Raw genomic sequence first — 66,203 nt, 5'->3', positions numbered from 1 at the left:
TGTTAAACCCAGAATGAAAGAGAACATTTTTCCTTCCCTTGCCGGGTCATCTGACAGTCCAATCTACCAGGCCTCCAGTAACATAATATCCCCTCTTCTGATATGGGTCTCTCCACCACTCGCTTTCACATCACTTGCTTTTCTCCCTGCCTCCTTTCTTCTCTTTTGGTCCATGTTGTTGTGGCAGGGATCTACAGAGAGTGCTGATGGTTGGCAGGGCAGGTGTCTGATTTTCATTAGAATTGCAAATAACAGTGAGTGGATGCCCGATCAGATAAGAAGGAGAGGTGAGAGGAGGAGAGGAAAGGAGAGCAGAGCAGAGGAGAGGAGAGTGTTTGAGCCTTGCTTTGCTTCCTTTTATTCCTGTGGGTACAGCCAAGGCTTATCTACCTCATCACCACACCCAGGGGATGGGACCCCCCCTTCACCTCCCTCGTCCTTCCTCTTTCAATCCCCTCTCCCCCAGCAGTCCCATTCTCACTATATGATGGGTAAGAATAGTTTAGAAAGGTCGAGCAGGGTTCAGTTTCATCATATAAATTAAATGTTCATAATTACATTTTTCATGTTATATTTTAAGTGGTTACCCAGAAGTGTTTAGTAATGGTCTTCTTTTTCTTCCTGTGGCTTCATAGCTCCATCTCACATATATTTAACACCTCATCATCAGTGCTCTTTCCTGTATTTCAGACGCCACGCACACACATTTGAAAACTTTTATGAGCAACTGGTCGAATAACACACGCGTGCTTATCATACGCACACATACACACAAACATCACACACGTTGCCTAACACTAACATATACCTAAACTCACCCCAACCTTAAAGCATTTATCACCTTAAAATGTAATGATTTGCCCCATGGAGACTTTCTTTTAGCACCCATAATGCCTATGTGTCAACACACACACACACACACACACACACACACACACACACACACACACACACACACACACACACACACACACACACACACACACAAACAGACTGAGACCAGCTGTGCCCAAAGCTGTCAAAGCCAACAGCTGGACTTTACAATTCTCCCCTCTCAGTGAAATATCACACCACATTTCTGGAACCAAAACCCAAATTAACAAAAGCATGTCTGAGCACCAAGTGGTGTGAAAATGTTCATCCAGTAAAAAAAAAATCTTCTATTTATTTATTTTTTAGATCTGATTTTTGTGCGTAATAGTCTTTGACATAGAAAACACCTTGCCATCCCCACACTGAGCAACCTACAAGCTCCCTGAGGTGAAGTGTTGAAAATCATCAATTCCACTGGGCCTGTTGCCGTGGTAAAGGCTTGCAGTGACAAGGCCGGCTGGCTGGCTGCTGCACTCCAAAACGTGCACCTGGGTGTGTTTGGGAAATGCAAAGGACAGGCCGGAACGAAGGAGCAGCTATGTCAATAGCGCCAAAATGGGAAAAACAAACACAAGTGTGTTTCAGTTATTTTTCCTGCTGAATAGTTTTCCCTCTGAATATACCCCCGCCCCCACCCCCATTTCAGGACACAGCCTGTGTATCCAGATAAAAATATTTTCCTGCAGGTATCATGTAAACTTTAAAAATGGGAAATTATGTAAATAGCTTTTTCTTACATTTTTTCAAATTTTTTTCAGCTGGGTTGCAGTGGCTGACAGCGGCTACGTAGGAGTTTAAAAGAAGATGGGTACCTCATGAGGCAGAGCACTGCAAGCCTGCGTGGGCGAGCTGCCCCTGTGTTAAACTCTGCTCTGTCCTGGATCAAGTTTACAGTTCTGCTTGGTTTAATAATGTGGATTCCCCCCACAGATAGACGTGAACGGCCCTGGGAGCACCTGGCCGCGCTCTTACTCCCAGCGGGCTCTGTGTTCTCACGATACAGTGCCGCTCCGCACCACCTGTTGGTCAGCCCTCAAGCAGCAGATGTTTCAGCTACATTCCATCCCCAAAAAGCATGACTATTGATTTGGAGGAAATCCCTGCCAGAATCCATCATGTGGTTCGCTTTGAGTTATGAAAGCACCCTGCTCCAATTTGTCCTGCTCTTAAATGGCGGGAAGCAGGCATATTCTTCGTGAAGCACTGGAAGCTGTTTCCTATTTGCTATAAGGCTTGAAGGAGACAGGCAGGTCAACACAGGCACCCCGATGGACGTGCATTTAAACGCACATGCTTTTTACCTTTTTCTTTTTTTGGCTTTGCTTCACAATCTTTTGCTGCCTCTTTCATATCAAGAAACCAATTTACTGCTTTCTGCTATCCGCGTAGGACATTAATCATATCCTTTTGTCTCTTACCATCAACATGCCACCACTCTGTGAAAAGGTTATGTTTTTCTTGCGACTGTGGTGATACTAAACAGGGTTCAGCATGACACTGCAGATATGGATTGTAGTGTTTACTTGTTGACAGACAGTGTCATATAGGAGCAAATCCGACAGCCTCAACAAGTGGAGCAAATTGGCACACAGTTATGTCTCACAAGAAGGGGCGGGATGTTGGCGGAGCAGGGGGACCAGGAAGAAGTTCAATGACAGAATGAGTGAAGAGAGCAAAGAGGGCATTTGGCAGAAATTGTGATGAAGTGAAGGACGAGTAGGGAAAGTGAGTGAGTGGCAGAAACAAGCCAAAGAAATGTGTGAGCAGTTAGAGAGATAAAGGAGAGAAAAGCTTGATACTTTTAAAAGACAAAAAAATAGTGAGACTCACACACACACATAACCAACCCACCCCCTGGTCTTAAACGCCCTCTTTTTGCCATTACTGGCAACGGCCTTAACAGGGCCCTCTCAGAGAAGAGCCCATGCAGCTGCAAGCTCTAACGTCCTAACACACAAGTACAGGCTTTGGTTGCCTTGGCAATATGCTGCTTTCTTCCAAGCCGTGCCACTCACCGCTGTAATGTTCAATAATGCGAACAAAACCAGAGAAAGGACAAAAACAATGGGCCTTAGGCCGTTGCCTTTCTTTGTCCTTCCTTTCCCCAAAAAATGACGCACTCCCCTCCCCACCACGATGACTTCAAACGTCCCGGTTACAAAAACACGGCTGAACGTTCTGTGCATTTGGGATCCACAGACTCAGGGGTACAGAGCGTCCTCGCAGAGGCCAAGGGCTAATCAGACTTTTTTCCTATTATTAGCGACACAGGAGAAAGACCTGGCATGGGCGTGTGACATGTCCCTTGGACCGGTGCACTCTGTGTGGATGTTTCTGGGTAAGCTTGTGTGCGTGTGTGTGTGTGTGTCCCCTGGATACAAACCCCATCTGTTTGGTAGCTGGACACAGTCTGGGAAAGTGTGTGCAGGCGAAGAATTCACACACAGCACAAAGGTCCAATTATAAGCCCCCACTCGGAGAAGCGAGTGGGGGACGAACGAGGGGATAATAGGGGCTTGTCCATCTCAGGAGGGGGTATGATGGTTTCCTTGCCTCTCACCTCGCAATTCCTCTCCACTCCTTGCTCCACCACAAACAAGTGTCAACAAAGAGTGTGGAGGAAATTCCTGTGGAGAAAAACAGGTCCACTATTTTAGCATTTTGTGCATTAGGTGCTATGAGGTGGCCCTGTGAGTTAAAAAAAAGTATGTAGCAGGTATTCAAAAAGATTAAATCAGAAATCCTATACACACAGCACATTATGCTACCACTTTCATGTTTCATGTTCATCTGCATAATGTGTCGCCTGTCTGACGTGGGTTTAATCTCTGGAGTGTTGGGCTTCTGGCGTCCGTACAGCTTCACCTCCAGTCTGTCTCTACTGTACTAACACTGATTAGATTAGCCTGTACTGGGAGAAAGTGATAGCTAACTACGCTACGATCACCTTTTAAGTCCCAACGATGGCTCGGCCGGTGCCAGAGCAACTTTGATTCCTTATCGTCAACTTAAGTAACACACATTTGACAAGCTTCTGTTTGATTTTTTTTTTTTTTGGATCAGAATGCAACCGTTTTATCTCAACAAAATGTCGGGCGACTCCCCGCTTTCCTGTGACAGCCACAGTACGGCGGGAGTCATGAGTCTAGACAGTCTTTGATCTTACATGTCTCGCTTGAAGTGGTGGTACGACGCGTAAAGTCCCTTAATGGGCTATCAGTGGAAAACTGTGAGCACGAGTGCAAATTACTGCACTTGTGGTTGGAACAGAGTAAACAGCCAGAGGAACACGACCAAGCTCAGGATTATGAAGGCCAAAATTGTGGATATGTCACAATATCTTAGTTAGAGTTAAAGAATACCTACCGTTTACAGAGAAGGAAGAAATCTTACATTGTTAACAGTTTGTGAAAAGGTATGAAAAAGCTTTTGTGGTGAGCAGGTGGCCTATACTGTCGAAACACCTAATGAACAAACAAAGGATCGGCTAGATCATTTTTAACTGAATAAAAATCCCTTTTAAAGCACTTGTGTGTGTGTTTTGTGTCTCGGGAGGAGCTACGTTTAACATTTCAGTACCGTGCGTGCTGCTCTTAGAAATATGCATTCATGCATCCTAAGTTATGTGGGGCATGGAGTAGCATATGTCAGTGCATGGTGCATGCACGCATATGTAAACGTGGAATTAGCAAATATACAGTACAGTGAATGTGTGCGTGCATGTGCGTGCATGTGCGTTTGTGTGCGTGACACTCAAGGATCAGCAGCTGGTAAACCGCTCTCACACACCAGGTGCAACCTGTAGCTCTAGGCAGTGTCAGCACATAGCGTGGCAATCTGACACTCAAAAGCACAAACACACATAGATACACAAACATTTTCCATGCATATAATATTGTAAGCACACACACACACACACACACACACACACACACACACACACACACACACACACACACACACACACACACACACACACACACATGCTAACATTCTGTTCACGGATGCATGAAAGCAGGTTTAACTATGAACTAAAAAATTCACTGCTTGTGTCACAGTGTTCATTTTGGTCTGATAGGCTGAGAGCACGGGGAGAAAGAGAGAGGGAGAGAGATTGTATATGAGTTTTGTGTCATGTCGTCCCTGCAGTGTTCATGACTAATGCGATCGGGACACACAAGTGGTAAAGGGAGGCAATAAAAGGCATTTGGTTGCCATCTGCCTATGTGGCCTCGGTGTCAAAGAGTTGGCTGTCAGGCTCATGCCATAGACACACAACCAGGATAACCATTAGTCCATAAACAGGCGCCCCTTCTATAGACAAATGGTTTGGGATTTCTATGGTCATGTCTCTGGCGGGATAATGGCTGTGAAGCTTTGACATGTGAAATGCAGGCTAAATTTAACCAGAAAAGAACGAAGATCTTTACAGAGAGGGGTTTGTTTATGTGTCGAGGAATAACTGGGCTACTTACAGAGGATCATGTGGGATAATGTGATGCGGTTTTTAGCATGACGACAAGTCATGTGGAGTCTTGTGTTTGAGGTATATTTTTCAGAGCTTTTTTTTTTTTTTACCAACTACTCAGTCGCTAATGCATGTATGAAGTATCCAGTTATTGGTTCAAAAATATTTTCTTTTAGATTAAGTCTCTCTTATCTCTCAGATCTTTTGCAATAGCTAGCTTAAACCATAAATTGCGCTGCTATCCCACGTGGGCCCCACAAGGCGCAGCTTGCAGCCATTCCAGTCATAACTGAAGTCAGCATTTGGATACATTTCACCTTTGATCTGATATTCATGCTGTTTGTTTTGGGAGCTGCGCGCTTTAAACCCTGTACTGTTTACAGGTTTTGGTATAGTGCACTTTTCAGATTTACCAGAAGTGTATTGTGTGTCCTTTACCTCTATTTGACCGTCTATTATTTGCTTCTGGACAAGGCATCGGCTTCTCTCAATTACTGGCTAACAGTAAGCACTTTATTGGAGCTTGATAATCTGCAAAATTAATCTTTTTCTTATGAGGAAAACAGAGTGGGCGATAGGAGAGGCACTGACAGACATGCTGAGGACACTGACACTGCCAGCTCCCACAACCAGCCTTCTCAAAGGCAGACTTCCCAATCGTCTCCGGCTTCACATAAGCCAGTCGTGGGGATTTAGAGGTTATTACTTTGTGTTCCCTTCTTTGTCTGAGGGGTCGTCTTTCCGAGTTGAGTTGAAATCAGGGCGGGAGCACAAGAGAAATGCATTGTAACTGTAATGCAGTGCTGATGCTAAACACACAATCCTGAATGCTCATCAGTGGCGATGGGTGTAATCTTTGATGACACATACGGGAGTGTTTGTGTGTGTGTTTGTGCAGGTTTGCCTCAGTATAAAAGGCGAAGGATGAGAGGGAGAATGGTGAAGGAGCTTATGGAGCACTCCCGGTTGTGAGGCCCATAGTGTCTGAGCACCGAAGGTCATGGGTGACACCTGTTTCCCGTCTCATCTCCCAACATCAAGTTGGGACTCTGGGAGTGATGGTGGGGAGTCTCAGCCTCCACCACAGCGAAGCACAAAACCTCCTGTGTTTCTTTCCTGTCTCGTGAAAGAAGAAGAAGTATATTTTAAAAAAGCTAAAGCAGACATTCAATGTGGGAATATTAAATCTGAGGTGAAAGTCAGATGTAAGAAACCAAAAGAAAAAAGGAATCAATCTGCTTTAAAGCCATGTTTGAATGTCAAGCTTTGAAAGCTGTGCACAAACTTGAACCTTTGAGCTAAAGAGTTACGATAAATGGACTGGTTCTGGTTCACTGCAGGTACTTTATACAGCATGTCTCTTTGATGCATTTACACACACGCAAGCACTTCTTTGTATGTTGAACCTAACAGAGTAATAATGAGAAGTCAGTTTTCTGTAACTTTGTGTTGAACCCCGAAGCAACTCGGGGTTCAGTGTGTTGCTCAAGGACACTTTGACACACGGACAGGAGCAGCCAGGGATCAAACCACCAATCTTCTGCTCAGTAGACCTGCTCTACCTCCTGAGCCATAGCCATCCCAGTTACTCCTAAATTATATCATACTTCTAAGACAAGTGTGTTGTACTGAGTAGTAAGCCTATTGTGTTCATGGTTCCACATGCAAATATTACAGAGAGAGTTTGCCCTCTTGTGGAGAAAGACAGCACTTCATTCTGCATCTGATAATATCTGATACCTAACAGAGTAATAATGAAAAGTCAGTTTTCTGTAACTTTATAGTTCACATACAGTGAACAGAGAACACAGTCAAAGAGTTCTATAGATTCATACAGTGCAGATCGAGCCAAAACCCTTTAAACAGGCCTGTGTATGGGAAGAACTTTCAAGTCTCTTCATTTGCCGTCTGTTTCCCAGTTGCAGCTGAAGCATGAAACCGCTCCATGTTTAGGCCCAGTCTGGTCTGAGCACTCAACTGTACAGCTGTATCCTGATCGAGAAGGTTCAAACGCAGCTGGTTCTCCTTCGCTCCACCTCCTCTTCCATCATTTCTCTCCTGTACCCCCGCCTCCCCGCATCCACATGATGCGGGGAGCACTTAGAACTCAGGCTTTCTTGCACTGGGCTGCCCAACTGTCAAACAATGGATTCTGCAGCCAGATGTATGCAGCGCTTGCTGAAAAGAATAGCTGAATTAACGCTTTCATGACTTACAAAACACTGCAGCTTTAAGTATGGTGTGGTGGTTAGCACTGTTGCCTCAAAGCAAGTAGGCCATGGGTTTGATTCCACTGGATGTCTTGGGCTTTTCATTGTGGAGTTGGCATGTTCCCACTGGTCACGCTGGCTTGCTCTTGCAGTCCAAAGACAGTAATGTTAGGTTTATTGCTGTTTCTCCGTTGGTTGATGTGTAAATGTCAGCTTGAATAGTTGTCTGTCTCTCGGTGCTAGCCCTGGGATAGGCTCCAGCCAACTGTGACCCTGAATTGGACATGTGGAAATACACTGGAAAAATATCTAATTCTTAGTCCCTGACTGATTGTTTATGGACAGGAAATACTGTTATGTATGGAACTACAATTTGACCTTCTGGTCATAACATCCAGCTTTCTAACAGACAGATGGCATCCATGTGCCAGCTCAGTGTGTTTTCATCTGCGCTCCGATCTGCCCAGGCTGCTCTTAAAAGGGCATTATAGGGACTGAATGTATATCTGATTGTGACCCTTGTCTGCCCTTTGTTTGTGGATGTCAGTAAAAAAGGAACATTTTGGAGGCGATGCTGCACTTTTAACTCATTCTGGGGGACTATATCCTGGAGCGTACTCAGCAAAAGCAAACACTGTTATAAAGATGATAAAATGGAATCACGCGCACACAGTTAATATTTTCAAACCTACAGCAATAATTTTTTTTCTAAACTTGAGGCGGTAATGACTGTAACGACAGTCTCTTCACTTCGCCACTTATTGCATCCAGGTGTTGTCGTGGGAGCACAGGGTAGATAAGAACTGACAGCTGTCTGGGTCTGGTGGAATTATTCAGCCAATCTGGCGACCCCGCCTCCTGGACAGATGGAGAGGTTGGCAAGGTAGTGATCACATTTAGCAACGTCACACATCACTCTGGATTTGTCATCAGCCAAACTAATCCTCATCATTTTATTTCCTCCGCCCGTGCAGGTGGATTGGCAGCATTTCTAGACAATAGGATCCAAGAGAAATGAAGACTTAGACACAGGATTCAACTGAAGGCCATCTGGTTAGTGTAAAGACCAGCAACTGATGCTTTGCACTGCAAAAAAAACTGCTCATAATATAACGTCTTAGGCATTAGAATTAGCTAGTGGTCCAAGTGAGTTTTCTCTCACTTTGATGATCCAAAAACACTGCACAGTAAGTTCTCTGGAAAAGCCTTACCCCGGACTGTTTGGAGGATTACTTCAAAGCAGAAGCGGCACTCACTAAATTTGGCTCATCAGAGGAACTTATCGATTTGGCCACCAAAGGCCTCATTTGTCTCCCACGTGGTGAAGTCTCAAATGACAGAGTGCTTGCATTTTACCCCTTGCGAGTGGCAGCCAACCTTAGACAGAGAGACAGAGGATTAATCAGGCCTTGCTCTCTCTGCCACCACCACTAGCTCGCCCTCGCCTCCCTGGACGCTCCAGCAGAATGGGCATCTGTTGCCAGCACTGGAAATGAGCCTTGAAAGTGTAATTAATGAGTGCAACAGTGAGATAATTATAGAGAACAAAATTATTGATCAGGCCAGCAAACTCCTGAGTCTTAAAAATGTCTGACCTGGAAAGTCTTACCTCATACTGGTGTCAGAAAATATGGTGACTGAGGTAATGTTATACAGTAGATTCTATCTGGTCTTTTTTTTATCCCCCCCTGTTGGATTATTAAAATGTACAAAAATATGTCATTTTGAGAAAATGTCTTGAACTCTGACTGATTTAAGTTCACTAGGGATGGACATCTATCCTAAGCACAATGATTGTTCTTTCATTAAAGGGGGAAGTACCCCTATCACATCAAGAAAAGAGGAAAACCGATGCTGAGCACAGAACAGAAAAAACAGACATGAAAACAGCACGAACAGGAGGAGCTAAATGGAAGGTGGGTTGCAAAGCAGCGTGCACAGGCAGCAGCAGCAATTTAAGCACAGTTTAAGTAGTGTGCCTTATATCAGATTGGACCAATATGTGCTGTTATTTTGGTCAGCTGTTATCAGCTCACATTATGGGCAGGTTTCATCAAAATGCAGTGATTATGGGATAGACAATGAAAAAGACGATGCACTGATCAGGGCTTGCGCCTAAACATAGATTCAACACAAGCAACATTAAACAAGTTACTGTATCATTTTTGAGCATCAGTCTAAGCTGATGTTAATGCTAATGTTAGTTCTTATGGTTCTTAATTTTGCTTTAATGGGGAAAAGCCATTAATCCACCAGGAATAATAATTTAAAGTTAATGAGAGATTATTAAATATTCAAAAAGTAGTATTTTTCTGTATTAACCTGTATTGCGTATGTGAATATTAGTTAGATAGACTTTAGGTAACATTTTCAAGATTTTCATACTTCTTCTATTCACATTGAACCACTGCGCTTATATTTAAGTGATATTTCTTTCTACGTTGTGTAATATAGACTTTCCTTCCTGCTTCATTTAGTGTATATTTCATATAGGTTATCTTTTTTTTATTGCTGCATCTGTTTATTTTGTTCCTTTTCATTTTTGCTGCTGTGATAATGTGAATTTTCCAACTGTGGGACTAATAAAAGCTATATCATCTTACACACTATGTCAGTGTATGTGACGACAAACAGAAAGTCTCCTTCTGTGGAAAAAAAATCCACGTTTAATTTCAGTCAAAGCCAAAATAAAACAGATTTTCTCAAGTCAAGCTTACATATTTAAAAGTAATATAAGCATATCCCTCTGTGTTTTTTTCTGGACAGCGCTTCATTGCAGATGTGCAGGGGTGGAGTAATATGAGGAAAAACCTGTAAGAGAGTAAATCAAACGCATTTTTCAGGATGTTCCCTTAAAAAGTCAAAGTTGATATGAGTAACTGTCATAAATTAACCAAACAAAACACTGTCTTCAGCGTATTATAAAAGTCTTTGGCATGCATCACGACTGCGCTTTAAAGTGAGAGCAAAAATGTAACTGAAATACCGGGTATTGATTACAGGACCGAGAGGAAAGATGATGATATTGCCTGAAATGAGATCAAATGATTGTCTGACATAGTGCAGCAGACCTGTTAAACAGCGTGTGCTGAACAAGGGATGAGGAATGTATGTCAACTTCTCTCTCCTTTCCTTTCCTTTCCTTTCCTTTCCTTTCCTTTCCTTTCCTCCTTCAACTGTGCTGTGCAGCTAATGAGGCTGCAAGCCGATGGCCAGATGAAAGATGGAAAGTGGGAGTGACACATTTATTTTTGGTCTTGTGGAATAACAGCGAGCATGAAAAATGACGTGCCAGCTTGAATAATTAAAGAGCTTCAGAGCTCCACTGATCAACCTGTCCACAGATCAATAGACAACATTCAGACGGAGCGTGCCATATGCTCTAAAGTAGCCCGCGCCACCACACACCTGAGAGAGCACGCCAGTGTTATTTCTGGCGAGGATCTGTGTAGTACGAAATGCTTTAAAGACACACAGGTTATTGCTTTCAACAAGGCGAGAGCGACTGACTTGCAGAGCATAATCTTGTTTGACCAGCTGAGGTTATGAATTTTTTTGATCTAAACACAACATCAAGTATAATAAGAACAATTCTATAATGCCCTGCCTATCCTGTTCACTCAGCGGCTGATACGAAATAACCTCTTAATGTCTTTGCTCTTTTCTCAGGGCTCAATTTTTCATTCTATTTCTGTGCATTGAACATCAAATGCTTTGCAGGGCCCTTGTGTGGGATTAGAGGGCTTGTTCCTTCCTAATAGGCCCTTGACCTTCGCGGCTCCCTGACAGGGCTCTGGCATTACCCCTTTTTGCGGTAACGTCCGCTGCCAGGGCTCCCATGATGCAAATTTTATGTCACAACATCAAACAGCACGCTGATCAAAGGTCAGCCCTCCTTTGTGTAGGTGTTTGATATCAAAATTTCTATTTCATCTCCAGCTGTCAGGGGCTGTTAGAGCTGAAGAGCAAAGGATGGAGGGAGGGGAAAGTAGACCAGAAGGTAGCCAAAGCTGAAAAAAAAGCTCCCCCAAAGAAAACCTGGCAAACTAAGCTTGAAAAATAGGCGACCGAGACCCGCTGGAACTTCTGATTGGTAGATGTGCATTTACAGACACGCACTTGAACTCCTGCATAGTTTTAACATTTTTTTTAACATTCTTCTCTGCAGATTTTTAAGCACAGGCGGGGTAATCAAATGCTACATCTGATAAAGTCGTATCCTTTTTTTCCCTGGGTAGTTCCACTGCTTTGATTGTGTTTCCATTTCTTCACGCGCTCCTCACAAGCCCTTTAAAATTGTCGAGGAAAGGGAAGAGGGAAGTTGGAATCGATGCATCATTCCGATTAATTAAGGGCACGATTTGCAGAGGCGTCTCAGAAATAAAGCGATCTGAATGTGGAATTAGGATTCACGGGAGAACAGTTGGGCCGCGCGGCATCCAGATCTGTGACATTATGCATGAAATTATGGTTAGGAAAGAAACTATCTCTGCCAGTGGTGACGACGGTGTCTTTGTACATGGATGTGCTTTATACATTTGCATGCTAATAAAAAGAAGGGGAAAAAAGTCGCACATCACGCAATGATGCCACCACTGCAAACACAGCACCAAATAAAAGCACTCTGGCCATCTTCATTTGTGGTCTCTCACACTGGCAGGCCACTAAATAACCCGAACCCTTCAGTGAATTAGTCGGGATAAATGAAATCACATCCACACAAGCCATTGGTGGGACTTTTAGGACAGGACCAATGTGCAGCATCACCTCATCCCATGAAAATAAAACACCTGGAAGTAAATGGAATGAATAAATCTCACACTGAACGTGGAGTATTCTCATCTGAGGCCACCGTAGCAGAACTGCACACAGAGGGATAGGAGTTTGGTGTAGATGAACCCCTTTGTTGTTGTTGTCTGTTCATTATTTTGGCTTATCTAGCTTCCTCGTGCTGTTGTAACAGTGATGTTTAAGGTTTTTGTGCTATAGAATACAGACAGGTAAGATAAAAACAGTGTCGTTTGTGCAGGAGAAATATTAAAAGGTTAGTTGGACGCTTTGAGGTTTTCATAGACATCAGAAAAAACCCAACTTTGAACAGCTTACATGCAACTCTTTTATTTCCTGTGTGTGCTGCATTACTGTTTCTCAGTGATAGATGGCAATGTTGCTCTTCCACAAAAAATAGGCAGCATTTGGACTTTGGATATTATCTTGGAAACGTGTGTACTCAGTAGCTGTTCAATTTAAACCTTCTAAAAAGCATTTTTAGGGGAACAATGTTATACAGACACACAAATTCAGGAGTCACTCGATGTTGTGAAGATAGGAATCGCGTGATAGGAGGGGAAAAAAAGAGACGCACCGACATAATAAATGTTTTAATTTTACACTTGAGCAGCGTGTGTGAAGCATTGCATTGTTGTTCACTTCTTTTTGTGCGGATTTACTTTTTTCTGTAAAATTTCAAAAGTTTTCCGACTTAAAAAAGTTTCACCCCTCATTTCTTCCCACGGCTGCTTTTATCTATAATCTGCTTCAATGTTAATTTGTGTTTTATGATTAATATTTATACCTTGTTGCATTAATGCATGAATCTCTGCGCATGGATTATTACCAAGTGGTTGATGTACGGTAAGGATTAAAGCCCGGGCTTCAGCTAAACTCTTAGAGCGGCTGAAATTCATGCTGGAAATCAAAGATTTTGCAATCAGTGATTTAAAAAAACTGAATAAAAAGTGACTTTTGGAAAAAAAAAAGATTAAATATGCGAGACCACCTCAAACAGATTGAGAAGATGCAGAAGATGAATCAGTAGCTGCAGAAATAGATTAGCTGCACGGGGGGTAATTACTCTAACCCTGATACAAATGAAGGAGTGTGTGTGTGTGTGTGTGTGTGTGTGTGTGTGTGTGTGTGTGTGGGGGGGGGGTTATCCTCCAATCCATGTAGCCATGTGCAGGTACATTAATTGCCTGACAAGTCTAACCCTCGCCTTGTTCGAGGAAAGGCACGAGGGGCATAAAAGAAGCATAGCCGCCTTTCTTTCATTTTTTCTTTCAGGTTTTTTTTCTTCCAAGCCTCCCCACCTGCAGAGAGACAAGGCGATAGAGAGAGAAGGAAGAGGGTGGAACAGAATTAAAATGAAACTGGAAAAGTTGGGAGATGATGGGCAGAGCAAATGGGAGAAATGGGCTGCCAGAAACATGGTTAGTTCCAAAATGAAACAAACAAAAACATAACACGAGAAAAAAGGGCAGGTGAACAATGGGATGAAGAAGTAAAAAAAAACAAACAACAACAACCAAAAAACCCAGACACGCTGCTTCCAGAGGCTGTTCAGGTGCTCCTTCTCTGCCAATCCACTAAGCAGAGCTTCATCTGGAGTCCAACACTAACTACAGCATGCCTTTCAGACATGTTTCCAACAGGGGAGAAAGAATGCAAAACATTTTCCCCGTCTGCACTGACTGTCGAGATTCCCCCCGTCATCATCCACCCTTAATCCATACAGCAGGATGAATAGGGAATGAGTGGAGTTCGCTATCAGCCACAACCTGTGGAGTGCAATCCACACCAGAGGTAATAAACTATGACATTTCCAGTCTTATTATGGCTGAGCTTCAGCTCCACCACTCCTTGCTCTGTGCTCTATCTCGGCACCTCAGGTCAGTAACTTTGACTCGCTAACCACTGTCATTAGTATTCTAGAAAGCTCCGTGGCAGACATCCAGTTTCTGTGCAGGGAAAACAAAGGCTGGCGGTGTAGTTGGACTACAGGATCCAGCTTCTTCCAAACTGCTGAAATATGACCATGGCAGGGCTGCATGGAGTTATTGGGATTTTTTTTAGCAAGACAGGAAGTAGTTTGTTGAACAGTACATTGATTATTTTTTTTATATAGTAGCTATATTAGCTCTAAGGTAATGTAAGGTAAAGTTAAGGTAGGTCTACAGTGCAGATGCTAATAAAATAACTTGTGGTATGCCACTAATCACATCTTGCAAGTTGTAATGTGAACATTTAAAATGCCACTTACAAACTGATGTACTGATGACATCAGTCTCGCTCTGTCCCTCCCTGCCCTGCACCCACCTCCTGTTTCTATGCAGTACCACAGTCCCTCTTCTGCCTTCTTATCATATCCTTTTTCTAGAAACATGAAGAAATAGTGAAGCTCTTTCTGACCTTCTCCATCAGCACAAAACAAGTGTGCTCTCTTTTTTTTGCATGATGCCTTAATAATGCTCACTCTTTTACCATATCTGCATGGTGTGGTTCCTCAACTGTTTCCTCTGTAGTTTCTACATGTGAGGAAATAACCCTTGTTATTGAAAGTTTCACTCTTCATCTATCTTTTGTCCATCACTGTTGTCAGCTTTAAGTAGTGCTCTCCACTTGTTAGCTCCTTTTAATCTCTATCCCTAACCTAAACTAACCTCTTTCTTTCTTCATATCCTGATTATTCCACCTCCTCCTTCAAATCAGGTGTCAAAAACACACTTCGAGCCAGCCAGGAGTCGAACCTAGAATCTTCTGATCCGTAGTCAGACGCGTTATCCATTGCGCCACTGGCCCTGTGAATAAACAGGTCATGCATTTAAATCAGAAACAACCTAGATTGAGACTGGTTAAAGCAAGAGTTTGTACAAGAGTTTGCTTTTAGCCTTTGACTGGCTTCTTTTCCTTCCTTAGATAGAGATTGAAATGTTACAGTATCCCTTGCAAAATGCTATCCTTTGACTAAACAACTTCTTTTTTGTATCTGAGGCCTTTATTTGTTTGTGCAAGCATCTTTTCTATGAAGTTAAGCAAAGAATAATCTTATTCTGTAAGTAAAAGGATCTGAATGTGTATTAAGCTCCTGATATGAACATAAAATCAAATTGGTTCAAATAAATTATGTGCGGAGGGAAAAGAAACACAAATGGGTTCGAACTTGGCCAGAGATTTGGAGTTGTTGTACGTTCTCCCATTTGAGTGCAGAACCCCTCTGGGAGCTCTGGTTCCTCCCACCATCAATAACACCGTAGGTTAATAATCCTGTTCCGATCAAGGCACTCACTTATATATAGATTTATATAAACTCACTCTATACATGGAGAGAGTTTCCTTAATGGATCAATAAAGCTTTCATTCTCTTCCTTATTATTTGTACATTTACAGACCCCCAAACATCATGTTCTTATATACAGACATAAGAGTGTGAAGTTTTTTTAATTATCTTTTTATAGCCCCAAATAAAAGAAACTCATCACTGCGAGTTCTATGAGATGACACGAGTTGGTCATTAAAATATTGCCATACGGTTGCTGGTGTTAGCAATAGTTTAATAAAAATAACCACGTGCTGGCAGATATGTGTATTCTTTGGTTTTATGTTGTAGATAAAACACAGAGGGGAAGGGAAATAAATGAGCGCACAGATGGTAAACAAACTGCTACAGGTAATATACAGTGCACGGGCATAATTGTGATTTATTCCAAAGCATAAAAACACGTGTTCTTTTTAAATACTGTACGTCCTAAAAAGAACACTAGCTAACGCCGCCAGACGTATTCATCAAAAAAGAGCTTTTGGAAATAGCTCCTAGTTAAACAACCTTGCCCCTGCAGTTTAAATGGCACTGTTATGCCTTGCCCACTAATTCAGTGACTTGGCCTGCAGTCATGGGATTAAAAGAGATAAGCACTGGTGTGAATATTCCATTGCTTAGAATGGAGGCCTCCCATTTATCACCCAGTGAGACCAGTGAATAATACATGGGCTTGTCCAGCCCGTGCACAGTAAAACAAGGGCACTTGTGGTAAAAAAGTATTGCCCTTGTCTAACCAGTTAGGCCTCCCCGAGGCTCATTCCGACAGGTCTATTTGGAACAGTCTTGTTTGACCTCTCCCTATGTCTTCCCTTGGAGCCATGCGTGTAGCCGATCAATCACTTGATAATACACACACTGCTCTGTTCATTTCTATACATGTACACACATACGCTTTTTTTCCCTTCTTGTCATTGGCCTTCCCAACCAGTGTGACCAGCACATTAAGGCAGTATCGGATCCACTTCCTATCAAATGTGATACGTGCAGCTCTGAAACACCAATGTCTGGTATGCATGCAAGGCAATATCAATAAAGCCCCACATCACTGCTTCAGCATGCATGGTCTTCCTCAGCGGTGTGGCATTGATCACACTAGAATGACTCTGATTGCAGTGCGCTCCTCAGTGAGGAGACGGGAGTCATGAATCCAAATGTTTCAGCAGGTGTCTGCATGTAACATTGGCGCCCAGCTGTGGTGTTTTTCCGCATGGTTTGGGCCAACATACGCATAGGTCTGAGTATTCACTGATCTTCAACTATGTGTGTGTGTGTGTGTGTGTGTAGGGGGGGGTGTCAATGGAGAAGCCCCTTAACCATTGGGGACTACGCAACAACACAGCCACCATTAACGATCTGCTTTCATATTGTGTGGAAAACCTTCTCATAGACTGGTGCACCAGGTACTGGTGAGATGATTAAGTGCTAAAGCTGCATTTTCTCCTCTGAGCAGGCAGCCTCGAGGCCAGAGAGGCTGCATGATTGCCTCTGTGTGCTACATTACATTGACATGATGGAGAATACTCTCCTGGGGCCTGAAATAATGTAAAAGGAAAGTGGGAGAGAGGGGGGGAAAAAGCCCATCCCAGCCTTTTCTGCCAGGACCTAAGAATTTTCTCCATGCAAGTCGGATTTGCTGATAGATCCACCCATGCCACTGCCTTACTGCTGATGACAGACAGAGTATTCACACATGGGCGCATGGCAGTACACACCAGGGAGCCCCGCCTAATCTGTTACCGCTCATAGACCCTCCTACAGGGTGACTAGAGCCTCCAGGACACTCAGGCTCTGCCTAATTCATAGACCGAGTGCAACCATGCTGTGGATGCACAGTCTGTGAAGATGATCACAGGAGGGCGATTTAGAAGGAGAAAAAAAAAGAGGCTAGTCAAATTGGACGAAATGTGTGGAGTGCGTGTTTTTTCCCTTAACTAATTAGCAGGAGGCTAAAAAAAGCCAAATTTTAAAAAACCAAATCCATCAGCCGGACAAGTGGAACAAATGAGTCGACCTCACAGCGGGAGGCAGCATAGCCTTATTTGTTTGCTTTTCCAACTTGAAGGGCAGACAATGCACGGTCACCCAGGAGCAGCCCATTGAAACTGTCCCCAAAGTTGGAGCAGCGCAAACCTCGGCTGCCTACTAGGCCCCGTGGCTTTTGGCAACTAGATCAGAATGCTTTTGATCCGGCGTTATTAGCTCCGTTACATTTCCGCCGCAGCAGCAACACACGCACACAAAAAAAGACCTATCCTTCTAGGGCTCGTCTCTGCTAAACTGAGGATTTTCTTTCCATCTTATAGCTATGAAAGATGAAAGCATGAATGGTTAATATCACCACAGGATAAGGCTGCCCACTGTGTTTGCAACAGACTGGATAATATTCAGGCAGCTTCCAAAAGACTTTGATATTTGTACAATCTGATCTCTCCTCAAATGAACTCAATTTTGAGGAATTCAGTGTCTATGTTGTTTTGAATTATATAAAATACTTCTCTTGGACCTTTAAACTCTGTGCTGCAAATAAAGTAGACCAAACAATCTTCAGCCAAACAAGAGAAAAGTCTGACATTTTGGGGAATAAGCATATTTGCTTTATTGTTGACAGTTGAAAAAGACTGATACCAGACTGATTTCTGTCTGCAAAACAAGGTATTAGAAGAAAGTACAGAGACTGGGAACAAAATGAAACAAGTTATCTCTCATAGCTATATACCATACAGAAGCTTAAGTGTAAAAAATCTAATAACACTAAGAATAATAACAACAATAATACTTTCTTAGTCCAGGACCAAGTGGAAACACAGCCTCATTCAACTTGAGGATTCACAGATTTTAATGCTTAAGGGAAATACATTGTCTGATGCATAACCTGCTCAAAACTGGTATATGGCGCTTGAGTTGATTTGACCAAGGACTGCATATAGTAAATAGATCCACCAGCCAGTTTAATACATTACTTGTTCAAATGCTCATTAGAATAACTATCTAATCAGGAAATCACATGGTAGAAACTCAGTGCATTTAGGCATGTAGACATGATCTAAATGACCTGCTGAAGTTCAAACTAAAGTGAGTTTAAACATAGCAGTGGTTGATGGTGGCAGATGGGTCTTAGTATTTCATAAAACTGCTGATCTGGTGGGATGTGGGATTCCCCCACACAACCATCTCTGGTGTTTACAGAAAATGTTCCAACAAAGAGAAACGATCCACCGGCAGTTCTCTGGGTGAAAGTGCCTACTTGATGCCAGAGGTCAGAAGAGAATGACCAAAATGACTGCTTTGAGTAAAACAACAATAACTTAAATAACCACTCATTACAACCAACAAACAACATGAAAGCATGGATCCATCCATCAACAGTTCAGGCCAGTGGTGGTGTACATTTTTGGCACATTTTGAGCCCCTTGGTACCATCATTCAAACACCACAGCCTACCCAAGTATTGTTGCTGTCTATCTCCATCACTTTATGATCACAATGTACCCATCTTCTGATGGCTGCTTCCAGCGGGCACCATGCCATCAACCTCAAATCATCTCAAACTAGTTTCTTAAAGATGATAATTAGTTCATTGCACTCAAATGGCCTCCAGAGTCACAGATCTTAATCCAATAGAAAACCTTTCTGGGAGATTCACAGCATGGATGTGCAGCCAAAAAATCTTCAATAACCGTGTGCCATTATCATTTAACTATGGCCCAAAGTCTCTGAGGATTATTTCCAGCACCTTGTTGAATCCATGCAATGAGGAATTAAGGAAGTTCTGAATGCAAAACTGGGTCCAATCCAGTACTAGCTACATGTAATTAACAAAGTGGTTGGTGAGTGTAAAGACACAGTGATTGCTCCTAAACCTTGAGCTGAGCATTTTGTATTTTCTAACTGTTATGAAGGCGCTATGGACTTAACTGAACAAACGAGGCTCATGCAACTTCTCAATTGCACGGTAGTCCTACTGCACACCCTGCTGGGCACCAAAATTAAGAAAATGTAGTGAAAAACATTTAAAATTAGCGTCTGATTAGGGCATTAGGAAAATATTTACTGCTGACCATTAAATTGAATGCTGCATTGGCTTCATTTTGTCAGATAAAGAGGCTACGTATATCATTTATATACAGTCTATGTTTGGGACGCTAAAGTGTTACCAACAGTCATCTTCTACTGCATTACTGTGCTATAATAAAAGGTCTGAAATGAAACCTAGAAAACATCTAAGCTAGAAGTTACACCGCTAAACAACAACCATTAACAAAGATCTCTGTCAGCACTTTGAGTTGCTATAGTGGGATTGTTTGGAAATTAAGGTGCTTTTGGGGAAACTCAGACCATCTGCTCATCAGCTACTCAGGTGGGGATTGCTGAGAAAGAAAGTCTGAGAAAAAGAGGAAGAAAGGGACTTTATAAAGATGGAGACGGACCTCCAACTCTGTATTTACAGCAGCCTCCCATTGTGCTCCTATTTGTCTCCTCCTGAGTGGCGTGGTGGGGGAGCCCATGGCCCTTCACAACATCTGCAGGCATTTTCCACTGCAGGCCTCCAGAGGGATATAATAACCCATTACCTCCATTTCTGACAAAAACACACATTTAAACTGCAATTACACCCCCTGCCTCATCTTCCTCATGCATTCCATCTTGTCTCCTTTTTGTTTGTTCTGCAATTTAATCCTCCCCAAATTGTTGACAAATTCTATAGACACTTGCTAACATGATTAACTGCTGATATAATAAACTCAGATATGTGCATTTACCTCACTTAGAACCAGCAGATAGTTGATAAGCATGAGACAGAAAAAACAGTTGTAACCCTGTGTATTCCCTTGAAACACCTCCTTTACTGTCATTTGCTGGGCATAATCTGTGCCGTGTTGTAAATGCACACTATAATAATATAGTGTGCATTGTTAAGAGTGCTGTTACCAGAAAATGCTGCACAAGATGGGGAGAAAGTCGAAAGAGTAGCGGGTGAACAGTTTCAATGTATCCAAAAAGGACATCTATGGGCGGGCGGTGGAGGTAATCAGAAACGAGAGCTATCATCAAATAACTGCAAACCCAGGAAGCCTTTTTCCTCTGATTCAACAGTAGCCGGGCCCAATTTCACAAGCTGCACTGTGGCTGAATGGAAAGAAATTGGAAAAAAAATGTGAAATCGATTGCTAAGATTGCAGTTGTACTTTTATTTGTCTCCTCTTCTGTCATTTTACAGTGTTACGCAGCATTAGGGTGCATTTCCAGCCTGCACAGCACTGATGACGGCACTGGAACAAAGTCCTACCTACCAATCATAAGCTGTATGAAAAGAATGCTCGGAGGTTAATCCATGCAGGAGTACTGTTAACTAGTGTTTAATAATGTCGGTTTTGACTGTATGGTTTCTGTGTAGAACTATTTTTATCAAAAAAATTATACACATCAAAGGTCTGATATCAAAATCACATCCACAGTGGATGTGAATAATGATTCAGGTCAGCAGTTTTGGTTTGTAATGAAACAACTGTAAGATTCATGTGTTTCCCCTTCTTTTAAATTCCCTGAATATTTGATTTGTACTGCATGGCAAATATAGAGCAATCTTACCTACACGCCACCCATGGAAATTCTCAAAGTTAAGCTAAGAGACGGCAGCTCACCTTCTCATTGCTCAATTTCAGGGATGATCGAAAATGTGTGACTGTACAAACACTCTGCATTGCCTAGAAAATGCTAAACTCTCTGGAAAACAAATTCAGTTTTAATGCTAAACGTTACAACTGAAAGAGAAAGACGCTACACTCAAACTTTACTTGGTACATCTGTTCAACTGCTCTTTAACACAAATGTCTAATAGCAACAGTTCAGTGCATTTAGATATGTAGACAAAATCAAGATGACATGCTGGAATTCAGCCGGGCATCAGAATGGGAAAGAACGGTGATTTAAGTGGCTTTGAACAGGGTTTACAAGAGAAAATATTCAGTGAGCATTGAGCATCCGCTGTCTGTGTGAAACTGCCCTGTTGAGGTCAGAGATCAGAACAACAACCTTAATTCAAATACTTTTTACAACCATGCAATCCAGAATGCACAATAGGCTGAACCTTCAATCAGATCGGCTACAGCAGCAGAAGACCGCACCAGGTGCTGCCCTTGTCAGCTGTGGCTGGAATTTGCATGTGGCCACAAAAACCAGACCATGAAGGAGTGGAGAAACAAGGCCTGGTCTAAGTGTTGTTGCTGACCATATCCATTCCATTATGGCCACAGTGTACAATCTTCTGGTGGCTGCTTCTACCAGGATAACACACCATGTCACAACGGTAAAGTCATCTGAAACTGGTTTCTTCAGCATCGCCATCAGTTCACTGGACTCAAATTCCAATAGAGGATCGATCAATGCGATGTAGTGGAAAAAAAGATTCAAAACATGCGTGTGTGGCAGACTACTCTACTGTAACTGTGTGATGCTATCATGTCATCATGGACTAAAATCTCTGAGAATGTTTAGAGGAACCTGATTGAATGAATGCCATGATGGTTTAAAGCAGTTCTGAAGGCAAAAAGGGATCAAACCCAGTGATGTCATCATTAACGTGTCAAGTCTTCTTCTTCTAAGAGGGCCTTTAGCATCCGTGCCATGTTTTACAGTTAGTTTCCAAAATAATTTCTGTTAGTCAACAACATTAATTATCATTTAATTGCAGGTTAACTGCAGGTTCATAAATTACCAGTTTGTCATTTATTAACAGAATCATGAAAATATGAAAAAAGTTGTAAATAAAATAAAATAAAATAAGTTGGCAAGGCCAACAGTGATAGGAGTACTAACACAGTACTTCCATATAAGCCGACACTTCATATAAGCTGAAGTGTCAGCTTATATGGAAATGCTGAGTGAAGCTATAGTATCACTTAAAGTTACTTAAATGATAGCAAAACGTTTCGAAGAGAGGTTTTTGGGGTCTTTTTATTCAAAGGTTAAAACCAGAGAATGGAAGGATTTGAAATGTCACTTCCCACAGACTGAAGGTTAATTATTTGCTTTAATTAACTGATACAATTTCTGTTGAACTTTCAGCAATAATCATAAAAGAGAGATTTTCTTATAAATTTACTAGTAAAGGTTACTTTCAACTCCTCCCTTGCCACAACCGGTCGTTCTGATGTTTGATTTGTCAGCATTTTGCACTGGCACAACTCCAAATAGGATTTGTATCTCTGACTAGAATCAAACCAGTGACTGTTCGCTTGTGTTAACCACTACGCTATTGGGGGCGTAAATCCATTCATAAAAGCAGTAGTGATTAAAAGACAGTATGTCAATTATGGGGATTACATGGCAATCACAGTTTTCAGTACAGAGTAATTACTCTATTTCTTTTGAGGTTGCAGGTGCTGTCACATGAATGCCAAATGACCCACTGCAGCAAAGTCCCATCTCAGCTCAGACAGACAGCAAATTATCAACTGCCACGGCCACCCAGGGCTTTGCCTCATTATTGCTGACAGCATGAGAAGAGCATGAAAGATGTAATCAACATAATAATAGAGAGTGCAATGAAATAGTCAAGTTTGACTTTATTTGCAGGAGAAAAATGGTTGTTTCCCCAAGAACATATTTATTTTGGTTTATGTTAACACAGCACCCTTAGCCATAAATCAGTAAGTAATGCCACAGTATCGATCTGAACCCTTTAACACAATGTTGGAATTAAAAGGCTTAAAAATTGGCCAACATTATAAATTAATAGAGACTTAAATCTCAGCGTGAGGCTGAACGTTTGTTTTATTTTCTGCCATCAAGCCTCATTTATCTGATTAAAAAATGAGGTGGAAAGTGGGTGGGGGGTGGTGGTGGTGTGTGTGTGTGTGTGTGTGTGTGTGTGTGTGTGTGTGTGTGTGTGTGTGTGTGTGTGTGTGTGTGTGTGTGGGGTGAATACAAACAGAGAAGGATAGGATTGTGGCAACAAATATACCCATCTTTCTCATAGAAAATCACTATTTTAAAGTGATTTAATAATAAAAAAACATGCCAATTAGACAACAAAAGTATAGATAAACACATATTAAATAAAATTCAAGTGTAAATATATATATATATATATATATATATATATATATATATATATATATATATATATATATATATAACTTGCTATGGCACGAAGACATTTTTCATCTACTGTCATTGCTAATCAAACCTTCACCTGGTTTTTCAAGGATAAGCGTAAACATGCCAGACTGAATTAAAACTCAATTTACCCCACTTTAAAAACATCAACCACAGTACACATAGTTTGCCAAGCCATTCAAGCAACACAGTCCTGTTGCTCTAACACGTGTGTCCTGCAGAAATGAAGCGCTGCGATAAGGCTCGTTTGATGTGTTAAACTGAGAAATGTGAATTTCAATAAGGAGATATTATTTGGATGAAAGCAGAACAAATGTATTACAGGTATACGAACGAGGAGAACTGAACTATTTTGATAGCGATAGGTGAAGGGCTCCCCTGGAGTCTAGCCACTGATGCTGGTGAAGAAGAGAAAGCAGATGTCTGACGGAGACTGTGATTGTGATCCTCTCTACAACCTGAATGAGGTGGAGATGGGAAGGAGGGGCGAACTGAAAAAAAAAGGGACACAGACAGAACAGGCTGATAGACGACTGGACAAGAGTAGTAAGAAAGTGAAAAGGGCCTTCTTTCCCTCAATGTTAAGCTCAATGACCACATCTAAAAGAAGACAATGTACAGAATCTGACAATGACAATGTATTTTTCAATGTGTCAAAGTGCTTGAAATGTATGTCTTGAACTCAAGTGGCATTCAGATGTGAATGTGTACTGCATGCAGACTAGGAAATGGTAAGATAACCTATCCATGAATCTGTATGTAGTTTTCTTCCAGCCTTTCACAGCCTTTCAGCACTCAAAGTTATAGGAGTGAAGATGAGATGGAGAGTGGGAACAAAGTACATGTGACCATGTGTGAGCAGGAAATGTCAAAGGGTAAAAATGGGTCAGCGAGTGGGGGGTGCGATGAGAGCAGGCTGCTGAGGTATGGGTTTGTGTGTCTGGCCTTAGAGCAATGAGAGGTGGACCCACTGAAGGACCTTCTGCTCTCAGAAAGCAAATGAAAAGAAAGTAAAATGAGCAAAGATGTAGCTTTTAGTTAGTGGTTGAGTGTTGGGAGAGTCCTGCCTGCACCTCAGGGTGTAGGGGAGCAGCCTTCATTAGCTGGTTGGATGTCTACAGGGCAGTGGTGGTGTTTTTTGGAGGAGATGAAGCTCATGAACCTCAACCTAACAATTACCTGCTCCCAAGGTGTGATGTAGTAACTGACCGACAGCACAACATTTCCACTGTTTCACATACAGTTAGCTTTCCTGCAAGTTCTTCAGCACCTGGCAACCACGAAGGACATGCTCAAAAAAATAGCTGGAGAACATTTTCAGGACAGATAAAGATCTTGAAGAAGTTCCTAGAGCATCATTTACAAGGTGTTGGGACTCTGCAGTTACTGACTGAGTGCGGTGTATGAGGACAACTGTGGCAATAACCTGAAGCCATTTCATCATCATGCTTTTGTGACATCGTGAGCACCTGTTTCTCTGACCCGGCAGCCATGTTTCTTGGCTATTTAAATACATGAGAAATACTGAGTACTGAGCTCTAAACTGTGCTTAGAACACGTACACACAGTAACAAGAATGGTCGGCATCATTTCACTGAGGCCAAGAGACAGCACATAAGGCAAAGGCAGGTTAACCATAAATAGAAGTCATTATTTTAGAAGGTTTCACACATGGAAGCATATGGCCTTGGCGTGAACCAGGGATTTCACAGAGGATACAATCAGTCTTTGGCTCAATCCAGGCCAGCAGCAGGAGCACCTTCCCAAAATTGGTAAAATAAGATAATTTAACATGAATGTTAACTTACGTACAGAGGTAGCAAAAGTACAAATATTTGTCACTTCAGTAAAGTATAGACACTGAAATGTACTCGAATGTAAAAGTAAAAAGTAGCTCTTTGAGGACGTTTCTACCAGGTGTTTTTCTCTGCAAAGCAGACTAAACCTTGTGTCATATTAATAAAATAATATTAATACATGGGAAGTATTTCAACTAAAATTCTAATTCTAATGAATCAAATCAATGTATGCTGAACATAAGCAGAGAAAAACCAAGAGAATTTTTTAAAAATGCATTGAACAGAAAAATTTGTACAGTCACAGGTTAAAGTGAGTCAGCAGGTTCCTAAGATTGGCATTGTGAGCGCCTGTACAGTTTGTGTACAGGCTGTGACTTGTGATGCTGACTTATGTTGTTGCTGCTCTGAGATTCACTGCTTTTGTCAATTTAACCAGACATAAAAATATGTTATGTTGCCGCAGCTACCAGCAGTATCAAGCTGGTATAATCAGCATCATCGCCTTAAATTTAATTGGATTTCTGCTACTCTTGGATAAGGTACACTTCACTTTGTTTTGCAAGATATTTCACAATATGAAATAGAAATCCAGCAGCACATCAGGTATAGATCCAACATCCAAAAAATGGCACATTACAGAAGCTTTAACCTTCTAGACTATCAAATGTCACTGAGCAGTCTTACCCTTTAATAACAATCTCTTCTTCTTCTCCTGTCGTGTCTTTCTTTCAACCCCATCTCCATCTGTGAGTGAAGTTACAGCAACTATACATTTAGTTAGAAACTGCACAGAAAGACAGTTTGTGTGTGTTTTTTATATTTGTTTACCTGTTTGAAATCTGCATTTGAAATCAATGAAAGATTATTCGTATCACAAAGTAGAATTTGCAATCAATTTTTGACTTTTAAATATCCTTTACGTATCCAGGTAAGAGGAAAAAGAGGGCAGCAGAAATGGCAACAAATATAAGATAAGATAAGATAAGATAAGATAACCTTTATTAGTCCCACACGTGGGAAATTTGTTTAACATCACAGCTCTATAAACATATTTTAAGTGGCCACAAAGGACTGGATTAGATTGATTAAGTATCAAACACAGAGTAGGTGCTATGCTGCAGATCATAAGGGAACTTGCAAAACAGGACATTTCTTTATTTTATAGTTACCATATCACAAATCCTGATAACTGGTGATAGATACACCAGAAATTGTCTTCTGTGTGTTATTGTTCCCTCTGTTCAGATTCAAATCAACTTGAAGGTGTGCAGTGACATGAAATAATAACTGCCCACAAATGTCTTTAACCTACAGTAATAAACAAGTAATGAAAATGTAAGGAGTAGAAAGGAGATATTTGTCTAAAAACGAAGGAAGTAAAAAAGCTGGTCAGAAACAAACCTTATGTTAAGTACAGATACTGCTCTGTACAGTAACAAAGTATTTGTTACTGATAATGTATTTTACATAGGGTTGCATGTGAGGTGCAAGGGATTATCTACTAACAAAGTCGTGTGGCCCCCATCACTGACATGCAATTTAACAGCAGATTTACTATTTATTAAGACAATAAAGGTAATGCAACACTGGATTGTAGGGTGTTTCATTGGTGTTTAGACTTTTCCCCCAAGATATTGAAGTACTAGAAACAGATCATATGTCTAGAATTAGGCATGCAGTCACAATGAATGTTGATTAACCTTCAAAATATACGCTGTCACGCTGATTTGAACATTTGCCTCCTATGGCATATGTTACTACAAGATCTGCATTGGAACATAACATAAATGTGTCCATCCTGCTGGCTAAATGCAAGGATGCCACAATCCACAAAACATCTTGGTTATGGCTCTTAACATGTGTCACCACATGGTTGTCAAGAATGTGGAGTCTTTTGCCTACACTTGTTATAGTAAAATGCATTATTATCTTTGCTATTTAAAAATATATTTTCCAGCAATATTAATCTATGTCGATATAATATAATTGATGCGTACAATATTTTTATATGGCATGCAATGTTTTTTCTTATTATATTACACTGAAAAAATACTCATCTATTTTTTCAGCGTTCATGTTGCACTATTTATATAAAGTCTAAATAGCTTTCATTTCAGCGCTATAAATCAATATCAGCACTCTTCTGCAAACCAAAAAAGCATGTTGTACATTGTAGAATAAGACGCTACTGTAATGTGTTTATCCCCATGTGCAGTTAGCCTTTTGCCTGCAGGTGAACTTATGGCTACCTCCACTGTTCCCACCAATATATGAAAACAACCTCTGCTTTGGATGCACCTGTTTAGATACTGCTGATTTGACTTCTTTTGGTTGGCTCTAACCGAGTGCCCTGTGTGTAATTTATCCATGCAGTATTAACTTTTTCCTATTTCAGAAAAAAGGAAAATGATTGGCTCTGAGATCCGTTCTCCTCTTGCGATTGGCTGTTCCTTGTTTCCGGGGCTCCGCTCTGCACTCATTTGACGTTTCTGTCGGTCTGCTCTGAGACAGACTGGAGAGAATGGCTGCCAGTGGAGGTTAGCAAAATCTTCATTGTTTTGTGTACTTAAATATTGCTTTTTAAAGTTAGAATATGTAAGTTTATGTGTTCACCAGGCGTAGCTTTACAGATTAAACGAAGGGGTCTTGACATGTTGCAGTTTCATTAAATAAGGTCAGGTTCTAAACGACTCCTCAAAACTGTTGGCTGTCGTTAGCCCGGCTATGTAGCTAACGTTAGCTGTGTGGCTAACTTTCGGCCGGTTAGCTCGCTGCCACAGCTGACTGTGTAAACACTTGTTTATGACAAGAGACAAAGGTTAGACAAGTTGTAGTAATGGCTATAGTCATCAAACGAATACACTAGACATTGCGCTACACACTCTTATGCTTCTATAAGATGAAGACGTCAACACTTAAAACACTTCAGATTTTTGTCGCCATTTATATCTCGCAATGTTGTGTCAAAGAAAGCTTTGCTAGCATTAGCTTGGTGTCTAGCTGTCTGCTAAAAGTTAAGCTTGCTCCTCAACTAGCTAAGCCAACCGCGAGCATTACTGTATTTTATGAAACACGAGCATTCAGGCGAAGTTGTGTACAGCGTCGCTCTTCATTAGTGTCTATTCTTCAAGTTTGTTTTCAGTCTTATTAGCTAACCAGACCGTTACTGCAGGCACAGGGCAGCGATGAGAGATGTTAGCAAGCTAGCTACCACCTGGTGTGATAGTAGTTTTCTATTTACCCACCGAGAGTCTTTGTCCTGTCAGCATTGCACAACCCGAGACATTTGTTGTAAGTTTGTATACCGTATAAGTCAAAGTGAAGCTTTACAGCAGTCATAAAGTTGGTGTGCCACTTTTATAACTTGATATAACACATGTGATAAGAAAGACGTTCACTTTGTGTACGCTTATAAGGGCAGCACTGCTGTACTCACGAGTTTCTAGGCTCATGTATTGTCCTGCTGCTTTCATTCAGTATAAGAGAAAGGGAACAATCTCTCGGTACAAGTTTAGAAACAAGCAAATATAGCGCAGGAAATAGTTATATTTATACAGCTGTATCAGTCATTATATCTGGACCTTTAATCCAGGTGGCATACATCCTTAAAATTTGGTCATCAGGTTTTCACACACTCCACACTTTATTTATGTTATTACACTATAAAAAGAATGTGTGGCTCCATAGTATAGTGGTTTAGAGATTTACCTAACAAAAACTATCCCTCAGTTTTGCTGTTTTTTGTATTTTCATTTATGGAACAACTGCAATGTTCAAGCTTTATTCAGTTGACTTTTTTTTTAAAATAATATGTAATTAATGTTTGTATAAAGATGTATTGGTTCATATTTATGCTAATATGAATGTGGGTCAAGTGTATGCATGTATATGAGGGTACCACAATGATGATCCTGCTAAATTGGCAGTGTTGAACATGGGGTACGCATAAGCATGTGCATACTTCTTTGTACTCCAGTTTGGGCTTTGATTAATTTTTATTTCATGTAATGCACATTTCTTTGTCATTTGAGTTTATTTCCTTATATATTTGAATGTCTTTAAAATCCAAAATAAAACTGTATATCATATCATGTATATCATAGCACAAGTAAAAGATCCTCAGTTTAATCCCAGAAGGAGGCATAAATCCCCTTGGGGGCCGGAAGGGCATCCAGCTTAGAAACATGTGAAGCTACCCACTTTGGTGGCCCCCTGTGACAAGGGAGCAGCTGGAAATTGCTTTATAATATAAAATAATTAGAAGGTTTTGTATTTCTTTTGAAGATTTTTATGTTAGAAAAGTAACAATATTTACCTACAATGTCTAAAATAATCTCCAAGTAAGTGTTGCTTAAAAGTTTGTGAAACATAGGGATTGAGTAAAATCACAGAAACTCTTGTATTTACACTCTAGTCATCTACACTAAGTAGAGCTGGGCGATATGAGATTTTTTCATATCACGATATGTTTTTTTTTCATTTCAGGCGATAACGATATCTATCACGATATAAGCCAAATAACTATATTTGTAAGATTTAAATGTGCCGTTGCTCACAAGTAAAATGTGAAATAATCAGCAGCTTGTTTTTATTTAAATATTTATTTCCCATAATAAGTTCAACAGGGTAGATGTACTTAAGGAACATGAGACTTTTTCAGATAAATAAAGGCAAATATTGCAAACTACACAAAAGGCAGCCGCTAAAGCGTTTAAGTTTCAAAATAGAACAAACAAAACAGACTAAATTGTCAATTCCACTTAGAAACAAAATATTAATTCTAAAAATAAATCTTAGTTTGTTTTACAGAAGAACAGACAAAACTGACTAACTTTTGTCAATATCAAATAAACTGAGAACTAAAAGGAAATTCTCAATCTCTCCTTGTTGTATAGCTGAGCTTTTCAAACAGTTTTAACAGTTACTTTAGTCTGACAAAAGCCGAATGACGAATTAGCGCTTCCAGTCAGAGACTGAGGCTACGTCCACACGTACACGGGTATTTTTGAAAACGGAGATTTTCCGTTTTCGTTTTAAAAAATAATCCCGTCCACACATAAAGGCAGAAATGAAGGAAAACGCTGCTATGAACATGCCAAAGCAGCAGGTGGCGCTAGATTCCTAACCGTGCAGAAATGTTGGCCAATCAGAAGTCTAGAAGCCTCGGTGGGAAAAAGTAAACAAAGCTGGGGCATAGAAGCAGAACCGAGTCGTATGTGTGGACGGACAGTAACTGTGTGTATATGTAAGCATTTAAACACTGCAGAGAGTAGAATTAACAGTAACAGTATTGTAGAAATTCATTTCACCGAAACAATAACGTGGCGCACAGTGTGACGCATGCACCAGTTTATTGTATTTCCAGACTTGCTTTCGGCACAATTTACAGTGCACGCTACTCTGTTTTTTGTCAGACTTGAAATAGCCGAAATACCTTCACACTACGGAACTTCTATGGCTCTTCCGTTTGACAATCTCTCCGGCGTTGGAACCATCATCTGTTTTCTCTTCGGTCATGCTCGGTTGATTTTTCTAGTCGGCACACTCATTTCCTCCATTACCCGCTGGCTCCATTACCCGCTGGCTGCTTCCCAAACAAATACACATGTGGGGCTTGGCACTTGTGCTGTACGTAACAAGTCACGCGACGTGACGCTGCGGCTGTGATTGGTTCGGCTCTGTGCTACTTAATTTGGATTGGCTGACCTTTTTTTTTTTTTTTTTTTTTTGAGGACAAGAGCGGCGAGGTCTATCGCGATAGCTTAATTTCTCTATCGAGTAAAAGTTATATCGCGATACATATCGTTATCGTTCTATCGCCCAGCTCTAACACTAAGGAAATTCAGATATTTTGAAATCTCTTAGGCAGTGGGTTAGAGGCTGTGTGCTTTATAGAGTAGTTATGATACTAGAAATTCAAACTCAATAGCACTGTCTAAGAAAATCCCATCTTCAATGCCAGTGGAGAAAGAAAATGAAATGAAAAAACTGACAACAATACAAACTGTAACATCAATGATAACACTGTTTCTATATTATTGAACTTAGTGCAAAAACCCCACAATAAAATATGACAGATATTTTAAGATTGTCTGAAATTGTGCTTTGCTTCTTTTGACTTGGCACTATATTTTTGTTGCTGATCAAGTAGAGTTAGTCTGCTAGGTTCTAACTGCTGCTGTTGCTGTCTAGCTGCAGAAACAGTTCAAACACTTCACACTGCCTATATACACTTTATATAGACACCTTTAACTAACACTGCCTATTATAACATTACACATGAGCAGGACTGATTACATTTGCTGCTTACCTGCTACATTAATGTTATCTTTTTATTATTAGTCATATTCGCTAGCCATTACCTTAATGATAACTTAACGCACAGCTAGTGCCTTTCTTATGTAAATGCTAATAGTTAGTGGTGATGTGTGTGGCTACAAGGTTAATATTCATGATAAATGTTTAATACTTTGATGTTGCTGATGGGAACTTAAATTACCTCTTAACATTTATCTTAAGAGATGTTCAGTGTTGTGAAGATTAAACTACTGTTCATGTTAGGGATGTCCCGATCATGTTTTTTTGCCATAGAGTCAGAGTCCGAGTCATTTGATTTTAAGTGTCTACCTATACCGAGTCCCGATCCGATACTTCTATAATACATAAAAAAAAGAATAAAGAAGAGCGAACAAACAGATCCTGGATGTTCCTCATTTTTTTATTTAATTCACCTTATTTTAACATTTAATAGCTCTGTTAACAAACACAGCACTTTTGTGAGGTAGCTTGAACAATCAAGTAATAAATAAAATAAATTCTTCACTTATGGACTTTAGTGCACAGTAAATATAAAAAAAAGTCTAATATAAAAACAAATAGCACCTCAACTTAAAATATCCGGCAGGCATGTAAACAAATAAAAAAATAAAAGATCCACAGTGTTTGCAAAGCCAGTAATGTGCTTTTAGGAACTGCACTCCTAACTCTTACTGTCATCACAGTAGTAAGTTTCGCAGAAAATATAGTATGTTTCTCTTAATGAAAACTAATATCTCTACCTTGTCAGGTTTGAGCCTGTTTCTGTTCTCATCAAGGACGTTTGCAACGGCACTAAAAAGGCTCTCACTGTCCACAGAGCTAAAGGGGGCATGAGATACTGGGTTGCAACTAGGTCGATACTGGGAAGCTGATTAGCATGTTCTTTCCAGTACTGAAGTGGGTCGCTTTTCCAAGTTTACATATCTCACAATGGCAATGTTGTTGTCATCAACTTTATAATACCTCCAGACCACAGACATACTCGCGTTTTTCATGTGTTCAGCCGCTAATGAGGGAAGCATGGCTGCTTGTCTGCAGCTGGTTTGTAAAATTGTGTGTCAGCTGGATGGGCTGAAGACGGTACTGTTGGTATTGATGCTCTTCCAAATGACTATATAGCAGTTAAGTATTAAAAATGCACATTGTATAAACTGAATAGGCAAATGGTACAGAGCTCTACACTGGCAGCTAAACAAAAACTTCAGAAGAATTGGTAGCTCCAGATCAGAAGCTGTGGCTGCTATTGTCAGGTATGTTAACATCATATTTAAGTCCTTTCTTCTGTAATAATCTATTAATTTTTAATTTAAAAAATGTTTCTACATAAATGAGTGTTTAAACCAGAGCACTGTTGACTATGTACGCTGTATTACTGTTTAAAGAATTTAGTAATTATCATTATTATGTGATTATGTGTGGTTTTGCAACCTGTTTACAACTCTCCTGATCTTGTGTCCCCAGGTAACCTCAGGTACCTGTCATTAGACATCCTCTGGACCTGACCTGACCTATGTCTTATGCTAACTCAGTCAAAGGGATCTGGGTTTTTTTTTCTTTTCTGATTCATTCTCAAAATTGACACTTTGCATTCGTCAAAACAACTAAAGATACTGAGATTAAAGTGCTTTAAATACTCATACCTCGTGCACTGTCTTTATTCTTCTCTTACAGTATATTTTGTTGGCATACTGCATGTGATATTTGTTTGTAGCAAACTAGAGCTTGCATATCTAGAGTGTCTGTGAGGCAGTTTTTTTTTCTGCAGCATTTCCTTAATTTTTGGGGCTCTTTGGTATATACATGAAGCATTTTGTGTTTTCATGTCAGTTATACATGTGTTTAGAGTTGACTGAAAAAATTAAAGTGAGATGATAATAATATTTTTTTCTGTTTCTGCTCTTGTTCAGAGGTAGGGAAGCTGTTACAAGTACAAAATGGGACGCTTCCAATCACCAACTACAATGGGGTAGATGCTGTTCATGCTTGTAACATCCTGCAGCAGCTCAAAGCCTTGTACGATGAAGCACAGCTCACAGACATCGTTGTAGAAGTGGACCATGGCAAGACTTTCTCATGCCACAGAAATGTTCTTGCTGCAATCAGCCCATATTTTAGGTAGGAAATTCAGCACTGCATATGTGCCTATGTCCTTCATTTGTACGTGTTTGTTTACAAATATTTATTAGTTGCTTTCTTTCTTGGTTTCACTGTCATTTTGACTAGAGGTTGTCTAGAAAATACGATTTTCTGATAAACTTTCTCAGTTTTTAAGATGAGAATTTATAATAATCATAAAATAATTTGTGTTTTTTCAAATGTTCCTCTAGGTCCATGTTCACCAGTGGCCTTACAGAGAGCAGTCAGCGTGAGGTTCGAATTGTTGGCGTGGAATCTGAATCCATGCACCTTGTCCTAGATTATGCCTACACATCCAGGGTCTCGCTCTCTGAGTCTAATGTCCAGGCCCTATTCACTGCAGCCAGCATTTTCCAGATTCCTGCCCTGCAGGACCAGTGTGCCCAGTTCATGATCAGCCGACTTGACCCTCAGAACTGTATAGGAGTCTTTATGTTTGCTGATGCATATGGGCACCAGGAACTGAGGGAACGCTCACAGGATTATATCCGCAAGAAGGTCAGTTGAACATAAGCCTAAATTGGTTATTAACCGTTACTTTTGGACTGTGATGTAATGAATGCCTTCAGCTATTTTATACCACAATTTTTAGACATGTTGTGGTATCTACTTTTGTAGTTCTGCTTTCTTTATGACCAGGACATTTGGCTGCCAAAAAACTAAGGATGTACTGAGTGTTAAATTTCTTGGTTGGTACTAATATGTAATGATAATTTGGTAGACGACTGATATAATTTTTTTTATTTCTTTTTTGTGTTTATGGCTTTTTCTACTTTTATGTATTCCTTGTTTAGTGGCCAGGGGAATTGATAAATAATTTAGAGTACTGTTTTATAGTCTTTCAGGTCTTCATCAAGAGCTTAAAGACTTAATGTGACACAGTTCCTGCTTTTGGCAAATGTCTTATTTTTGTTGGAACAGTGGCAGTCAACAACATTGACATCGAACTTTGTAATGTCTGAACTGAAACTCTAAAACTTCTTTTGTTTTAGTTCTTGTGTGTATCACGGGAGCAAGAGTTCCTCCAGATGACCAAGGAGCAGTTGGTCAGCATTTTGAATAATGATGACCTCAATGTGGAAAAGGAAGAGCATGTCTATGAGAGCATTGTCCGCTGGCTAGAGCATGATCTGTCTGGCCGTGAAACTCATCTAGCTGAGGTTTTTTCCCAGTGTATCCGTCTGCCCTTGCTGGATGAGGCCTTTCTCAATCGGATACCTCCCCCCTTTGCTTGCGCCCTCTCCCTTTCAACAGACTCTGCTGAGGCCAAAGCTCGCCTCACTGGCACAAATGGTTGTCCACAGCGCCTGGGTATGACTGCTTCTGAGATGGTCATCTGCTTTGATGCTGCTCATAAACACTCAGGTAAGAAGCAGACGGTGCCTTGTCTGGACACGGCGACAGGAAGGGTGTTCAAACTCTGCAAACCACCTAATGATCTCCGGGAGGTTGGCATCTTGGTGTCCCCAGAAAATGACATCTACATTGCTGGTGGGTACCGTCCGAGTAACAGCGAGGTGTCCATAGACCATCGAGCAGAGAGTGACTTCTGGCAGTACGAGCATGCAGGCAACCGATGGCTTCCACGTGCACCTCTTCTGAGAGCCCGAATTGGATGCAGGCTTGTGCACTGCTGCGGGAAGCTGTATGCACTGGGAGGCCGTGTTTATGAAGGTGATGGGCGAAATGCACTAAAATCAGTAGAGTGCTATGATGCCAGAGACAACTGTTGGACTGCAGTCAGTCCAATGCCAGTGGCCATGGAGTTTCACAGTGCTGTAGAGTACAAAGACCGTATCTACGTCCTCCAAGGTGAGTCTTTCTGTGCTCAGGGGAACTTATGCAATTATGTTTTTTTTTTTTTTTGTTTTTATCTGTACAAAATATGTAAATAAAGTGATATTAATACAACAGACATACTGCATATGAAAACCATTTAAATGCATCTGATCATAACTCTGTCTCTTTGTTTCGCACAGGTGAATATTTCTTCTGCTATGATCCCCGTAAGGACTATTGGAGTCATCTGGCGCCAATGAGTGTCCCTCGGAGTCAGGGTCTGGCTGCCTTGTATAAAAACTGCATCTACTACATAGCTGGGATCTGCAGAAACCACCAGCGTACTTTTACTGTGGAGGTCTACGACATTGAGAAGAACACATGGAGCCGCAAGAAAGATCTACCCTTTGACCAAGCCACAAGCCCGTATATCAAGGCCATGCTGCTGCAAGGCAAGCTACACCTGTTTGTACGAGCTACACAAGTCATGGTGGAGGAGCATGTGTTTCGCACTAGCAGGAAGAACTCCCTTTACCAGTATGACGATGAGGCAGATGTATGGACCAAAGTCTATGAGACACCCGATCGCCTCTGGGATTTGGGCCGCCATTTTGAATGCGTGGTGGCCAAACTTTATCCACAGTGTCTCCAGAAAGTGCTTTGAGGTATTTGAATTTTGTGGACCCCATCTCTGAGGCAGAGGGGGGATAGTGTGGTCCTGCCTGCCTTGTGCCTGGTGTTACCTTGGGTTTGCACCACATGCACCATTTTTGGTTAAGTCTTAAGTTGTTCAACTTCTGGTTTAAAATGATCAAAATGGGGGTGCTTTTAAAGATTGCAGTATTTTTTTTTTCTTCAAGAAAGCACCAACTACCCACACTGAGGCTTGTTTAACAAAACCGTACAATGACTCATAAGTGCAATTATACTATTTTTTTTTTTTTTGCTTGTTGTCGAGCCATGTTGTTCTATTTTTGTGTTAGGTGCATAAATACACCAGTCAGCCACAACGTTAAAACCCCTGAGTTGCAGGGTGGGGCCTCTGTGGATTGGGTTGTATTAGTGCTATCTGTAAATGGTTTTACTGTTGTGGCTGATTAATGTGTGTATGAATTTTTACAAATGATAAGCATGGAACTGAGGGTGTTGCCTCTGGAGATATGGATGCTATGTGTCAGCATAAAGTGAAACTCTATATAGATATAGAAATATACAAATAGTCATATAAACGATATATTCATACGGGTAAGATGAGTACCTTAGGTCATTAGTAGATTGCTGGCTCTGAGGTTTGTGTGGATTTTTTTCCTGTTCTGCGTTTATGCCTCTCTTCAGTTTATTTCATATGCAAGTTTTAATTTGAAGTGTGCTTGTGATTGACATTAGTGTTTTTAAAGGTTGAAAGTTAAATGGTAACTTTTTATTGCCCACTCTTCCTCCACAGGTGTCAGTGTGTCAAACATACACTATGTGCGGCTTCCAGACTTTTTTTTTCCTGCTTTGAGTTGGCATCCATTAAGTGAAATGTTAGAATATTCACTCTCCACATTGGAGAAACAAGGACGGAGTCAAATTTGTTGCAACACTAAGTGGCTCATTCAGACCAACAGGTTTACCTCAGAAACTTCAGAGATTTTTGATTAGGAGCAAAGGGACATTTCAGGCCGTTGTGTTGATATAAACAAGTGTTTGCTCTGAGTTTGAGCTCTGAGTTTGTTCTTTGACACCGGGTTATTAAACGCTTGAAAAAAAGGGTTCCAATAGCCTTCCTCGTAATGCCAAAAGAGCATTTGAGGTCTTACTATAGTTGTCGTGGAAGTTGGAAACGGATTTTGTGGTAGCAATAAATCTTGGAACTGTGATTAGGCTATATTACATTGTATTACCTTATTAAAAGTGCATTAATTGTTTTGTGTGCTCGTCTCTGCTAGCGAAGATCAGTAGTACCCATAACGATTGTTTGGCTGTTGGCTGAAGTGATGCGGATTTTTCGTGGAGATCTTTTGTGATGCCAATGTGCCTGCAGCTAGAAAAAAAGGGGCATCAGAATCAAAAACTGTTCCTCCTGATGAAGAATATCTGAAAAGTCTTACTCAGCGTTGCACTGAATAACTCGCCACTTCAGCGGTCCTTAACTGCAAACTTTACGAAGCACCCTCGTAAAGCTATGAATCCGTCTTTACACGTCATCACAGAGGATACAAACTTTTGGCGCTGGTGCTTTTTTCTGTTTTTTTTGTTTTTTTTTTGACAATCTTGTACAGAAGAACGCCACCACTGGAGGGCGTTTGCTGTCAAAGTGTGACATTTTTAGTGCCGTCAGTTTCCTCACGCAGGTTCCTGTTTCATCATTGCACTACACATTTCTTGTGTATTTTATCTAAGCAAGGAGTGCCCTCCTATTAAGTGAAAACATTTTAGCAACCATATAGCAATCATCTTAAGAGATTTACATTGGCATTTAATACAGGAAAAGTCGCATTCATTAAGGACTTGAGGATATAATTAACTTCTCCGAGAGAAGATTCACTGTTGACTGACTTTAACCCGATTTCTAGTCAACCCAGCTTGAACAATGTTTCCCACGAAAAAGGGTCAGAGTGGGTCTGGGCTTCACTCGACTGTCCACAGACAGCCATTTGCGAACCAGGAACGGAGAACTCTCAGGATTTCTACTGATACCCAGTACTGTATTTAAGTTGTTTTTGTTATGTGTAATATACTGTACTATAGATTTGCTGTACTTGCACAGTTTTTTAAAGTTATCTTCAGTTTCTTTTATAACTTGAAAAATAGATGTGATTTCTTTTTGTTGTCTCTAGTGGCTGTTTTGTTTTTTCTTTACATAATTATCTGTTTAGTTATAATAGAGTAATCCTGTTCTGTTGAGGGGGAAAAAAAAATTACCCGCACGAGTGATATATTTTGATTTGCCCCCCTCCACCCCGTAGTACAGTAGTATCTTTGGAACATCTCACTGAAACTAAGCATTACAGTTGAAGTAACTGCATTGTTACAACATATTTCAAACACCAGTCATGTAATACACAAAGCTATAAAACCTGCTTTCTCCTAAGAGTTGGCTGCCCTGTGCGGCCAAACACAGCTCGTTCTGGTCATCTTCATGCATCACCTATGGGTGCTATTCCATTGTGTCTTTTTAATCCATTTATTTTTCTGTTGGGTTTTTTTTTTGGTTTTTTTGGGTTTCAGGTTATAGTGGTTGTTGAGCTCAACTGTGAAATTCACCTTGCACATAATTTGAAAATAAAACTATTAAAAGTGAAATGTTTTATTTTTATTCTGTTTATTTTTAACTTTCAAGTGACTGAGGCCTTTGGACCTCAATTGTATATTGTTGTGTTCCACTGTGATATTTTTGATCCTAAAAATGTTTCCTACCTTGAACTTCTCTGATACTTATACTGTAGCTGCTGTGTCACAGATAGTGGAAAGCTATGCCAGGTCATTTACATTCACTGGACACTTAGTGAGCAGTTGAACAGATGTAACTTATCTGCTCAGCTAATCACATGGCAGTAGTTTAACACTTTGAGACTTGCAAACATTGTCTAGAAGACCTGGTGGACTTTAAACTGAGCATAAGAATGGGGAAGAAGGGTGGTTTTAATGGCTTAGCGTGTGCAATGGTTGGTGCCAGATAGGTTTGTTTCAGTGTTTCAAACTACTGAAATACTGGGATTTTCCTGCATAACCATCTATAGGGTTTACAGAAAATGGCCTAACAAAGAGAAGGTGTCCACTATTGGATGATGCCTTGATGCCAGAGGTCAGAGGAGAATGCCTAGTGTTCTTTGAGTTGATAGGATTATAAAAAAGTAGCTTAAATGATCAGTTTTTAGACCCAAGGTATGCAGAAGAGCATCTCTGAATGCACAACATGTCAAACCTTGAGGCAAATAGGTTAGAAAAGCAGAAGACCGCTCCTGTCAGCTAAGAACAGGAAGATTATGCTGTGTGCTGTGACACTTGGTAGGGTTAGAGTTTGCTGTCCATGGTCTATGCATGGATCCTTTTTGCCCCATATCAACAGTTCAGGCAGCTGTTTGTAGTGTAATGGTGTCAGGGTTATTTATTTATTTATTTATTTTTGGCACATCCTGAGCCCCTTATTGCAACTGAGCATAATTTAAACACCAACAGCCTCCATGAGTATTATTGCCAACCATATCCATCCCTTTATGGCTATAATGTACCCATCTTCAGATGGCTGCTCCCAGCAGGATAATATGCCACGCCACAAAGTTCAGATCATCTTGAACTGGTTTTTTTCTTCACTGTACTCAAATGACCTCCACAGTTAGCAGATCTCAGTTCAGTAAAGCACATTTGAGATCAGAAATATTTCCAGCACCTTGTTGAATCTGTACAATAAAGTTTTAAAGCACTTCTGAAGGCAAGAGTGGGTCCAAACCAGTACTAGAAAGCTATACCTAATAAAGTGTCCAGTCTGTGTGTATTTCACCGGGTAGAAGAGGCGGATCTTGAGTAGTTAGATTATGACCTCAATTTATCAGATCAGATGGGTCAGATTAACTCATTTTGGCTTGGAAAACGCCTGAAAACCATCATTAGGTACATGAAAACATTTTATGTCTGCCAAAGGTAAAGGACACACAGCCGTAACAGCTTTCTTCCTGTTGTAATAGCTTAGTAGTTGTAGAATTTCGTTTTTCCTTCGGCTGTCATACTGAATGCCGCCGCAGACAGCAGTGTGGCTGAAAAACGCAGAGGAGACAAAGCTCATGTCCCATTGATTCAGTGAATCGGATCACCTCGGGCCCATGTGTGCGACATGTGACCAGCAGTCAAATAAAGCTGTGGGCTGGTGAAACTTTGGTCAGGAACTTCGTAAAGAGAGGCTGCGCAGACGCTCAGTGAACGGTAAGATGCAGTCAGGCTTTCTGCAGTATATCCACACACGCTGGTTAACCGGTTTCTTTGTCCACGTGGTGGTGAGTAGCATTCCTGCCCCACTCTGCGCGGAACGGTTTAACGAGACGGAGTGATCGGAAAAGTTATCTTGGCTTGTAAAAAACTAATGTGGAATTGCAGTGTCAGACCTTTGGGTCTTGCTGTATTTTAATACGTCTAGGGAAGAAATCACACATTTCCCATTATGATGACCACCACCAACAGCAGCAGCAGTATATTACACAAGAGCTTGCTTTGTTGCGTAGTTTTGCGGGTTATTTCCCCCGCTTCTGTTTACAAACATGGCCGGTGTGGTCTAGCATGTCGCAGAATCTGAAAACAGCCCAAACTTTAAGTTCGGTGTGAGTCCATGTCTCAACTACCTGTCAGCAAGTTTAGAATGATGTTGAGACTTTTATTTTGAAATCCGACTCCTCGTTTTTAATTAATATGCGCTTGTGTGTTTTACTTAGATTGTACTGCTTTGTTCATGCATGCAGCGACTGTAACACTGTGTCCCCCTATACTGTACACTCTGAACAGGAACATGCCTCCTGCTCCAGCAGATGTTTTGGGCTCCAAGCCCCTGGATGGCGGTTGGGGCTGGATGGTTGTGATTGGGGCCCATATTTCCATTGGGTTTGCCTACTCCACACCCAAAGCCCTTTCCATTTTCTTTAAAGACATTCAAGAAGACTTGCAGGCTGGCTACAGTGAAATAGCATGGATTTCCTCTATTATGCTAGCTGCCATGTATGCAGGAGGTGAGTTGACTCTGTGTGTGCTTTATTGGTTAAACTGTTTCTAAGCTTTCCTATCCACATAGTTAGCATTACTGTATGCTTTATTTTTGTAGGGACTTTACCTTACAATATAGAGCGCCTTAAGGCAACTGTTGTTGTTATTTGGCGCTGTATAAATAAAACTGAATTGAATTTGAATAGTCTTCTGCAGTCTGTTTTTGTCAGCTGTGATGCTACATCAATAAACCACTTGGTTAGCATAAATATGATAATCTCAAACCCAGAGCTGCTTGGAATGCAGTGTAGTGTGGCCTCATACCTTTAGGCCATCACACCTTTTGTAGTCAGCACCTCTAAATCAGTACTCTTATCACTACTAGAGAACACATTTGTATTGGCTGGTAAATAATAGCCTGCAGGTTAACCAGACTGAGTTTTTTTTTGGTCTCTTGTTCTTTTGTGTTTTATTTAGTTGTCCTAGGGCTCTGACATACCACGTACACCCCATACTAGCACCGATCGTGGTCTGTTGATCAGACTTTCTCTACACCTTCTGTAAGAAGTTGCATCAAGCATTACTAAAGCACAGCTTCAAACCAGCCGACAGCAGACAGATCAGTATTTTGAGAAGTCTGCTCTGTGCATTTGTACTTGGCGATAAGCATCATAAACACAAAAATCCCAGTTTCATAAAGATCGTTTGTGTGGTGTCTGTGTCCGCTGCAAAGGCACGACTGTTGTGTATGGTTGTAATTTAGATTTAGAGAAATACAGTAACGAGTATAACTGGCTTCACATGAGCGACTGCACCCGCTGCCTAATAAAGTGAACGTTGCTTCCATGTAAGTCACCTGACCTAAATTTAAGTCTCTTCACTGAGGTCCAAAGGGAATTTATGGAAGTAAGCACCACTGCATGTGACATCTATTGTACATTTGGGTTTGTAGAAGTGAAGTCAGATGTCACAAATCAGACCCTACTTAGATATATTATATACTGTCTTCAAAATACTAACGTTGAGAATAAATAAAGGTAACAAAAACTGTATTCTCTACGATTTTGTGAAGACATAAATATTTTATTCACTGCTGAAAGAAAAAAGTAGAATCTTGAGTTTTTATTTAGTGTGATTTTCTTCTTGTCTTCTTCTTTTTTTTTCTTTTTTTTTTTAACCTGAGTTTGTTAGTATCTGCTTTCAAGGTTGCAGGACAGCACGCTATGTTACTCACCTGCACTCAACTCAGAGCGGCCTAACTAGTGAAATATTCCCCTCCAATGTGGCTCAGGCACAGGACTTTATCATATTGTCCTTGGCAAGGATTCAACAATGTCACCTAGCGGAGGAGAAGGAAAGAGGGGAATATATCAGAGGAAGGTTCAGCACAGTGGGGTCTGACACCAGGCCCCCATGGGAAAGACATGACAGCCTTTTCAGGAAACCTCTGACTCAACGAGTCACAATGATAAATTTATAATGGAAATGGATACGGTGGTAGAACAAGAGATGCCCTATTGTGACACGGCTACAGCGAAAACGATGATCTATCTTTGACCCTGCTCTGAACCTGTGTAACTGTATAAACAGCTGGGTGGATATTTGATTTCCCATACAGTGTTGTGCAGAAGTCTTGAGTCACCCTTCATTCCTTTATATTTTGCTAGAAAAATGGGACACAGGTGCAGCAATTTATTAAAACATGTCAAATCATACATGGAAATAGAGCATATATGGTAAAAAGAATAAATATTGTATCATTCTAACAAGCATGAATGTCAGTATTTGGTATGACCCCCTCTGTTCTTCACACAGCCTGATCTGTCTTAGGCACGCTTTCTTGATTTCTTTAAGTAGTCTTCAGGAATAGTTCTCCAGGCTTCTTGAAGCTGTTGTTTGGATCTTGGCTGCCTTTTGTTGTTTTCTGTCGAGAGTTTGTATTTTTATTTTTTTAAATTCAGGTATATTTTTACTGCATTGGAGGTGTGTTTTTGGATCATGATCTGAAAAATGAAGTTTTTGCCAATCAGACACTTTCCAGACGGCTTTGTGTGGTGGATCAAAATCTGTTAATGCTTTTCTGCATTTATTATTCCATCAGTTTTGACAAGATGCCCAACACAACTGGCTGATGTACAGCCCCAAACAATAACAGAGCCTCCACTGGTTGTAGACACTCATTGATCTGAACCAAAAGTTTCACATTTGGATGAATCACTCCATAAGACCTGTTGCCACTGATTTTAAGTCCAGTTCTTGTGTAACTGGGAATACCTCAGCCTTTTCTCCCTTCGGCCTCCCTTAAGAATGCTTTTTCCCTATTTCCCAAGGACACAACTTCTACTTGTCCAGTTTTCCTAGATTTCTTTTTGGACAAACTGCACCATGTTGAGATATGCAATGTCTTCAGCTAATGGCTCTTTAAGGATCACATTGCTAGTGCAAAAATGAAAGAAATTGGAACAAAAAGATTTAATCTATCACTGCTACCACCACTGAACTACACAGCTAAAAACAATTAAAGGAACAGCTTTTAATCAGAGTATAGCATCAGTTCAGTTAAACTGCTGGGATATTGATTAGGTAAGTAGCAGAGGGGGCTGTTAATCAGTTTCACCCACTTTGGTGTTAATGAAATTAACAACAGCTGCACTAGAGGGGCAACAATGAGACAACTGCTAAAACAGGATACTGCTAAAACTCAGTGATGCCCGGGTCCAGATCTGGGAGGAGATTATCCGCTGTCTCATTAGGAGCACACCCCAACGTTGTCACACATGCATACAGGGTAATGTGGGGACATACAACTGAGCATCATTGCTGCATTGTTTTTTTCCACTTTGATTTTTGGGGGGCAGGTTGATCACTTTTATTGCCTTCAAATGATGTGTGAACTTTTCATTCCTAACACTGTCCACATCAGAATACGTATCTTTTTTTCCCCATTGAGATCTGATGCGTTTTCAAAGCGTTCCTTTAATTTTTTTTTTTCGAGAAGCCTGTGTAGTTTGCAATAAGAATATAGAGGTTTTCATTATTCTGGAGAATGACTTGTGGTTCAATGTCACTCTTTCAGGCAAGGTTATGAATGAAGGAAAGAGTGACAGCATATAAAAGGCTTTTTAATTGCTGATTGATCACTGGGTGTAGTGTTTTACATTATCAGGGGAATGTTTAATGAGTTGCCAGGTTGCTTTGCTGTGGAGGTCTTCTGTCACCCTCTGTGATGTCCTTTTGCCCTTGGTTTAGATCAGGGATGCTCAACAGCTAATGTGCAAATAATAATGCTTTTCAGATAAAATGAACAGACATTAAAAAAAACATGAAACTCATCTTTTAAGTTATTTATTTTGTTTAATGAGCTATTCATTACAAAATTGTGTGGCAGAATTTAGCCCTATGATCACATGATGAATTTCACTGGTTTAGACCCATCAGTTTACCTTGAAGTAGTAGGTACCCGGATTACTAAAACTTTGGCGACATTAAGACGTAACATAATACAAGAATGTACTGCTCGTTCTCAGTGCTCATCTGTTTTTGCAGGACCGGTGAGCAGCATGTTGGTCAATCGTTTTGGGAGCCGACCAATTGTCATCATGGGTGGACTGATGTGTGGAGTGTCTATGGTAACCGCATCTTTTGGGAGCTCCATCGCTTATCTCTACTTCTGCATTGGCGTCATTGGAGGTACAGTACTTTTATTCCTAAGCAGTATGTGTTACTGCTGCTTGAACAGGTTTTACTTTTTGTGGTCTCACTTTGGGAATTCATAATTGATCACAGACTAAAACCAAGATATCATGCCATACTTGTTTACCATTCAGTTTGCATTCCCATCAATCCTGGTCCCAGTGGGATTGGGATGTTGGCAGTCTGCATCTTTTCACATCCCTTTTAGAATCTCTTGGTTCAGATCTGCTCCCCATAACTAGACTGCCATGCCTTTCCTGAAGGCCCTGGGCATCTGCCCCGGCTCCTAGGGTGCAGTTAGAGCACCGAGGGGACCAGGACCAGGACAGTAATTAAGACAGAACTGTCTCTGATCCCAGAGAGCATGATCTTCCATGGCCCTCTGTACTCTTCCGTAAGCTCCAATCAGGTTCGTCACATGGGGGCTCTCTGCCATCCTAAGAGGCTCATTACCCAGCCAAGGGCCCCTGTGAAGGATTAATAGGCACAGCGAGTGGCTGGGCCATGTGTGGTGCCTGGGGCATGTGTGGGCTCTACACTGTTCCCCTGTGCCTAGTGCACTGACACACAGGCATTAGGCAGTTTTGCCTAGAAGTCATGCAGACATATGCTTACACATACACAAACACCTGCACGTTAATAAAAAAGCACCCCACACACAGCGAAATACATCTCAGAATTATTCCTCCTCGTATACTCCTTCATTCACTCTCTCACTGGTGTTTGTGATGCTGAGAAGCTGGTGAGGTATGCTGTCCTTGTCACTGGAATAATGAATGCTTCTGATTGGTTGGAGCACCTGGCACCGTTCAAGCACAACACAAGATCACATGAACAGTTTCACGGTTTGTCTCTCTGCACACACCTCAGCTTTAACAATCTGTGTTGCTAAGATTGACTGCATTGGTTATACACACAGTGGACTTTTATTAAATACACCAACTCTTTGAATTTTGGGCTGAAGGAAGAACAACACTCGGTGTATAAATGCTCAATCAACAATCTCTTTAATCAATGCAATTGTCTTTATTCCATACAACACTTTGAGCATTACAAATGTGCGGACGGGAGATGTGCACAGGAGGGTGTCCGGCAAATCTCGACGTGTCTGACCGATTCTCACATTCTCAAAGCTTCGGCCCCCCTCCAAACTAAACATTCAGATTCTTTCTTTTTCTCAGTGAGCGTAAGTTATGACCTTGCCTTCCTGTGCAGTATGTTCTGTTCTTTCTAATCAGAAAAATAAGGCCATGATTCTCTGGAAAGAGTATTTCTTATAAATCAGCAGTATAATGCATCACAAAACAGTTTAATATCCCACACCTGTTTTTCTCAGAATAAACAATCAGTTACAATCAAACAATCAATCTGCTGGTCCCTCTCTAGTCTAAACAACAGTGTTTCAGTAACTTTCTACTAGAAGGTGGTCCCCTGTTATCTACTTTCTCCCAGGCAAGCGTGAGCGAGAGTCTACAGCATTCTATCCCCCAAGGACATGTAATCTAATGCCTTTATTTTCAGGGCTGTGTCCACTTAATACTACACTATATATGGCTATATATATGGCATTTTAGTTAATATAAAGCATAGAATTGAGGCACTTCAAATAATTTAATCTCAACACTTTCTAGGACATTTTGATGGTAGTACATATTTATAATTGAACTAAGAGCGTCATTTAAATAGTTTCTATAGTGCTTTTCACACACAAAATGATTACAAGATATATAGTTTGGATCTTGTCCATTTAGTCCGTATGTAATACAAGAAATTTTAAACAAATTCTAAAGTCAACTGGGAGCCAAATTAAAAATGATAAAGCAGGGTTAATGTGAGCTCATTTACTAGAATGTGTTAGTGTGGTTGCAGCATTTTGCATTGCTTGGAGGCGTTAAAGATGTTTTATCTAAGCCTGTAAATAAGGCAATACAATAATCCAGGTGTGACAGCACAAATGCATGGAAAATTCCTCTGTTACCATTTTTGGTACGTCATGATTTGGGGTTCCGTGATCATTTAAAACACACTGTTATGCATTAAAACGGGTACCAGGAACGTAGAAACTGTTTTGCATGTGGTGGCCACAGACCACAGGTTTGCCATAGCATCTCCAGACTCTTTCAGATCTGTCAGATGAGCTCTCAGCGAACCTGCCAGTTCTGATGTTCTCTGGCGAATGCCATTGGAGCTGCACGGTGCTGGTTATGAACACTTCATGGAATCTGTTTATGACACTTTGGTCAGAAACATGCACATGAGCTGCCAGCTGGAGGTCATTTTGCTGGGTCCTGTTCCTTCCCATACAAAGGAGCCGACACCACTCCTGCTGGGTTGGCACCCCTTTACAGCTCTGTCTCCTTGTGTAATGGCCTCCACACTCTTGAGACTGTGCTGGGAGACACAGCAAACCATTTTGAGAAGGTGATGTGCCATCCTGGAGGAGCTGGATTACAACTAAATGGTGCCATGTGGCTTTTTGGAGGTTGCCTTTCCAATGAAGACAACCTGTTGTCACTTTCACTTGCACCAAAACAAGTCTGGCAACAGCTTTAACATATGTTATTATACTGTGATGATTAAGTGTTCCTCTTAAGTTTTAGGGGACAGTGTCATAATTCGGTGACTTGTAGATGTCACATTTATTGGGATTGCAGTCAGTCTTTTTAATTTAAAGTCAAAATAATGTGAAATTCCTCATTAGAAAAGAAAAAATTGCTAAATTACACTTTTTATGTCCCCCTAAAAGCCTAATATAGTAAATCCCCATTTAAATGCATTAAAAAAACAACCAAACAACAAAAACTTTATGCATCGTAAGAATACCCTGACATTAGAGGGAGAAATTCTAAACACCGTAGCTATCTAACTGTAACTCTTCATCTTCTTCAAAATAAGGTCCAATTAGATTAAAAATTTCTGCATAGAAAGGCAAGTGAGTAAATGTATTACCCAGGCTCTCCAATTTATTTCTACTTGAATGGAGAAATTATTTCTGAAATAATTCCAGAGTCCTGTAATGAGATTTTAGATGGCAAAAGTGAAATGAGATGGAACCTTAATGAGCAGCCGGCAGATTTAGTCTTAATTTAATTAAGTACCCTTTGGAGCTCAGGTTCAGTAGGGTTTTTCTTCCTGAGGGTTTTTGGAATGTGACTGAGATGTTTTCAATCTTTCTACATGCAGGTTGTGGACTCGCCTTTAACCTGAATGCATCTCTCACCATCATCAGTAAATATTTTCTGGCCAGGCGTCCTTTAGCCAATGGACTTGCTATGGCTGGCAGTCCAGTGTTCCTTTGTTTCCTGGCTCCTCTTAACCAATATCTACTGGGCACATATGGCTGGAGAGGAAGCCTCCTTATCCTGGGGGGTCTGATGCTCAACTGTTGTGTTGCTGGAGCCCTCATGCGACCTGTTTGTAAGACACTCGCTTGTGCACCGCAGCAAAACGTGGATCGGCCAAATAAGTGCAAGACTAAGATAAAAGGAAGCTGTATGAAGAACACAAAGAAGTTTGTGGATCTGTCCTTTTTCAGGGACAGGGGCTTTGTCATTTACCTAATAGGAAATGTCATGTTCATCTTTGGAGCGTATGCACCCATTGTGTTCCTGTCTACCTATGCTGTTAGCCAAGGTGTTGAGAAGTACTCTGCGGCCTACCTGCTCTCCATTATGGGCTTTGTTGACATGTTTGTTCGACCCGGCACCGGCCTGGTAGCCAACAGCAAGTGGATCAGGCCTAGAATTCAGTACTTCTTCAGCTTTGCCATGGTTTTTAATGGAACGTGCCATTTGCTGTGCCCTCTGATGAGGAGCTATACCCTCCTGGTGGTCTACGCAGTATTTTTTGGTGTGGGGTTTGGGATGGTTTTCGCCCTGATATTTGAATGCCTCATGGATCTGATGGGAAATCAGCGCTTCCCCAGCGCCGTTGGACTTGTCACGATTGTGGAGTGCTTCCCCATGCTGCTGGGACCACCTGCTGCAGGTAACACATCCTTCATTCATACATAATCCTTTTTCTGTCTTTCTCTTACACAAGTACACATGTTTACTCTTAGATCACTTAAGATTGCTTTACGCTGCTTCTTTCTACAACTGAGGCAAAGAGCAAGGTAATATATACTTACAAACATGCAGAAACACTTGGGGAAAAGAGAAATTTCCACCATTACAGAGGAAATAACCGCTTTCAAGCGAGAGCAGCCTTGCAAACAATATTTGTTTGTTTATCTCTTTCATTCACAGGCTGTGCATTATGTTGCAGTAAAGCTTGGTAACAGTATCATTCCTGTAAGACAGAGCCGCATTATCACGGAGTATGGATGTTTTGTATTGTATGAGACGCCCACACAAAGATGCAGTTCGTCATGGTGATTTCCTGCTGGAAAGAAGCCATCTATCCTCATGGGCACAGGCTTTCATGACATAATGGAGCATCTGGGGCAAATCCAGGCTTCATTTAAAGATAAGAAAAAAAAAAAAGCTGCATTTTATTTACAGTCTGACTTTAACCACAGCTGGAAGAACATTTGCAATAGCAACAGGTTTGGTATAAAGAGCGTCTTAGTGAGGCACTCAGAAATACAGATGGGCAGTTTACCAGTAAGAAGCAAACTGTGTCTATATTGTGGAACAATTTCAGATTAATGTTTCTCAACATCAGATTGTGAAGACTTTGAATATCTTATCATTTACAGTACATACTATCATCAACAGATTCAGAGAATCTCTGTGCACATGAGACGAGTGTATAATGCCCATGATGCTCAGGCCGTCAATTAAAAGCGGGCACGATTCTATTGTGACAGCTTTTCACTGCAGTGCCAGAAATATATCTATAAACGCAGCCCACTGTAACATCCACAGATATTTCATTGTTGAGGCTTTACGAGGTAAAGTTAGGGTGGTATTGTTTGTATTGTGGTATTGTTGGTTTTCATTGCAGTTATAAAATCATGTTGCAAAACTGATGGGGAAAAAACAATGCCAAACTTTAAGACTGATTCACTTATGCATGAATCTACATCATAGTGTATAAACGTCACATTAGGAAGCACACAGTAAGGTTGGGCGATTGGACCCACCGCTCTTGTAAAAGCTTTTGATCGTTTTTACAAGAGCAATTTATTTATTTGCCCACAAGTAAGTTTGCTAATAATGTTGGTTGAAGCTAATAAAAGCAGTCAATGGAAAAAATAATAGCGCTGTTTTAGCAGCACCGTATTCCAGCTGCGAACAAACCCCCCCTCCTCAGAGTCACCCAAATGCAGCGATTCATTTACTTAAACTCATAATAGAAAGAAAGAACGGCAGTAGCCTATGTTCAGAAAAAACAAAAACATTTTATTTAAATAAAAAAAAACTAACAAACACAATGGTGGGGAGGGAAACAAAGAGAAACTGGATTCTTTTTTCCACTATAACCGTGTTTACAGGTCGGTCCAGTGTTTGTCTGTCTTACACACTCAACCAAACAACCAATACAAAATTAAACAAAAAGTAAGTTAAAAATCAAAATATCTCTTCAAGCGAACATTAAAAAAAACCCAAACCCTCAGACGTAAAATCTTTTGTGTGATTCAGTGCATCTCAAATAAATAAATGATTCAATAATCCAAAAAGTAGCTATATTAATACTGAAACAAACAAGAAAAGAAGGTAAAGTATTCCCTCCAAATGAAACTTACAAATAAATTTTAAATGCTTAAATCAGTTGGTGCGTGATTACATTCCCCCGCCCATCAAAAAGTCACCTGCTCGAATATATCGCCCGTCGTCATTTATTGGATTGACGAATGTCGGCTGGAAAATTTTTACATATGCCCCAACCTTAGCACACAGTACTACACTGACCACCTGTTCAGCATTTTGGCTCATTGTCCCTGTAAAACAAAAAGAAAAAAGCTACTAACATTACTATGAGATATAATGTAATAGCCATTTTAGCCTAGAGTTGATTTTGCAATATCAGTCAAAGTATTTCCTCCTTTTGTCAAAAAAAATGATGCTTTTTTTAAATCATTTATTCCACGACTCTTACTGCTTTTCTTAACAAGTCGAGGCAGACCTATTTTGTCCGATAAATTAGTTACCATCTCCTACATGTAACTTTTTTCTTAACTTGTGGCCATCTTTCTTCATGCATGTAAGGATAGACTACAATACTTGTGGGTGTACGCTCCCTAGTGTTTTCAGAAATTTGGTTTTGAAAGGTATTTATCATTTTTGGTGATGTCTGTCAATAACACATACTGTATTGCAGTGAGCAAGCCATCCTCTCTGTTGTTGCTCAACTTGTTCACCAGTGTTCATACAGGCCTAATGTCCTACATAAACAAGGTGAGGATGTACAGTAGTTTAGCTGAACATGACTTAATCAGCTGTGAATATCATCCTGCTGACAAACGCGTCCTTTGCCTCCAACCTGACTTTTAATGAGGTGAAAAGTTACAGGCCCCCCAGTTAGTCTAGAGCGACCGTGTTCCGAGGCGCTCATTTAATAGGGTAAATAAGTGCCTCCCTGCACGTCTAACAATCTCCTCCAGAGGGCTCAATCGTTATGTCTCCCCTATTCTGCTTGTTACTGCTCCCCCAAACCTTCGGGTCAATCCAATTAGGAGGAAGTGAGGTAAGCGGGTGTAATTACCCTTTTGCTTTGGGTGTTTAATGACGCTCAGTTCAAACTCTCGTCATTAAAGTCCTGTACCTGGGCCATAATTAAGCTGTGAATACATTAAAAAAGAGGTGACTATGCCAGATGGACTTAATTACTGCTTAGCCAATCAAGGGCTGTCTTAATGAGGGTGATGGTCATTGGAGTACAGGCACCAGATGAGTGCTATCAATCAGATAATACAGCCGGCATTGAGATGGTTGAAACTGATCCAAATGCAAAGTGACCCCCTCCTAGTATAGTACAGTACATTGCATTCAGTCACACAAACATTATTTTAACACAATCTTCCACTGCAAAGATGGCAGGTGGTATAGTTAAGGAGATCTGCTAAGGGAATCAGTTTAATTTCCTTATAGTTTAACATCATCTTTAATTGGTTTCAGAAGGAGACGGTAGCATGTTTGTACTAAATGTGCTTCCTAATATGTTTGACAAACATCAATTTTATAAAACTGGCCTGATGAATAAACACAGTCATCTTTACTAACTAGATGTTTAATAGTGGAAAGAGAAGGGAAGACTCTAGGAGCAAGAGAAAATAAACAGAAACTAATCCTGCTCAAAATACTTCAGCTTCTGAGGCGAGCTGCCAGGATTCCATACGGCTTTAAGGGGGATTGTAATGCAGTGAGGTGGACAGTCCTAGATGCCGACACTGAGAGAGATAGCGACATTCGCCTATCGATCCGTGTCTGGAGGGGAAAACGGGGGTCGGGGCGACTTGTGGACTTAGGGCTCAGAAAAGCCGCAGGCTGAAATCTGATCTAAACCACATTTGTCACTTTTCTGCAGACTTGAGCTGGATATTTATGGTTCTGAGAATATGCCTCTCTTCTGATTCGTTTTGGTAGCAGCCATCCAAATTGCATTTCCGGCAATTCAGGAGAGCCAAGAAGGGTGTAATGGCCCCGTCATTTCCGAGATGGCTCTTCTCAAATTGGCCTATGCTCACTCTCGCTCTCTTGCACGCACTCATAAGCAATATCTGAGTCTGATCTTCCTCTTCACCTTCAAACTTGCCGTCTAGACGCTATACTCTCACTGTGCTGTGTTTTCTTTGATTAATTTTAAATATTCTTTCTGGCCTCCTCCACACAGGGTTACTGGTAGACATCTTTGGCGACTACAAGTACCTTTTCCTCATGTGTGGCTCAGTCATCACGACTGGCGGGCTTTTTCTCTTCGTCATGAACATCTACAACTACCACATGCTGGAGAAAGAAAAGAGAGCTAAAGACCGAGAGCGTAACCAAACTAACATAGAGAACCAGGAGCAGATGAGCATCTCAGCGGCAGAGATGGAGCAGCCTGAAGCTGAGGAGACGGAGATGAGCGCAGCCCAGCAGGACCCAGAGAGCGCCGAAACAAAATGAAATGTGATTGCTTTATTTAGCGTGAATGCAGCGGGGTGATAGTTGTAGCTGTACAGGTTGATCTTAGCACAGATTGCTTTCTGCTTGCTCGCACTCATTTTTAACAGACTGATTTATTCGTTCAGTCAGTCTTTGACTTTTGATGAACTGTAAAGTCTTTCAACCAGCAGACAACACAGAGACTACAGCCATGCTAACAGGTTGTATAGCAACTTGAGCTAATTGCTAATATCGGCGCGCAAAGCTGCTTAACGTTGTTAAACGTGGAGATTTCTCACTGGTATAGATTTTTGACTATATTCACCATGTTAGCTTAGTGTGTTTCCTTTTTTTTAATTACTTTTGCTAATTAGCACAAGGTAGAGCTAAAGCTGATGGAAGTTTTGCTGTACAAGCCATACATACATACATGAACAACTTTGACCTGATTATGGCTCTTGATGAAGAATTGAAGATGGTTAACCAATTTTTTTTGAAAGTTTAAAAGTTTTTTCCTGTGCATGTGAGTTTGTGCAGCCTGTAAGTAAATATCAGTATTGGGTCAAGTTTTTTTTAAATGAGAAATGCATCTTGTTGGAGTACCTTTTGTGTTACCAAAAACAAAACCCTTTTTGCAATTCATTCTTGATCCTGCCAGTTATTTTGTTCTGAAGGCACAACTCTTATTATACATTAACCTTTTGATTTGTATTGATCTACCTCATTGCAAACCGATATGAGTGCCTTTTACTCTGTAAACAACAAAAAGCTGTTTGTTTTTCCACAGAGTAGGATGGGGAACTAAAACTAGAAGTTATTATTTCTGAGTTGACTCACTGGCACCTCTTTATCAGTGGACCTCGCCAGCAGCTGTGTTGTGAAGCTGTTGTGCTTTTTCACATTTCAAGCAGCGCTGTTTGTAGCTGAGAGACATTGTTTTCTCAGACACAGTCTGTGATTTCTTGTATTGTTGTTCTTTTTTCTGCACAATTGAAAAGTGATGCGAATATTTACTGTAAAAAATGTAAATTCTGGAATTTACAGTTTGTTGATCAGGTCTTGTTGTCAAAATGATATGATGCTACCCTGTGCATCAAGTTTGGTTGAACTCTTGATGGTTCAGGAGGGGTTTGTGGACAGACAGAGATTTCTGTTTTTTATAGTAAGTTACAGCAAATCTCATGTTTTTATTACTTTCCTCAGTATGCTTCAAGGTTACATGACACTTTCTAGAAAATGAGTAAATTATCCCACAGCACTAAGGCCACACAGAGGAAGAAAAACTGTGACAGTGATTCTTAAAATGAAATGAAATTGTATTTTCTGTCTTTTTATATAATGCGCTAGTAATGCAGATGTGTCTGGGATTTTCTTTTTTGTTTACTGGGTTAAAAAAAAAGTTACATTTGAGTAGTAATGGATGGAAAAGATGCCATGAATTGCAAATGTGGTATGTTACCCGTGACAACAAAGAAATAAAAGAGTACTGTGACAAAGTACAAAGCTAAGACCTTTAGCTATATGTCAAACTTTAGCTGCTCTAAACAGCTAAATATCAGTCATCTCTTTAACATTCATGGGGAAATTATGACCAGCATGTTTTACTAATTTACAGTCATCTGTCCACTCTGTCAGCTCTCTAGAGGTATGACATTTGTACAACTGCACCTGCCTGGACTCTGGAGCAATGTTGAATTGTGTACTTTCCTTTAAACGTGATGTTTTTCCATCGTTGTTTTCACCGTACTGAAAACACTGATATTTTGTTGTAGTATTGCACATGCAGTGATTACATTTTATAACTTCTACTTTCTGTATGTGAAATACCCTGTCTGCTGGTCCATATATTTCCATTTTTTTTTGGTTGGTCTTTGTAAAGTCTGTAAAGTTTAAACATACACTAACAAAGCCTGTTGTTGGAGTCTTAAACTGACTTTAATTCTGTAATCAACAGCACATGATGACACCTTTTTAACCTTTTTAACCGTTTGTCAGTATTTATTAATTTCAAGCTGAAACACAAACTAACGAGTGCCCCAAAATGATGCCATAATTTTGTGTTGACATTTAACAGTCACATTTATTTTATGGAGAAGATGGATTTGTATAAACTGTTAATCGATTTAATGCTATGTATTTGCTTTTCTTATTTGATTTCTTTATCTGAGTAACAATTTTAAGGTTTACTTTTCGAAACTGTTCTGATTCTTTTGAAATTTACACACCACATCTGACATGTTTTTAAGATGTGCGAATTGTACCAATAATGGTAGATGACACTATGTGGTTTATCTATGTAGATGATTATTTAGGTCTTCAAATGAGAAGGATGAATAGCCCTGTTTAATTTCCCTCCTCACTTTTTGCACTATCCAGCGTGCTTTTTTTGCATTTCACTTTCACCCGGCGATGCTCAAGAAATGCCATCAAATCAAGATGTAGCGTGCAGCTTTTTCAATGTTGGCGCCTGTGTCCAATTTTTCACGACAATTAGAAAACTGGGGAACAAGTTTGGAAATGTCAGCCGCTTAAGGGTGTGAGCGCCTAATGAACCAAAGCCCGGCTGTTCCAGGCTAGTGCTCCTGTGTGCGGCCTCACACGCATCAGCAAATCAGTGGGCCAATAAATTAGAAATGCACAGGCGAGTACAGATACACACGTGTTTGCTATCTCCTGTCCCTTTGCTGAGTATTATACAAGGTCTTTGGACATGACAAGGTGGAAAGGTACCCGAGAGACGAGGCTGCGGTTGCAGCGGCCAGGAATCCGTTTGTCATTATTATATTCACTCTCACCTCGTGCTCCCCTCTGGCCTCCTGACCCTCCTCTACAGGCTGCCCTTCTCATAATGTTTGTTCCTGTGGAGTTCCATAAATGTTGTCCTCCATGCCCAATGGTAAAAAAAAACAAGACTTCTGGATCTCCAGAGGGTCTTGGAGGTGGTCCAATGACTAGGCAATGCTGGGTGAAAAGTGCTGTGGAGCAAAAAATAAACAGCCGTGAATAAAATGGCTTGAGGGTAGTTTACACTTCTGCATTGCTGTTTAGTAATTTCACAGTTAATGCAATGTTATGTGATCATGATCTCAATAAACACGGGCTATGTCCTTACTAAAGGGTTCTTTTGGTGTTCTTTCTCCTTGCATCATGGGTTTTAGTGTCTTGCCCAGTAGATCTCTGTCTGCTGAGGTTACAGCAAAATGTAATATAATTGCAAAATAGCTGGAAACACTAAGTAGCATCTGTGGCTGTAAATGTAAACAGGAAGAGTAGTGCTAGTGTTAGAGTGCTTCTTCCTTATCTGTTTATGACGACTACAATTAGAATGCATCTGCTTGTTCTAAGTGTAACTGGCAGCTCTCAGTTACAGTAACTGTCAGTCGGTGTTAAAGAGGTAGCGAGCTCAGGAGTGTGTGAATCTAAGTGGGTATCACTCTTCATAAAGCATCCTACGTACGCCACGAAACGTTCTTAGACTGGCGCGTGGATGCTGACTGTCAGCCGTTCTCTTGACCTTTGGATCTGTGCAAATCAGATCCTAGTTGTTTACAATAGGGGGGGCTGACCTGATGAATCTAGTGGTCTTACACAAGCGAAAAGTTGGAGACGAGCAGGAAAGAAAGAATGTACTCCCGAAGGGCTCAAAGAGCACTGGCATCTATCAACAGAAGAAATTGAATGGGATGTTTCGGAGCAGCAGAGATTAGATAGACCCGGGGTTGTTGAGCAAGCAGAGGCACCCGATGTAATGGTTTCCTGGCTGCAGTGAGATCAAACTTATAGAAGGCAGCGAAGGAGGACAAGTGTGCACACACATAAATACACAGACACACTGCGAAGCCTACAGCGGCCTTTAGGGTTAAAGAAGAGATGTGGCGCATGGTTATTTGCTCAGGGACTGCACTGTATGGGATGAGAGAAGATGACACTGGAGAGGTGCTATTTTTACATTAGCCACATTTTCATTAGCGCATGCAGACGCTAGGTTTCTTGTGATTGATTTCAAAAGTTAATCAAATCAGAGAGCTTATAGATCAAGTTTAATCGAGTACAACTGGAAATACAGTGCTATGCAAAAGTCTTGAGCCACAGTTGAAAGTTCTCCAGGTCTCTAAAGGTTTTCTTTGGATATTAGCTTCTTTTCCACTTATTTTCAGTCCAGTTCCTGCATCTGACTATTTTTAGAGTAATGTTTTTTTTTAACCACTTTACACTAAATCATTCAAAGATAAAAAAAAAAAAGGCACCTAACACAAGGGTTGAGGCAGTGTTGTGCTGACACATACCAAAGAACACATTTTAAATTGCATCTTTAGGCACTTTGTTACGAGCAGTTTGCAACAAGAGGACATCATCTCTTGAATTAAATCTACAAAAACTGTCAAGGATAACATTCCCAGATTTTCAAAACTAGTATTTTTGCACCAACAATGTGATTCCCAAAGAGCTGTTAGCTGAAACATTATATTGGCATTGTGGACAAACTGAGCATGTGGAGGACAAAAGAAAAAATAGCAGGCCTACAGCAGATGAACAGCATCTGAAAATGATGTCAGCAAGAAATAAATACCAGAAAAAAATACCAGACACAGGAACTGAGAGATGCATCTGATCCTTGTGTTGATCCATTGACTGTCTGCTTAAGCCTCTTTGGAAATGATTTTATTAGAAGGGGAAACGGGGAAAAAAAGGCTGAGGTATACATCAGAAAATCAGTGGTCTGTTGGAGCGATGAAGCCAAATGTGAAAATTTGGTTCAAATTGCAGGAGGTCATTAGAGGTACAACTGTCAATGTTTTGGCTGTACTTCAGTCAGTGCTGTTGGATACATGAGCAAATATGAACAGAGAAAAGTAGAGTCAGATTTTATTCACGTTTCAACTGGAAAGTGTCTGATTGACAACTTCAGCTGCACAATACTGTATTATAACATACCGACGACAAACCTGGGTTTTCTTTCCTATGGTTCATATTCAGTATAAAAAAAATTAAGCGTACCTATTGGGTCCTGAAAGTACCACAGTTATTCATTAATTCATTCAGCTGATCCAAACAACGGTCTGATGGGGGCAATTTTCCCCTACGGCACATTTTGCTCTCTTCTATGTGACAGAGAACAGACATTCCCATTGTCTAGTTGTCACAAAAAAAATTGGGGGAAAGATGCAAAAGACAAATAGGGAAATGCAAGTCACAGGATAACTGGTGCAAAATAAAGAATGAACACGCCAGAAAAGGGTGAGAGAAGGTAAAAGAAGGGGCGTTTGCTACTTGGGGAAGTAAAGCAAACCCCTTTCCATCCATCATCCCTGTCTCTGTCCCGTCGACTGAGCAGGGGAGGTAATGAAAGTAATTTAATGTGTATCTATAATTAATATGCTCTCTTTGGGCGGTGTGGTTGGGCCGAACGGGTGATAGAGTGTGTTTATTATGCGTGTGAGGGAGCTGGAGTGACGGGGCACTGGGCCACTGACATGGTAATTCACTAGCCATCACTCCTGCAGCGCCGAGGTCAGATCGGTGCAGCTATATGTGGCACCACTGGCTCAAGCGTTCCCATAGGTCCATGTAGAAAGTGGGTTTTTGTTCTTTTCATCTCGTGTCTATTCCGTCTCTCTGAGAGCCTCCTGAAGAAAGGGGAGAAAGAAGGCAAAGCACGTAGCAGCGCCCCGGGCCAGTGTTCTCCCTCTATGTGTCCCTTTTTTCCATCCCTTTCTTACCCTCCATGTATTTCACTCACTTGCCTTCCAGTCCACAACTTCCCTCCTCTCCCTGCTCCCTGCTCGGTTAGTAAACCCCCTGTCTTCACGTCTTCATAGCTCCACCACTACTTCTTTATATCCCCTAAAATTTGCTCCCTTTCTAAGAAGACTCAGTGAATGCACTTCAGGAATTAATTCTTTGCTTGTCTTTTTTTTAAAAGGCAGACTGCTTTGCACAAACACAGTTCAAACTCGGCTGCCCTCAGTGCTGTCTCCTTTTGAAAGTGCCTGCTCTTTGAATACCACCCGTTTGAAGAGAATGCCCTCTGCATTTCTTTTACAGTCACTCAGGCATGCTCTCAGAATCTTTTTATTACACACATTAAACTTTTTGCAACCGCGCCTGCATACATACTCAGATTCGTACACTTATTACACCAAATTAAACACGCGTGCACACCTAGCGCATAGAATTCCATCCGTGTAATCTCTACAGACACTCTCTTTACTTTCAACTCCAAGTCCCTCATTTGATTTCTCTGCTTCTCTCTCAGACCGCACTTATATGCATGTCCTTACCTCGGCTACTGGCTATTCTCCAGTAAAGGTCTAATTCAGGTTAAACTGCTTACATGCAGCTTTTAAACCGTACAGCTGATTATTCCTGTTGCAAAGCAGTCATATGGCTGATTCTATTAAAAACAATCACTAAACTTTAGCTAGAACCATATCAAGGCATGCAGATATAATTTGGTTTACTGCTTGAAAACAGTAAGATGAAAGTAAGAAATTTATATCTTCACTAACATTGAATAAACAGTAATTCTCAAGTTCAGTATAACAAAATAGCTATGGATTGAGTGTACTGTGCACAAAGGTTGACTGCAATGAACAGCATCAGGTAAAGGTTTGAGATCTGATCACACAAAATACAAAGCTGTTAGAAATGCATTTTTCATGCTGCTATCACTGCAACCGATAATTTTCAAAGGTAAGTTAAGCTATTCATGTTTGAAATCATTTATAACCACAGTAGAATATGGTTAGAGTCTGCTGTCTAACATTCAAGCTCAGTCAGTAATGAGCAAAAATCCCTGCAGAGCCCACAGGTGGGCACTTCGGCAGTGGAGTGGCTGTAAGAGCAGGGAGTGTTGCAGAGCAGGGCAGCACCTCAAAGGGAGAGGGTGGAAGTTTTTTTGACTTCATTTCAACATTTTTCATTCTTTATGTTGAAAATTAAGGTTAATTACGTATAACTAAGGTTAGGGTTAAATAACATGTCACTATCTGTGATACAGCCTGATCTTTGCTGATGGATTGCAAAGATGGGATAGAACCCTATTTGGATGTCCACTGAACTCACCAAATGTTTTTTTTAACCCAATAAATGGTTAAATAGGCCACCAAAGTCTGAGGGTGTGTTTGGCATCTAATGCGAGGAGACTGAGGCATGTTATGTGCATGTGGAGCAGTGAAAATGGAGTGAAATGCCTTAACTAGCTTGCAGTCTTCAGACTCCAGATCATTCACCTCAGTTATTGGTTTGGTATAACTGTGTGGATATTCTGTACTTTACCTACTGCTATTCTCAGGCATCTGTTTAATATACAGTAGTTTAAGTCAATTCATTTGTATTTGGTGCCAGCTCACAACAACAGTCACCTTACGGCACTTAGTAAGGTAATATAAAGTGCACACTACAAAGAAACTCACAACCCCTATAAGCAAGCACTTGGCGACTTTGGGAAGGAAAAACTCCCTTTTAAGAGGAAGAAACCTCCAGAAGAACGAGGCTCAGGGAGGGGCAGCCATCTGCCATGACTAGTTGGGGGTGAGAGGAAAGAGGAAAGAGACAGAATAAAAGAAACATTATGGGAGAACCAGGGTTTAATAATTACTATTTATTAAATACAGTAGTCGTGTATAAAAACACAGCTAATAAAGTGATGAGTGAAGAAGAAGTGCTCAGTGCATCATGGGAATTACCCCAGCAGCCTGAGTCTATTGCAGTATAACTAAGGGAGGGTTCAGGGTCACCTGTTCCAGCCCTAATTATAAGCTTTATCAGACTGTTTTAGGCCTAATCTTAAAAGTATGTTTGTCTCCCAAATCCAAAGTGAGAGCTGGTTCCACAGGAGAGGGGCCTGAGAGCTGAAGGCTCTGCCTCCCAGTCATACTTTAGGAACTACAAGTAATCCAGCAGTCTGAGAGTGAAGTGCTCTGTTAGGATTATATGGTACTATGAGGTCTTTAATACATGATGGGCGCTGATTAATCAAGATGTGAGGAGAAGGATTATCAATTCAGTTCTGGATTTAGCACAGAGCCAAAGAATAGAAGGTAATGTGGGACAAAAAATGATCTCAGTCAGTACTCTCGCTGCATCAGTTGAAGGCTTGATTGTGCTCCTTTGCTGTGAATGTCCAAAAACAAACCAGATCAGATGTTGTAATAAACAAGAGGCTTTTAGTTTATTCTGTGTTTACGTTACAGGTAAAAACAAAAAGAAAAGAAAAAAAAAGCATGGTGTGGAAATTAGTGGGCCTGAGGCTTCGTGCCACAGGCGATTTAGAAAGCATTGACTCTAAAAAAAACAAAATAACATTTTATCATTAAATTGCCACTAAAAGCAATACAACATGAGGGGTTTTCTGGCTGCTATCATTGCTTTTTGAATAAATTAACTCTTTTCAGTGAGAAACTGTAAATGACTAATTTTAAGGGAAGAGAGGCTCAGCAACACGTCCGCAGACTAATTCCTCTCCGTCCCTCTGGCAACCTCAGGCAAGCAAATCGTGAAACCCTTTAGGGGATTGTGCACATAACTGCATTTGCATCCAGTATCTGCTACTTTTATAGCGCAACCATTTTGCTGTGCCCATTGTTTCCACATGGACACATTTTAACACAGCAACTGCACACTGAAGTTGTATCTTATAACCCTATTCAATGATTAAATGGTTTGGCATCTGTCCCGATTTCTTTAATCAGTTTATGGTTGCATAAAAAGCTTATTATAGATGAATCCTCGTGGCGGTCATGTCTGCATAAACGAATTATGAATGACTGACTCAAAATATGAGTATTTGCGCTACAGAGATTTGCCACTAACACACACACACACACACACACAAAAGTAGTTTCTCTGTTCGGTATAAGTAATGGCCTCAGCCTGGTGAGCCCTCTATAAACAGACATGCTGTCTGACACAAGATGCCGTGAGTGATAAGAGCACATCTGTCACGCAGTTTACTCTGCTGTGCGTTCGGAAAAGTGAACTTTTAGCATGTAAACGTTTCCCTTTGTTCTGCCTCCCCTACCGACTGTCCTTTCCCCCTTCTCCATGCTGCATGTGTTTAAGACTTTGTCAACAGATGTGAGGAGGGTCACTGGGTGTGTGGACTTTGCCAGCCGAGTGCCCGCATGTCTGATTTTAATGGGCAGCATATGGAGGCGGTGAGTGATGAGTGGGACTCGACCGGTGACAGGTGCTGAGTCGTCTGTTGCGCTGACCCTCGCACCACAATGGACCAAATCAGAGGACACCTTCATTCAGCGGGCTTGACCCTAGCAGACACACAAGACGCACACTAGCACACACAGACACACACCTGCGGATCTCTCCAACTATTACATTCATTTGCTGGCTGAATAGCATTAATAAAAGCTTTTGGGGATCCCTCAGTCCTTAGTGCGCATGTGGTATCCTCATGCTTGACTTTCATTGGTTATTACATGGTTCAAAACATTAAACATTCGGCTCCTTGTTTGATTCTGTTAGTTCTCATTTGTTTTGTCTGTCTCCTGTATGAAGCATGACTTGTCTCATTGTTTGTTTCCCTTTTTTGTCTTTGCATCAGGCCTGTGTTCCTGTTTCCATGTTTAGTTACTTCCTGTCTTATTTTGGTAGTCTCTTGTCTTGTCTGTTTTATGTTTAATTTTGCTTCCCCTGCCTCAGTAGTTAGATTCTGTTCAGCTGTGTTTCCCAGGTCTCCTCTTGGTTATTTCAACCCTCAGTTTGCTTGTGTTTTTTTTTTCCTGCTGCGTTCACGGTGTGTTCTGTATGACATTAGCAGTTTCCCAGATAGTAAGCTAGCAATAAAACATATCACTGTAACACAGACAGAGAGGGGCAGGCATGCAGTCAGATTTTGAGATTTGACCAAAACAAAGATGACCAGAGGGGAAAATCAGACAAGTCACAACAAGTTCTTACAGTACATCTAATGACTAAAGATGCAATGTTGTCAGGAATAAGCCTGAATGGCCAAATGAGACTGTGCAAATGAGTCCCTGGTTATCCAATTCAGGTAGACGTTGGTAGTCACATTTCCCCTCGGGCCTTGATGTTTGTGTTTCTATTTTTTTTCCCCATGCATTATAATATGTAGTGTCACCAGCACTAATTCACAAGAGCTCTGCTAAAGCTGCTGCTTTTTAATGTTATCAAAAAGATTTATAAAGTTTATCCTGAATTTTGTCCTCTTTTTTTAATATTTGAGCTGCATTCTTCGAGTCACCGTCTGTGAGATAAACATAATCTTGTGTACAGAGTAAGCTGCCTAAGAACATGCGCCGTTAAAAAGCTATTAAATAGCTTCACATTGTGCAAGCTGACAAAAACTGAAACACACCGCTGTTTACACATTATGCAATTTACATGAACAGATCATGGACAAATTGTTCTCAAATTGCCACCTTAAAAGTATTCACAGAGCTGCGGAAGCAAGTCTGCCAATATCTCTGCTCTGTGTAAAGCTTATTTTGTTTAGTAATTGAGGGTTGTTGTTTTTTTGTTGAGGTAATGACCTTGCAGCTTCCTGCCCTTCCTCTCCTTCCCCCTCTTTCCTGTGATTCAGAGATGGAGGAGATGCAGTTTGACGCAGGGCCCAGAAGATGCAGCTCGATTCTATGGCAACTGGCGCCTGCAATAAGGTTGCATAGGAGGTGTTTAATTAGTGGGCCACAGCCGTCCCCGCGGAGGAGCTTTTTATTTCCTCAATATGTCATAGAGCGCATCAGCTAGCAGCAAAACACACGCGGGTGCACAAGTACATGGAAACACACACACACAAAACATACCAGTGCTGCCCAGTGAGAGGACAGTGGTGCAGAAAAATATTGAATTTTGCGTGATGGAGAAAGCAATTGGAAAAAGAGTCACTGATGCAGAAGAAGCATGGGAAACGATAGAGGAGCTGAGCGAGGGTCAGCAAAATATCAAATAAGCCAGGATCAGCCCCAAAACTGGCAAGAGCAGGAAAAGGACAAACATAAAGTAGGAGAGCGAGAAAGGCGGTCACTGTGGCGGGGCGCCACGCTGCGTTGTCACACAGCAGAGACTTCATTTCTCTCATTACTAGCTTGCTGAGATTTTTTTTAGGTGCTTAGCCAGCTTATTGCTGGGTCACTTTGGCCAGCAGAAATGAGTGGCATCTGTTCGGTCCACGACTGCGTGTGCGCCCGCTAAGCCAGTTGGACAGATCACTTTACTGGGGTGGCTTGGGGTGCCAGGACCATTAACAGGCGCCAGCCCTGTGAATGGCTATGTGGCTGCGATGCGCATGCCAACACATCATTAGTCGAGGCAGAGGATGACTGTGAGACAGAAACACACACAGATTTTTTTTTTTTTAAATTCAGTGATTTCTGATAACTGTTTGCACAGAAGCTGCCTGCAGTTGAATAAACTCAGTATGCAGATGGTCAAATTGAACTCAGAGTGGGACATGAAAGTGTGTGTCTCCATGCTTGTTTGGATCTTTCATCTTTGCTTATGAGCACATATAAGCATCACAGGGGTTCATGGATGAATACCAGGCCACATGCTTTCACATCAGTGTACTTGCCTCCACTTTACGGCTTCTTTTTCCCTTTTTGTTTGTTATCCATGCTCTCCTCCCATATAGACCATCATCTCCACCCTGTCTCCTCTCCAAACATGCTCAAGCTGCTGTGAGTTTCAGGTGGCATCCTCAGTGCCGGTCTGAAAACCCACTGTGGCTCTTACAGAAGAACAGAGACCTGCTCGGGTTTCTCAGAGGCAAAACCTGCATGTTCTTCCTGAATATGGATGAGAGTGAAATGCTGACTGTCATTATAAGTGCTTCATTTTCTTTAACCATCATTTCTATATTTACTAAAAGTGTGGCTGTGTTATAAACTGGAATGCACTGTTACCTCTCACCCCCACTCCCCTGGGTGACCTTTCCCTGTTGCTGTGGCAGGCAGAGTGTTAAACTTGGGGGGTGGGAGGGTTGCATTGTGTGTGGCCTACACTGGAGCGAGTGATTGATTACATTTTTATAAGAGCAATGTAGAACCCGAGTCAGTAATTGGCCGCGTGCTTTGTGTTTTTCCTCATTATTTCTACTCCTCAGCGTGCTCGATCTCTGTTCCCTCTCACTCACACGCTGGATGATTTAAGAAAGCAATTTTAAAGCCACTGCCGGGGACTTCGAGCGACAAAGTGACACCGACAGGAGAGGTGCGTTAGCCAGGAGAGGTCAGTGTTGCTCCACTGATGGAATTAAGGGCCGGCTTTCTTCCTCTGTCCATCATCTTCTCTCTTCGGTGTCTCATTCAGATTACTCTTTCTCACATCGTCGTCCACTCCCCCCACCATTCATCTTTCTCTCCGGGTCATGCATTAGGAGAAGTGGGAGCATTGCGTGATTATCGCAGTATGGCATACATCTTCTCTCCCTATACTGCCCCCAAATGTGACACATAACCCCACTTTGCCCTCGCTGAACAACTGTGTGCCGTAATTGCATTTGACTCCACTTAATCTAATGTCTTTAGGAACAATGGAACATAAAAGACGTGCTTTAAATGAGGAAATCCAATGAGCATCCTGGGAGAGAAATTAATAGAGTTGTGTGTGTGCATGTGTGAGAGATACTAATGGTATATTGACACACACACACACACATGAAAGGAAAAGAGATTAAAATTCCAGCATCAAAGGATCCCTCCCATCCTATATTGATTAGTGAATGTGTTGTTGTCAACGTTTAGATTTGATTACCGCTGACACGCAGGGCTGAGGGCTGAAACACAAGGCTGGTAATGACCGCCAATGCCTCGTGCATATCAAATATGGCGCGAATCCTACCGGAGTAATTAATATCGCACCGTGGTTATGAATTTCCTGGCATAAACGACCAATCGGATTTGCATGGCTTGCACGGCAGTAATTAAGATGAAGCATCAGGGAAAACCGGTACGCGAATCTTTCGGCTAATTCTCCCCTCTGTGTTCCTTTCCCCTCTCCGAGGACTTCTTTAGTCACAGCTTTCTTAAA

General features: G+C 41.0%; 2 protein-coding genes across 3 annotated transcripts; both read left to right on the top strand.

The window, feature by feature from the left end:
- Positions 1 to 28,050: 28,050 nt before the first annotated feature.
- On the top strand, positions 28,051 to 37,560 carry kbtbd8 (kelch repeat and BTB (POZ) domain containing 8). Its single transcript, XM_080892270.1, has 5 exons — positions 28,051 to 28,103; positions 33,792 to 33,999; positions 34,212 to 34,518; positions 35,013 to 35,832; positions 36,000 to 37,560. The coding sequence occupies exons 1-5, from the start codon at positions 28,088 to 28,090 to the stop codon at positions 36,461 to 36,463; spliced, it is 1,815 nt and encodes a 604-aa protein (XP_080748396.1). The 5' UTR covers positions 28,051 to 28,087; the 3' UTR covers positions 36,464 to 37,560.
- Positions 37,561 to 40,545: 2,985 nt separating this feature from the next.
- Positions 40,546 to 56,308, top strand: LOC308402461 (monocarboxylate transporter 2-like). 2 transcript variants are annotated; one of them, XM_080891341.1, is made up of 5 exons: positions 40,546 to 40,704; positions 41,278 to 41,498; positions 45,019 to 45,162; positions 48,349 to 49,152; positions 52,942 to 56,308. In XM_080891341.1, exons 2-5 carry the CDS (start codon positions 41,282 to 41,284, stop codon positions 53,214 to 53,216), a joined length of 1,440 nt encoding a protein of 479 aa, XP_080747467.1. In that variant the 5' UTR covers positions 40,546 to 40,704; positions 41,278 to 41,281; the 3' UTR covers positions 53,217 to 56,308. The 2 variants fall into 2 exon arrangements, with proteins under 2 accessions (XP_080747467.1, XP_080747468.1); XM_080891342.1 differs by having other exon boundaries at positions 40,689 to 40,775.
- Positions 56,309 to 66,203: the final 9,895 nt, after the last annotated feature.

This window comes from Rhamphochromis sp. 'chilingali' (genome assembly GCF_963969265.1).
Source record: "Rhamphochromis sp. 'chilingali' genome assembly, chromosome: 9".
Classification (NCBI taxonomy): domain Eukaryota; kingdom Metazoa; phylum Chordata; class Actinopteri; order Cichliformes; family Cichlidae; genus Rhamphochromis; species Rhamphochromis sp. 'chilingali'.
Note: the sequence above shows the minus strand (reverse complement) of the source record. Positions and strands in the feature narration are given on the sequence as shown.

Coding starts and splice junctions, on each gene's coding strand:
- kbtbd8 (XM_080892270.1), top strand. Junction 34,000..34,211: donor GCAATCAGCCCATATTTTAG/GTAGGAAATTCA, acceptor ATGTTCCTCTAG/GTCCATGTTCACCAGTGGCC. Junction 34,519..35,012: donor AGGATTATATCCGCAAGAAG/GTCAGTTGAACA, acceptor CTTTTGTTTTAG/TTCTTGTGTGTATCACGGGA.
- LOC308402461 (XM_080891341.1), top strand. CDS start 41,282: ATGCCTCCTGCTCCAGCAGATGTTTTGGGCTCCAAGCCCCTGGATGGC. Junction 41,499..45,018: donor AGCTGCCATGTATGCAGGAG/GTGAGTTGACTC, acceptor CTGTTTTTGCAG/GACCGGTGAGCAGCATGTTG. Junction 49,153..52,941: donor GCTGGGACCACCTGCTGCAG/GTAACACATCCT, acceptor TCCTCCACACAG/GGTTACTGGTAGACATCTTT.